We start from the raw sequence: 70,067 nt of genomic DNA on the forward strand, positions 1-70,067 counted from the left end.
GGGCCCAGAAAAGACAGTTGCCTCCAAAGCGCTTAAGGAAGCACACATACAGGAAGCTTTTCTGACATGTTGAGAATCTTTATGATGATTCTGGAGAAATGGCTCAGTGGGTAAGAGCCTTGTGCTACAAGCTGAAGTTCAAATCCTCACCATGGATATAAAACACCAGACATGGCTATATATTTATAACCCCAGCTTTGGGGAACAGACAGGTAGATTCTGAGAACTCCTTAGCACAGTCTCACAGCAAAGAGAGACTGAGTGAGAAAGACTCTTGACATCTTTGCTCTGGCCTCCAGATGCACACAGGCATGTCAGCTACACACTCCCTCCACATACACATGAATCCTCATAAAGTGTTGCTGATTTATGGGACTAGAGATGGTTCAGCATTTCAGAGCAGCTGCTGTTCTTCTAGAAGATCCAAAGTTCCAGGGGACTCTTGACACTGTCTTCCCACCTCTGTGGCCATACGCATGCACATGGTGCACTACATATAGTCAGGCACATACACTTACATAAAAGGAGATTTATTTGTGTCCGTCCCCCCCCCCCCCCCCCAGGGTTTCTCTGTGTAATCCTGGCTGTCCTGAAACTCACTCTGTAGACCAGGCTAGTCTCAAATTCAGAGATCTGTCTCTGCCTCCCCAGTGCTGGGACTAAAGCCAAGCATCACTACACTCAGCAAAGAATATAGCAAGTAAAAAAGAAAATGAAAACAATATTTAACAAGAGATAGTAATGTTAAATAAAAGATAAGATATAGACAGGTGGTGGTGGTGGCAGCACAGGCCTTTAATCCCAGTACTCAGAGGCAGAGGCAGGCAGATTTCTGAGTTCAGGGACAGACTGGTCTACAGAGTGAGTTCCAGGACAGCCAGGACTGTTACATAGAGAAACCCTGTCTTGAAAAACAAACAAATGATAACATATAATGGGCGTTGAGCAATTACTCTTTTCCCCCAGTGCTAGAGATTGTATATAGAGCTTTATGCATGCCAGGCTGGTCCTACAGCTCAGCTCTGTTCTGTAAACATGGAGGGGCCCGGCACCAGACAGTCAGTTCAGCAGGAAAAAGTGCTTGCCCCCAAGGCTAAAAGACTGGAGTTTGATTCCTGGGACTCACCTGGAGAAGGAGAAAACCAACATCTTCAAATTGTCTTCTAACCTCCACACAAGTGTCATGACATATAAGCCCCAACTCCACAAATAATTTCAAGGGAAGTTCTAGGATGCCTGTAATCCTATTTCTTGAGGGTCAGAGGCAGGGGGATTAGGAGTTCAACCTACTCAACAAAACAGGCCCTGTCTCAATAAAATGGGGAGGTGGACACCAAAAATTAAGTGAAGAATCTGTTACAAGAAAAGTGTAAAGTGTGTGTTCTGAATAGGGTGAATTTTGGTTTTTAAAGTATGCAGAGAAAAAGGACTAGAGGATATAATGACCTTGTGCATCAGATGGCAGGACTGGGCTCCATTTTCAGTTTTTAGTATTTACAAAGTGTGTATTAGCATTAGGAAAGACGCATTTATTACTTTTAAAAACATTACCAGCTTCCTAACATGAAAAATGCAGTGATGGGGGCCCATGCCTCCTCATCTGTCACTTCTTTGGGGTCTTAGCTTCCCCATCTATAAAATGAAGTCCTTAACCACAAGATGACTATCAGAAAAATTCAGATCGCTGGGCGGTGGTAGCTCATGCCTTTGATCCCAGCATTTGGGAGGCAGAGGCAGGTGGATCTCAGTGAGTTCAAGGCTAGCCTGGTCTACAAAGCGAGTTCCAGGACAGCCAGTATACACAGCAACCCTGTCTTGAAAAACAAAAAAACAAAAAAAAAAAAAAAAGAAAGAAAAATTCAAATCAATCCTATAGGGTTTGGTTTAGAAAACTGTGTTTCTCTTCTGGAAAAAGATTTTTCTACTGAAGGATCCTAAGGGGAGGGAGGAAGGGGAATTCCTCTTTGGCAAAGGAAGACCTCAAGGGTCTTATGGGAAGATCCGCAGGAGGGGAAAATGTGGTAGAGGTAGCTGAGGACTCACAAGATTGGTACCACCTGGAGACGCCGGAAGCGGGAAGGACGAAAACCGGGAGGAATGGAGTGCCCCTCCCCCAGGCCACAGTAGGGGTTCAACGATATTTCCCAAATGGGTGAATATATCACCAGCAAAAACCTCAATTTACTTACCTGTGAGATGACATATTAGGATGACAAGCTATCAGGGAGGTCAGCTACAGCTCGGCTCTCACGCGTGATGGAGCTAACTGTATTTGGCAGATCGGAGCAGGGAAATTCTCAGGGTCTAAGCCACTGCCCAAGGTCAAGGTTCCTAACGTACAGGGGTGCAAACCAGGGCTTCTCCCCGTCCACTGCCTCTGAGCGCGGGCTCCCGCCCCAAATCCCGATACTAAGACCCCAGTTCCATAGGTTAAGTCGGGGCAGCAGATCGCACCCGGGGACGCCTGACCCGAGCCAGCTCCCCTCCCCTCTCAACTCTGGCTGCTGAAGCATAATGGGGGGGGGGCGGCACAGGAAAGGACCCCAAGGCTCCGGCGGCTCCGCAGGGCTGTCCCGGCCACTGCTGTTCCAGTGCGACTTCGGGTAGGGGCGGGCTTTTTAACTAGCTGCAGAATAGCAGACGGTCCTGGTCCGTATTTACACGGCAGGGGGAAAATCCGACCCTAAGGCCGCGCCCCCGCCCCCGCTGGGTGGGAGTCTAGGTGACCCCGCCCTAGGCGTCAGCCCGCTCTTCCCTCCCCCACCCTGGGGTTCGGAATTGGAGCGGAAAAAGAGCGAGACGTGAGGAGTCTTAAAAGTGGGGTGGAGGTAAAGGAACGGAACCTTCGAGGTCATTCGAGGTACCTCTTCCTGTAGGTGAAAACGAGCCGGCTCCCTAACCTTCCTCTTTGAGTTAACCCGGGTGGGATGGGGGGGATGAGGTGTGTGTGTGGGGGGGGGGGGGGAGGATTGGTATTCTAATTCCCACCCTCGGGGCTGGAAGCCTCGGGCCAGAGAGGGGAAGTGATTTCCTCAAGGTCACTCAGCAGAACCACTCGGTGCCTTGCTCCAGATCAGGTGTTTGCCGCCCTACCCCCGCTTCCCCGCCTTCACCCCTAGAACCCGGCCCTCAGCAGCCAGGCGCACGCGCGCGCGCGGAAGGGGAGCGCGCCGAGCCGGACCCCCCCACGGGGATCTGGGGTGCTCGAGACAGCTCCCAACCCCGCGTCAGGGTTTGAAACCGGGAGCCCCGCCGCCTGGGCTGGGGATGCAGCCGCGTGCCGGGCACCTCCGGCAGCTCCACCCAACCCCGCGCGGCTCCTTTAAGAAAAGTTCTCTGGAAGAGTTCATCCAAGTTTAAAAACTCGTCGCGGAGAAGGGAATGGCGGGGTGGGGGCCGTGGCGGGAGCCGGGTGCGGGAGAGGGAGAAGGAGAGGGGGTCGGCCGAGGAAGCGGAGAGGGGAAACCGCCCGAGCTCCGAGAAGCAGGGAGGCCGGAGCGTCGCGGCCGGGGCCGAGGCCGGGGCCGGGGCGAGCCCGCAGTGGGCTGCGGGGATTGGCTGCGCGTTCCCCCGGAGACCGCGGGGCGGGGGCGGGGCGGGCCGGGCCCCAGCTGAGGCCGGTTCCGGCGCCCGCCCCCTCCCCCGGCGCCCGCCCCCCGCCGCCGCCGCCGCCGCGGGCGCACTCGCCGGCCGCAGTGAAAAGCCGGAGGCGGCGGCCGCTCGGGCTCCGCACGGGTTCCCGGTGCCTTCCCCCGCTTCGGCCGCCTGCCGCACCTTCCAAACTTCATGTGACCCCCTCCCCTCCCCTCCCCTTCCTCCTCAGCTGGACGCGGCCGCCGTCCGTCTCCTCGCGAGCCCGCACTCTCCTCGGGGGGCGCACCGCTCGCCGCCGCGCCCCTGCCCACCTCGGGGCCGGCCCGGCCGCCCCCCGCTCCCCTCACCATGAGCAGCGTGAAGCCGGACGTCGAGCACTGCACCGGCACGGGCCCCAGCGGCCCGCTGGAGGAGGAGGTAGGTGGGTGTGCGGCCGCGGGCGGGACTGGGCGCGCGTGAGGTGCACGCGGAGGAGGTGGGCGCGGGAGAAGGAAGGGCACGCGGGGCCCCGGGCGGCGCGAGGCCGTGCGGGCCGCCGCTCCCGGCGCCTTCCCGCCGCTGCCCTTCGCCCCCGGGGAGGAGCAGCTCCTGTCCCGCTGGCGGGGGCGTGCGGCCTGGACTGGCCCGGCGGGGCCGGCATTGTCTTCCCCGCCCTCCCGGGCTCGAGGAAGGGCGCGCGTCGGCCGCCATCCGGGTGGCCCCCGTCCGTGGTGGGCTTGCGGGACCTCTGGGGTCCCGCGCCCGCTGCCCTCGTTCCCCACGCCGGGTCCGGCCGGCTTGCGGCTTGCGCGCGCGCTTCGGCCGAGGAGCGGGCGCCTCATGGGTGGTCTGGACCCCGCTCCCCGGCTGGAAGGAGCCGAGAGGGCTTATTGAGGTGGGCCTGCGGGCGACATGCTCGCCCTTCCCGTCTTCCCCACCCTGACCCCTCCCCGTGACCTTGGAGGCCGGGCCAGCTGCCCTGCGCCTAGGTTCTTAGTGGGCAGGCGGGCGGGCGGGCTTGCCTCCCCGGACAGAGATGAGCCGGCCATTTAATTAATTACAGTCAGAAAAGCGAGAACTTGGGAACGCTAAGTATTCCCGGTTCTCGCCCTTTGACCTGGTAGCCAAGCCAGGACCCCAAACTGTCCTGGGTGGGATCCTTCAAAGAGAGGTGACATCATCTTGTCCAGCAGCCCTGTGCTCGAAGGAGGGATTACGAGACCGCGTCGAGGAACCACCAGCCTGTCGGTTTCATGGGCTGGTGAGGGCGACGCACATGTGGGGGATAAAAGCTTTAAAGGTACCTGCGCATGGCGGCTAGGCAGGCAGGCAGAATTAGTATGGGAAGGGGACAGGCCTCTGGGCTCCTAAGGAGCTCCTTAGACGTGTGCTGTGTCACTCTGGGGCCGAGAGACCCTTCCTGCCCCGCCCTGGCATGCTCTTGCCCAGGAAACCAAGGGTCAGTTATCCGGCTCTAGCGCCCTTCCTTTTGGTCTGGGGTAGAAACCGCAGAGGCCCTAATGTTTCTTGCTGGTTGTGCTATGCGTTGCCACCGAATGGCCTCCTGTTGGGCAGGGCCAGCAGAGGCCTGCATCCAGCCTCAGTGCACCAGGGACCTGACATCTTGATGATCTAGGTTCGGATCCTGCTTTGGGCACAAGGAGACAGAATTACATGGAACGAATCACTTCACTCAAGCGATGGGGACGGAGGGTCTGGCATCTCTCTGGCTAGAGTAGCAAGAGTGGTGGCTGGTTTTGGTTTCTGTTAGCTTTGTCCTCTTAATGTCTGCAGGGCCCTTGGGGTCCTTCACCCCATCCTCAACTACCTGAATTTTAGAATCTCCCATGAGAGTTGGGGCAGTGATGATGAGTGTGTGTTGTTTGCTGGTGTGTCTGTGATCCCAGCTTGTTTTCTCAACCCTTGTGCTGAAATTGGGGTGTGGGCCAGTGGTTCCTCAAGTTGTGCAAGGATCGACCCCAATCCTGCATCTCTTAAAAAGGTTGGCCTTCAGCAGGGACTTCACACTGAAAGGCTGACCAGATCCTCAGACCCACGGTTCTGGGTAGGAATTAGCCGTTGGCCACACTGAAGAGTTGGAAAAAGTGTGTGGGCTTTGTCTACTTTTTCGTTTGTTTTGTTTTGGTTTTTTGAGACAGGGTTTCTCTGTGTAGACCCTGATGTCCTGGAACTCAATCTGTAGACCAGGCTGGCCTCAAACTCACAGAGATCCTCCTGCCTCTGCGTCCTGAGTGCTGGGATTAAAGGCTTGGACCACCACCACCTTGTGACTTGGCTGCTTTCCAAAATTCCCTTTCTGGGAGAGAGGATATTAAAAAAGTAGAGTCACCCCCCTTCCTATGGGCCTTGAGGTATGCTATAGCCTTGATAGTTCAGACTCCTGAGTGGTACCAGCAGAGGGACATGGGCTTGGATTTAGTGTTGAGCAGAGTTCTGGTGGTCAGGAGGTCCTCGTTTGGGTAGCACATACACTAAAATTGGAATATTACAGGGTCGGTTAGCGTGGCTCTGCTAAAGAAGAAATGAAAACTCATGAAGCATTTCATATTTTAAAATAAAATAGAACTAGTGAAATGGCCCACTGGGTAAAGGTGTTGGCTACCACGCCGGATTACCTGGTCCTTGGAATCTACATGGTGGAGAGAGAATGGATTCCAGGAAGTTGTCCTCTAGTCTCTACATATGCACCCTGGCAGTCATTCTCCACCACCACATAACAGCCATTAAAATGTAATTGAAAAACTTAAATAAAAGAAAACTGGGGGCTTGGTGATCTCTTGGTGTCCAGTGTTGGTTCCAGTCTCCCTTTAGCAGCATTCTGGCCAGTAGCCCAGGAGCTCTCAGCTCTGTCTCCTTTTGGTTGCTTGGGGGAAACTAGTCTGCTTTAGTTTAGATGGTCCCAGGCAGTCAGTTTTACAATCCCTAAGAACCATCATCCAGATCATGCTGTTAGCATTGGTGATTTACTGCTGTGGCTGAAACTGGCTCTTCCTAATCATCTATTGATTAGCTATAACAAGCCTAGAGAAGTAAAAACTACTGTCCTTTTAACATCTCATTTCCTAAGGGTACCAAGTTGCAGGAGAATGATGCATTTCCTCAGTGCTAGGAGGAATCCCTTACTTTGAACTGCCTCTTACAGTCAGTCAGGTTTTCCTGCTTGCTTCTTGCTCTACCCACGGGACTTCATCCATATTGTGAGCATCAGGTTCCTTCTCTGGGATACAGATGAAAGGTTGCGGGAGGGGGTGGGGTGTGTGTGTGAGGAGGGCTTGCCTGGCAGTGGTGGTATGTCTAATCTAGTGGCACCATAGTGACACCATGAAGTTAGAGGTTAGCTCTCCCTGTGTAGTGAGTGGAAAGGACATTCCAAAAAGTATGGCATAGGTCAAAGGATGATTCCCAAGACAGACAGGAGAATCCTAGGTTCAAGGCTAACTTGGCTACATAGTGAGGTCGTATTTCAAAAGCAAAGCTGGGGAGCAGGGTTGCATGGATTATGAGACCTCATGGTTTATTTGGGTAACTACCAGTAGTTTGCTGTGTGGAGGAATAGCAAATGCCACATCATGAAAAGCCTGAGAGCATGTGAAGGAGGGAGGAAGCTGCCATTTTCTTGCACTTGAGCAGATGTGTTAAAAGCTTTGATACCCTTTGGAGGCTAAAGAGGACAGTGGGGAATTAGAGGGAGAAGCTGAAGTTCCTGTTTGGTCTAAGGCTATATCCTCCTTCAGGTGGGCCTTGATGGAGTACCAGATAATGTCACACAGACCTTGAAAATCCTGCTTAGATTCTAGTGATTCTACTGGATAATCCTAGTGGTTGTCCTGGATGGATAGGTATTGGTGTCTCTGGAGAGCAATGTGTGTGGTGTTTATATATTGAGAGGATCTTGCTACATTGTCCAGGATGGCTTAGCATGTTAGGCTGACCTGAAACAATGTAGCTCAGTCCTTATGACCTCAAATTCTTGAACCTCCTGCCTCAGCCTTCTAAAAACGGGGATTACAGATATGTGCTGCTACACTCAATGTTACTGAAAATTACTTTATTACAGTATGATTGACACCGACAAAGCTACATTTATCCAACATGTAATTTGATGAGTTTGGAGACTTGGCTATAGTTACTTTTTGTATTTGTTTTAAGGATTGATAACAAGGCATCACCCAAGGCTAAGCAAGGGGTTTGTTACTGAACTGCATCCCAGTCCCTACAGTAATTTTGTTTTTAATAGCCCTGGCTGGCCTGGAACTTGGCCTGCCTCTGCCTCCCAGGTGCTGGGATTAATCTATAGTACTTTTTAATTAGGAAGCCTCCTTAGGTCATTGAAGTATAATATTTGGATTCCTGAGTTGATAGAAGTTTCTAAGACTTTAAAGATGTCCATTCATAAAACAGGGTCTCATTATTTAACCCTGGATGCCTGAAACTAACAGAGACCCTCCTCCTCCTTACCCAATGCTGGGATTAAAGGCATGTGGCATCACTCCCAGCTTGTAAAGAAGTTTTATGTTAACTTAGTTGTAAACTGTAGAATGTCTGGAGTTAATGGTGGCCAAGGTAGCTACAATTGAACCTATGGTTGCTACCCTCCTTTCCCATAGTAGCTGGGGTGTCAGAGGATGTCAGGAAACAGGTCCCTGGCACCTCTGAGAAGTTAGAGCTTAATCTTCCTCTCTGAGGTGTGTAAGTAGGAGGGTATTAGGCCTGCAGGGATGGACAGGTGAAGGTTAGTCTAAATCAGCAGTTCTCAGATGGTGGGTCTTGACCCCCTTTGGGGTTGCATGTCAGATATTTACATTGTGATTCATAACAGTAGCAAAATTAGTTATGAAGTAGCCACAGAAATATTTTGTGGTTGGGGGTCCCCACAGCATGAGGGACTGGACTGTATTAAAGGGTCGCAGCATCAGGAAGGTTGAGAACCGTTGGCCTAAAGGAATTCTGGAGTTAAGTGTGTGGCTTGGCGTCTTCCCTCCTTTCCCCTCCAAATTTATGTTTTAGTGATGTATGTAGTGTATGTCTGTCTGTGTGAGTCGTTGTATGTGAGTGCAGTGCCCGTGTAGGCCAGCAGGGGGCATCAGATCCTCTGGACTGGAATTACAGGTGGGTTCAGGGACTTGAACTTGGGTATCATGCATGCTCAGTAAGCGCTCTTAACAGTTGTGCCATCACTCCAGCCCCCATCTCCTCTTTTCTCTGACATCAGAAACATTTGAAAGATATTTATTCATGATGGTTCATGCATGTAATTCCAGCTATTAAGAAGTAGAGACAGGAAGACTGTCTCAAGTTCAAGGCCAGCCACATAAGGATTTCTAAGCCAGTGAGGGCTACAGAGCAAGAGCCTGCATCAATACACACACCAAAGCCAAACAAAGCTAAATGTGGTGTTGAATGCTTCAAATCTCAGCAGCGTTTGGGAAGTAGCAAGAGGGATGGGAGTTCAAGGTCATTAGCTATATTGTAAGTTGGTGTCCTGGTCAGTGTTCCCTTGCTGTGAAGAGGCACTGTGACCAAGGCAACTCATATAAAAGAAAAAAGTGAAAGCATTTAACCAGGGGCTTGCTTACAGTTTAGGAGGTTTAGTCCATTATCATCATAATGGGAAGCATGGAGCAAGGGAGGGAGGGAGGGATTGAGTTTGGCACTGGGCTTTTGAAACCTCAAAGCCCACCCCCAGTGACACATTTCCTCCAATGAGGCCACACCTCCTAACCCTTTCAAACAGTGCCACTCCTTGGTGACTAAGCATTCAAATATATGAGTCTATGGGGGACTATTTTTTTTTATAAATATATTTATCTATTAAAATTTTTTTCATTTTACATACCAACCCCAGTTCCCCCTCCCTCCCCTTCTCCTGCCTCCTCACCTCCCTCCCACTCTACCCCATCCACTCCTCAGAGTGGGTAAGGCCTCCCATGGTAGTCAGCAAAGTCTGGCATACCAAGTTGAAGGAGAGCCTAGCCCCTCCCCATTGTATCAAAGCTGAGCAAAGTATCCCACCACAGGGAATAGGCTCCAAAAAGTCAGTTCATGTACCTGGCATAAGTCCTGGTTCTGCTGCCAGGGACCCCACTAACAGATCTAGCCACACAACTGTCACCCACATTCAGTGGGCCTAGTTCAGTCCCATGCAGGTTCCCAAGCTGTCAGTCCAGAGTCAGTGAGCTCCAACTAGCACTGGTCAGCTGTCTCTGTGGGTTTCCCCATCATGATCTTGATCCCCTCTTCCTCCTCCTCCTTCAAATGTTGTTTATTGAAGGAGAGAGGTGGTCTTAAGTACAGGCTTACAGCACAATGGGAGAACCCAGGAGGGCAGAAGTTCGCTTCTGATGTTTTTTTTGTCTTTTTGTTTTTTTGTTTTGTTTTGTTTTTGTTTTTTTGATGGGGACCATTCTTTGTCAGACCACCACAGTTGGATTACCTTGGGCTACTGAGACTCTTTCTTCCCACAAAAGACCAGGCATGGTGGCCCGCACCTTTTAATCCCTGTACTTGGGAGGCAGAGGCAGGCAGATAGCCTCTTCTATACAGCAAGTTCCAGGCAAACCAGGGCTACACAGAGGAAAAAAAAAGCAAAACAAAACAAAGAATCCCTCCCAAACAACAAGACACCACCCCCACAACAACACATTTAAAAGACCACAGGACATCTTGGTGCTTGTTGGCAAGCTTTCCTTTTCTTTTTCTGGTTTTTCGAGACAGGGTTTCTCTGTAGCTTTGGAGCCTGTCCTGGACTAGCTCTGTAGACCAGGCTGGCCTCCAACTCACAGAGATCCACCTGCCTCTGCCTCCCGAGTGCCGGGATTACAGGTGTGTGCCACCACCGCCCGGCTGCAAGCTTTTCAATCTGAGGGAAGGAAATCTTTCTATACTTCCAGGCACTTAACCTAGGCATGACCCAGGCAAGTGGACCCAGGAGGATTCTGTGAGGAGGTCAGTCTCCTCTCCTGTCTAGGGGCTGTTGTGAATGTGTCTTGTCTTCTCAGCTCAGAGAGGTAGGTAGTTAAGAGTAAGCCCGTCTGCAGTGTGTGTGCCCCGGGCATTGTGCTGAGTATCTCTCCATCTTAATTCCTACGTTCACAATAGCACTGCCAAGTCCTTACCTTATCACTTTTATAAAAGAGGAACGAGAAGAGAGGCTTGCTTTCACAGGGCTGTCAAGTGAGTCTAGAATTAGTGCTTAACTACATATTGTACCTCTTCTGTTTTACATTAGGGCTGGGGTGGGGTGGGGAGGAGCAGAAAAGGTGTCTGTAATCAGTTGCTGTTTTTCCTGGTGCTGGTGGTCAAACCCAGAGCTTTGTACTTGCCAATCAGATATCCTATGTCTGAGCATCTACCCTTGCAGCCCCCCCCAAAAGAAAAAAATTTGTTTTGTTTCGAGGCAGGGTCTTTGCTTTAGTAATGCCAGAACTTGTTAAGTAGACCAGGCTGGCCTCACACTCACAGAGATCTGCTTGCCTTTGCCTCTTTAGATCATCATCATGCAACCACACATTTTGAGGGTTGTGCTCTGGGTCATGTTTGTGTCCCAAAAGTAGAGGGACCCAGTGAATGAGTCCAGGCTGTTTGTTCTTGGTTTGGTGGCAACCTAAGACCGGTCAGCAGTGGAAGGTGAGGGATCTGCTCCAGCCAAAAGATTGATTTTATCATACATGTTTAGAATTGCCATAGTCTGGGTGTAATGAAAATGACTCAGTTATATTTTAAAGTCTTTACAGGAGTCATAACCCTCAGTCATTCGTAGATGGGGCTCATTGCTTTCAGACCCCCTTGTCACTCACTGACTGCTGTGTGCATCTTAATTAAAGAAATGATGGTCTGGCTCTCAGGTGACTACTGCCATAAAGCCTTTGACAAAATCCAACACCTCTTCATGACAAAGGTCTTAGAGAGATCAGGAATACAAGGAACATTCCTAAACATAATAAAGGCAATTTACAGCAAGCCGACAGCCACCATCAAATTAAATGGAGAGAAACTCAAAGCGGTTCCACTAAAATCAGGAACAAGACAAGGCTGTCCCCTCTTCCCATATTTATTCAGTATAGTACTCCAAGTCCTAGCTAGAGCAATACGACAACAAAGGAGATCAAGGGGATGGAAATTGGAAAGGAAGAAGTCAAACTTTCACTATTTGCAGATGATATGATAGTGACCCCAAAAATTCTACCAGGGAACTCCTGCAGCTGATAAACTCTTTCAGTAAAGTGGCAGGATACCCCATTTAGTGTTTGAAAACGCGGGCGTCCTCCACTTCCTGGTTGGTGTTGCTAAGATCCGTAAGTAGGGCCACAGTATGGATGGAAGATGCTGCCTTTTCTTTGTTATCCCATGGGTCCTGGACCAATAGAGAGGGAGAAGGGAGTCCCTGATTGAAAGCTATCCAGAACTGAGTTGAGTTGCTGTGTGGTGGCGTGGCGTTCTCTGCCCTGCCATTGCTTGCTTTTTCTGTTCTGCTGTTGGTCATAAGCAGTGGCCACATTGAGCTCTCCATGATCTGACTGTGACCACCCCTTGCCATATGGATGCTTAGTCACCAGGAAGTGGAGCTCTTTGATAGGATTAGAAGGATTAGGGGGTGGCTTTATTGGAGGAAGTGTGTCACTAGGGGTGGGCTCTGAGGTTTTCCAAAGCCCGCATCCGGCCCAGTGTTTCTTTCTTTCTCTCTACTGACCTGTGAATCAGGATGTAGCTCTCAGCAACTACCCCAGTGTCATGTGTGCTGCCATGTTCCTGCCATGATGATCATGGACTAAACCTCTGAAACTGTCATCCAGCCCCAATTCAGTGTTTTCTTTTGTAAGAGCGTCTTGGTCATGATGTCTCTTCACAGCCAGAGAACAGTGAAGAGACATGTAGGCAAGTGATAGATGATGAAAGCTGGTCACGCAGCAGCAGGAGGGGCTGCAGGTGGACTTGAGACTTCTTGGTGCCCAGGGAGCCTTGCCTCTGGGTGTGGCCTCTGGTTTTGCCTGGAGCCACATGGAAATCGGGACCCATGGCATCTGTCTCCAGCATCCTGCTATAGCACCAGCTCTGCACAGCATAGCACTTCATGTCAGCTCTAGCTTTCTGAATGAGACATAGGTCAGTGCACATGACAGGCTTTGGCTGATTGTGTTCATAAAACATGAAGCCTTCTCTCCTGAGGCCAAGGCTAGCATAGAGGATGAAGTCTGAAGCCTTTCACAGTACTTTATACATGACCAGCTGTGTTTCTCCCCTTAGATAACTTGCTGTCACCTTAGCTTGATTGTCCCCAGTCTCTGCCCTTCCCACTCTTCTGTGTAGTCAATATTCTAGGGTATGTTTTACAGCCTAGAGGGGAAGAGCCCCAGATTTTCCAGGCAGCTCTAGGCCACAGGCCATCTACATCCCTGAGCTGGTTTGTCTGTAAAATGGGGGCCAATACCTGTTTCACCTGCTACATCAAAAGGAGTGTCAGGTTCACAAGCCAGTGTTGGCTCATATGGATGAGTATAACCACAAAGTGTGGGTCGGAATACACCCTCACGGCCAACCTCTGTAATCGGGAGCTGGAGTTTGCCGGGCAGTCAAAATGATAGGGCAGACACTGAGGCCTAGGTCTTCCTTCCCACCAGGTCTGATTCAGTGATGGTGACTGAGAGCTGTGGGATGAACTGCCTGGAAAAGATCTGTTTGGTGAGTTAGGGAGCTCCTGAGCCACCCCAGAGCTCCGTAGGAAGCAGAGGAAGCTTGTCCTCAGAGCACTGGACTCCAGGGAGCCTGTGTCTCTCTGGGTTCACAGCCACTGCCTACCACTGTATACTGCTTGCTCTTTCCGTGTGTCCTCTTTTAGTACCTTATAAGTCCTGGGTCTGCAGGCCATGTTGCTACTACATTCCATCCACCCCGCGTCAAGTGGTCCCACTCAGGGCCTTCTTTCCCTGGGAGGGGTGAGAGTAGCCTACTGTGCCAAGCCCAAGCCTAGGACCTAAGCAGAATCCTACTCTACCCTGGAGCACACCAAAGGAAAAAAAACTTGGCCACTGAGGTCAGGGTGTGGCTGCCCTGAGGTTTCCCCCTGGCAACTTCAGTACTGGCCTGACAGTGACCCACCCCCTTGTAGGCCTGAGTCCAGTGTGGCCTGAAGGCCCACCGCCTGGCTTTTGCCTTATTCTCAGTTTTGCCTTCTCTGTCCCTTTGTACAGTACCCCCTTTGCTTTCCTGTGGGCAGATGGGAGCGCTGAGGCTCTCAGGAGAGGGATAAAGGCAGTACCTGCATCTTACCCTGGGTTTGTTTGTGTTTTGAGACAGTCTGTGTAATGCTGGAACTCACTGTGTATCCCAGGCTGGCCTGGACCTCACAGAGATCCACCTGCCTCTGCTTCCCAGTGCTGGGATTCAAGGCCTGTGCGGCCATGCCCAGATTTTACCTTGAGTCTTAATCACCTTCTCCTCTCCCTCCCATTATAAGAGTTGGCAAGTGGTTCTTTACTGCTCTTCTTACTGCGCTACATGCAGTGCATAAGCAAAGTCTGGTAATACGGGTTCAGTAGCACATATCTGCTGTCCTAGATGCTTTGAGAGGTTGAGAGGGGAGAATCATTTAGATGACTGAGTGCAGAGCCTGTCTGGGACAAATGGTGACAGACCATCTGAAAGGAAAAAAAGGGAATTTGGGGGTTTTTGGAATGTTGGTGTGAGGGAACTGTTGTTTCTACCTGAGATAGGAGGGAGACCTGCATCCACTTGTCCTAGTTGGTGAAATGGCCTGGAACTTCACCCTAGGCCTCCTGATAATTCTTAGGGCTTTCCTTGCATTTCTGAGTCTGGTTGGCAGTTGACTTCTGGTCAGGAGAAGCCCAAGTCCAGTATTCTTCTCAGTGGAGTTGCTCCTGAGGTGATCACTTCACATCCAGGTATTATGATGGCATCTTTTTAAGGTGTTGAGTGTTTCTGTGTCAGGAAAACTTGCTATATACGCAGCCTGCAACCCCTGTGGTCTGAGGGGGTCTGCACTTCTTCCAGCGATTCACCCCATCTTAACACCCAATGCTGCCCCAGAAGATGGAGGTGGCAATCTTGTCAGTTTTACCTCCTACCCATTCATCCGTTCATTTATTCATTCATTCATTTAAATAGGGTCTGAGAGAGAGAGAGAGAGAGAGAGAGAGAGAGAGAGAGAGAGAGAGAGTGAGTGTGTGTGTGTGTGTGTGTGTGTGTGTGTGTGTGTGTGTGTGTGACTAGCTACCTTAGAACTTGCTATGTAGACCATGCTTGGCCTGGAGAGATCAACCCACCTCTCCAATGCTGGGAACAAAGGTGTGTGCCTCCAAGCCCAGTCTTAGAACTCCCAAGCGGGTCTCAAATTCTTTGACTATCTTCCCACCTCAGCTCCAGAGTGTTGGTATTACATGTGTGAGCTACCATGGCTGGCTGGCTTCTTTCACCTCTGTAAACCAGCTGTGCTTAGGACTAACCACAGCATCAAACCGCCCCCCACCCGTGTTCTGCAAGGTACTGTTACTCTCTTCTTTGGTCAAAAGCTGAGAGCTACTTGTCCCTGGGTGCCTCAGGCTGCTTCTCACTGGGTCTAAGCAGACTGGCATAATACGATCGAGGTCTGGAAATGGGCATTTCCAGACTCATGAGCCAAGCTACTTTTCACATGTGCAGTGGCTGCTAGCAGCTCACTGGACCCCAGGGTCCTGGTTTTCTCATCTAAAAATATAGTATCTTCCAGCTCAAATATTCTTTATTTAGGTTACTGCTGAGGGCTGAGAGTGGGGGAAGGATGTGGGAAGGGCTTACAAGAGTCTTGTTTTTCCCACTTTGGATTTCCCTCCTCTCCCCTCCCCCTCCTAAGTAGTGTTTTCCATCCAGATGACACTGGGGGCCCTAGCTCCCGCCGTGAGTAGGCGGAACTTGATGGAGTGGAGGGTTTAGCAGCCTTTCCTTTCCAATTGGAATTCTAACTTTTAGAGATGCTAAAAGATTTCTGGGGATAACTCAGTTGGGGAGCACTTGGCTAGCGTGCACAAAGCCTTGGGTTCAATCCCTAGTACTGCGAATAGACCAAAAAAACAAAAAACATATACGGAATAATTCTGTGTTTTTTTTCTCTTACCATTTTTAAAATGATCTTTTTAGTTTTTACTTTGCTTGTGTGTTTGGGGGTGGTCAGGACGTATGAAGCAGTCAGAACAGCTCTGGGAGTCACTTGCCTTTCCCTGTGGAGGCAGAATTTGATTCCTTCTGTGGCACTTCATACATCAGGCTAGCTATCCCACAAGCTTCAGGACCATTTTCCTTACACTTTGCTATATTGGTTTTGGGATTAGTAAATACACACCACTGGGTCCTGGGGGTTGAATTTGGATCACTAGGCATGTGCCCTAGCATTTTTAACTGCTGAGCCCTCTTCCAGACCTTCCTTTTCCTTTTGGTTTCTTGAGGCAGGGTTTCTATGTAGTCCTTGGTTCTTTATGTAGACCAGTGTGGCCATAAACTCATAGAAATCCTCCTGCCCCCGCCCCCCATGCTGAGGTTGCTGATGTGGTGGCACAGCATGCTAGTCTCTTTATTTTTTGACTTTTTTGTTTGTTTTTTGAGACACAGTTTCTCTGTATAACAGCCCTGACTGTCCTGGAACTCACTCTGTACCAGACTACTCTCAAACTCACAGAGATCTGCCTGCCTCTGACTGCCGAGTGCTGGGATTAAAGTTGTGTGCCACCATGCCAGCTTATTTTTTTGACTTTTTTGAGTCACTCTCTTAGTATGTGGTCCAGGCTGACTTGGAGCCCACAACCTTCCCGATTTAGCCTCTTGTATACCACCACACCCAGCTCAAGATTGAATTAAAAAAATAAAACAAAACAACACTTTTAGCAGGTGTGATGGCACGTATCTGTCATCTGTAATTCCAGCACTCAGGAGATGGAGACAGGAAGACCAGGAGTTCAAGGTAATCCTCATCTACATAGCAAGTTTGATTGAGGCCAGCCTGGGCTATATGAAAATTATATAAAATTGTACGTACGTACATACATATATATATATAGAGAGAGGGGTTCTTCATAGTAACACTGTGTGTGTGTGTGTGTGTGTGTGTGTGTGTGTGTGTGTAAATTTTATCTCTTTTGTTGGCTTTTTTTTCCCTCGAGAGACAGAGTTTGTGTAGCTTTGGAGCTTGTCCTGGAACTCACTCAGTAGCCCAGGCTGGCCTTGAACTCACAAAGATTCCCCTGGCTCTGCTTCCGAGTGCTGGGATTAAAGGCGTGCGCCCGGCATTGTTGGCTATTTTTATTGTCAAATCAAAGTGTTCCTGTGTGTACCTTCTCCTTGAGTCCCAATCCTGGTGGACTGCTGCCTAGTGGATTGGTGGGGTTTCTGAATTGCAGGCTCCCCTGGTGTTCTTTAGCAACATTGTTAGTGTAGAAGGCTTGGTCCTCTACATAGTGATCCCTTGAGTCCCAGGTTCTGTCTTTACTAAGGCTGGGGTTTCAAGAAGGCTGTGGTTGTCCTTCAGAGTTAAAGGGTAAGAGGATTTAATGGCCGTGTGTGTCACATTGTTTTTGAAAGCAGTGTTTACTCTTTCCATCGATAATAAAATCTGGCATTTATGGAGCCCATCCTCTTAGCCGCAGTAATTGAGCAGTGAGTGTTTAATGCTTGGTATGAAGGAGGTCTTTGTGAGGTGTAAGAAAGCTGTGTAGAAAAGAAGCTGAGCATACATTTGGGAGGTCAGTAATTCAAGGTCATCTTCAACAAATAGGGAGGTGGAAGGCATTTGGACTCCATGGGACCCCCGTCTCAGGAAAAAAAAAAAATAACAACAGGATTGGGAGAACAGGAATCTTCTGTGTCAGCTCTGGCTCTTAACTGCTGAGCCATCTCTCTAGCCAGGGTGATCTCTCTAAACAACTGTCTGTAGGAAAATCTTCATTGACCTGTAGATGTGAATGGGCTTGTTAGAGCCCTCCTAACTATTCTTCAGAAAGTGAACTGTAGCCAGACATTTAGGAGTTGAGGCAAGAGAATCAGGAATTTAAGGCCAGACTGTATGATACCCTGCCTCAAGAAAGCAACAACAACAAGAAATGTTGACATCTGGCCAGAAAGGCTACATATAACAGGAAGAAGACACCTTTTTCTGGGGTATTAGACAGCGTGGTCAAGAATCTCCTTTTGTGGGCTGGAGAGATGGCTCAGAGGTTAAGATCACTGACTGCTCTTCCAGAGGCCCTGAGTTCAATTCCCAGCAACCACATGGTGACTTACAACCATCTGTAATGAGATCTGGCGCCCTCTTCTGTATACATAATGAATAAATAAATATTTTTTTTAAAAAAGAATCTCCTTTTGTAACTGTGGTGGCACACAACATCAATCTTAGTACCTGCCTTAAAAAAAAAAAAGCTGGGTGTGGTGCGTGCCTTTAATCCCAGCACTCAGGAGGTAGAGGCAGGTGGATTTCTGTGAGTTCAAGGCCAGCCTAGGCTACAGAATTGAGTTTCAGGACAGAGAAATCCTGTCTCAAAAAAAACAAAGGGGGTTGAAGAGATGACTCAGTGGTTAAGAGCACTGGCTGTTCTTTCAGAGGTCCTGAGTTCAATTCCCAGCAACCACATGGTGGCCCACAACCATCCATAATGACATCTGGTGCCCTCTTATGGCCTACAAGCATGCATGTAGGCAGAACACTGTATACATAATAAATAAATAAATCTTTTTTAAAAAAAAGCAAACAAACAAAGGGCTGGAGAGATGTTAAGAGCACTGGCAGTTCTTCCAGAGGTCCTGAGTTCAACTCCCTGCACCCACATGGTAGCTCACAGCCATCTATAATGAGATCTGGTGTCCTCCTCTGGTGTGCAAGAATATATGCAGACAGGACATTGTATACATTATAAATAAATATTCAAAAACAAAAACAAATCTTTTAAATTGTTTAGGGGGGGGGTTAGTTTCCACCCCGAGGACCTTACAATAGGGAACTGCCTCTGTCCTGTGTCATGGATATTGGCACTCACAGGAAAAAAAGAGCTTAAGAGCACTTAGGCCCTTCTCAAGAGTCCCAAGAAGTTGGCCAGCAAACTATAGCCTGTGGTGTGGACTTAGCAGGTTGGACTTCTCCCACTGCCACACTCCCAGAGTCTGTAGAGCAAATACACACACACACACACACACACACACACACACACACACACACACACACACACACGGTAAGGCTTGTGTAAGAGAAGAGCACTTTCGGGAGTCCCGTGGCTTTGGGCAGAAAAGAAGTTACGGTAAGGGCCAGGTTGCTGGTTGTCTGCCCTAGACAGGCCTGGACTCAGCAGGGACCTCCAGTAAGGCTGGTCTCTTGGCTGATGTAGAGGCTGGATGAACTTCTCTGTATGTCGTGTGTGGGCATATCACCCTGAACAGGTTCCACTAGGGGAGTTGTTTCTCATTGTGCACCATCCAAGGGTTCTCCATCCATCTCTCTATAGTCACCCTTCCACCAGCCGCAAACTTTTTAATATGCTGAGGATGTAACCATGGGTCTTGTTGAGTTTGCTCTTATTTGCTGTGAAGGTGCCACTCTATTTTTCCCCTGCTTACTATTTTTGTTTGTTTGTTTATGTATGTATGTATGTATATATGTATGTATGTATGTATGTTTTTTGAGACAAGGTTTCTCTGTGTAGCTATGGTTGTCCCTGAATTCACTCTGTAGACCAGGCTGGCCTTGAACTCACAGAGACATGTCTTCCTCTGCCTCCCCAGTGCTGGGATTAAAGGTTCGCCACCACCTCCTGAAGGTGCCATTCTAAAAGTGATGTAGTTCTTTGCCTTTCGGGGCAGAAAGGAGATAGTCCCTTGGGTTGTGTTGTTGCTTCTCCAGAAGAGATGTGTGGGAGAGAGTCCTAAGAAAACAAGTGTGGTACCTTCTGCCCTCCTAGGGATGGTGTGAACTCACCCCTAATGCCCTCTTCAAATAATTTGAAGGTGTGCGTGCGCATTCACTTGTTATAAGACTATGGAATAGGTAGGCCATGAATTCTCCAGTTGACCTTTTTTATTGTGGTATCAACTAGCTGTTAGTGCCAAATCCTGGTCTGTATCTGGCTTCTCCTGATGGCCCAATTACCCTGAAGCTGGCACCAAAACGTGCTATAGGAAGTATATAGGTCCATGCTAGCCTGGGGCCCAAGAGTGGTCGGTTAGGCTGCATGTACTGAAGTATCCATACTGCCTTCCAACAGCTCCACTGTCACACTCATTTTCCCTCATCTGTTAAATGAGGGAGTTGAATTAGTGATCTCTTTGGTGCTTTAAACCTAGAGTATTTATTGCCTGGAGAAGAGAGAAGCTATAAAGATTCTAGTGACTGCCTAAGGCTGGTCATCTACCCACATTGCCAGCTCTAGACCCACCTGGGTCTGATCCAGCTTCCCTAGACAACCTTTATAAACAGATGGCTCTCAGTAGCTGACAGGTAAGAAAGACTTTGTGGAGGTAAATGATTTCATGCCCTATGTTGACCCTTATGTATATACTAGGCATAGAGTAAGGGTAGCTTTTGGTCTTGGGTGGTTAGCTGTATTGTGTAGATTGAAACATTGACAAGGAGCAGCTTTCCTAGGCCAAATCTTAAAGGTAAGATGCAAACTCTCATCCAACTAGCTATAGCCTGCTGTCTTTGCTGTTTGTAGTGCCATTGGGTAAGTTTCTTTAGAGGAACTGAATATGGAAGAAGGGTAGAAGTCTTGAGGGACAGGAATTGAGTCCACGCTTTGGGCGGTGCACAAGTTTTGAGACTTGTCTTTTGTCTCTAAGACTTTGTGTAGTCAGGATGCCAGATCAACTTAGACTAGTGGGAGCAATACAAGGCAAGGGTGCCAAGGGCCATGGCAGGACTTCAGGGAAGGAATTGGGGGGTGAGGAAACGCAGCCTAAAGGATGGATGATCTCCTGATAACAAGTAAGAAAAGGGCAGGATGAGAGGGAACAGCACAAGCAGTTACCATGAGATGGGGACCTGGAGTGCATGGCTATTTGGGTCTGATGGTGGAAACAGGCCACTGGAGGGTTCCAGACACTCCTCTTCTCTGTGTACTACTGGCCAGTCTGTCTGTTGAGCTCATACTTCTCTTTACCGTTAGTCTGCTGGTTTCTGCTTTTTCTTTTCTCGCCACTCTTGACTTTCCTATTATCTGGAATAAGAAGCTTAGGAAGGAGACCCAGGTATGTGGGCTAATAATGTAACTGCCCAAGTAGATTGCTGGTGGTGCAGACAGCAGTCTGGGTATCTGGGTCTCACCCAGTTCTGTTCCTTGGTGAACCAAGTTATATGCTTCATAAAAGTGAGCAAAGTTGATTGTGGTAGCACAAACCTAAAATCCCAAAGACCAGTTATAGATCCTATCTAATCTTCCTGCCCCTCTCTGAACAAGGGGGACAGAGGGATGTCATTGACTGGAGTGGATGTTCAGGTTCTCTCCCTGTGACTTAGCCTCCCATACTTGATTCTGCAAAGGGCCTGTGACCTGGCAGATGGGACCAGTCAGTTTATCTAGAACTGCTTTGTGTCTAACAGGGTAATCAGGAATGTGCTGGGAGCCATACTACATAGTCTTTGAGGAGGTTTAGAGCATCAACAATGGAAACCAGAGGAAAGGGGCCTTGGGGCCCAGAGAGAAGGCTAGAAGGAGGATCTGAGTTGGAGATAAGGAAAGATCCCTGAGCTCATGTCCCACTCCCACATGAGGCAGGAAACTTTGTGCTGAGAACTTGCTGTTTAAGGGGCCTCTGGGGAGGTCTGGTCAAGAGCTGTTTGAGGGAGGGATTAAAATTAGCCTGGGCTGAGATAGGCAAGCTCTGGAGAGGTCTGAGGTGGAAGTGTCTGTGGGGCTGCTCTGGGAAGGAAAGTGGACTGTTGAGGTTCCACTCTGTGGGAAAGAGCTTGCACTCATTCTGCTGGGACAGACCCCAAGCTACTCTGAGGGTTGGCACTGAGGTCTTACCCTTTCCTGGTAACACAAAGCAGGTGTCGTCTTTGCCAGACTGTGTAGCAGAGAGACTTGTATTTTTGAGTCAGTGGTCTTCTGTGTGACCTTAGGTGAGTCACTAGTGCCTGGGGATTTACTTGTGTATTTTAAACCCTGCCAGCAAAAGGCAGAGAGGCTCCTGAGTCCAAGAACACACTTTAGCCCATCCTGGAGCCTCAGCTATGTGGTTCCCAAAGGACAGGGCAAAGGGGTACTACAGGGGTACAGAGCTCTGAGGACTGGGAAATGTAAAGAGCCTTTTCCCAGGTAAAATGCCAAGAAGGGAAAAAAAAAAAAGCATCCAAAATGGCCAGAGGCCCTGCTGTGTGTGCTTGGCAAAATTTCACAGGAAGTTTGTTCTACCCTTGGCAGAGAGTCCCTCTCTTGTAGGTAGGTGGGTGTGGTGACATGGTAACCAGCAGCTATGGGATTGGTTTTCTTTGACGATCTTGACTTGAGAAGGGGGGGGGGGGGGAGATAGGGAGATAGATGTGTGTGTGTGTGTGTGTGTGTGTGTGTGTGACTTTGCCTGGCACTCGTTCAGGTTCCTAATTCAAATCGGTGTCCTCAAAAGCTGGTTGTTCAACACCTACTGCATCATTAGAACATAAAGCACACTCCCCCCCCCAAATCTTACAAGTGTGTGCTTGCTTGTCTGTGTGTGTGCTGTGTGCATGCAGATGTCTGAAAGCCAGAAGAGGGCTCCCTTGGGCCTGGAATTGCAGATCATTTTGAGATAATTGATTTGGGTAGGAGAAACTGAACTGAGGTCTTCTGCAGGAGCGGTAAGTGGTCTTAACTACTGAGCCGTCCGTCCAGCCCTGGAGCACGTTCCTTCTTCCCTGTGGCCTACCATGGGACAACCAAGTACTTTCAGGAAATACCACATGGTAGGGAATGAAAGCTTTTCCTTAAAAAATTTTTTTTTCTTTTTTCTTTCTAAGTTTTGGATGCAGAGAGTATGTTAAAATGGATTTTAAATATAGATTATATTATATTTTATTATTCATTCATTCACTCACTCATTCATTCACTCATTCATTCATTTATTATGTATATGTCATATGTGACTACAGGCCAGAAGAGGGCGCCAGATCTCATTACAGATGGTTGTGAGCCACCATGTGGGTGCTGGGAATTGAACTCAGGACCTCTGGAAGAACAGCCAGTGTTCTTAACCTCTGAGCCATCTCTCCAGCCCTATATTTTATTTTTTGAGACAGGGTTTCTTTGTGTAACAGCCCTAGCTGTCCTGGAACTGGCTATATAGACCATGCTGGCCTCAAACTCAAAAAGATTTTCCTGCCTCTGCCTCCTAGGTGCTGGGATTAAAGGTGTGCACCACCACGCCTGGCAATTTTAATATAGATTTTAAGCACAAAGATTAACAGAGAGAGAGGGGTGGCTGGGCGTGATGGCACACGCCTTTAAAATGCCAGTGCTTGAAAAAGGCAGAGGTAGATGGATCTGAGTTTGAGGCCAACCTGGTCTATATAGCAAATTCCGTACTAGGTAAGGCTACATTGTATCTCAAAAAACTCCCCAAAACAAACAGAAAGATAGGAGGGGTGCTTGAGGGAAGTAGAGACACATCCAAGAGTGTAGGTGTGGGTGAGACAGGGTTTCTCTGTAGCTTTGGAGGCTGTCCTGGACTAGCTTTGTAGAACAGGCTGGCCTGGAACTCACAGAGATCCACCTGCCTCTGCCTCCCGAATGCTGGGATTACAGGCCTGTACCACCACCGCCCCTCCCCCCCCCTTTTTGAGACAGGGTCTTGCTTTTTGTTTTAGCTCAGGCTGACACTGAACTCAGAGCAATTCTTCTGCCTTAGCCTCCCAAGTGTTAGAATTAAAGGCATGAGTTACCGTGCTTGGCTTGTATTTTTCTTTTTCAATTTAAGATGGTATCTTTTAAGATTTTTATTTGATGCTGGGCAGTGGTGGTGCATGCCTTTAATCCTAGCACTTGGGAGGCAGAGCCAGGCCGATTTCTGTGAGTTCGAGGCCAGCCTGGGCTACAGAGTGAGCTCCAGGAAAGGCGCAAAGCTACACAGAGAAACCCTGTCTCGAAAAACAAAAAACAAACAAGATTTTTATTTTATTTTTATGGTCATTGGTGTTTTGCCTGCATGTATGTCTTTGTGAGGGTGCCAGATCACTTGGAACTGGTGTTACAGACAGTTGTGAGCAGCCAATGTGCTTAACAGATAAGCCATCTATTTCTCCAGCCCTGACAAGGGTCTACATAAGCCCAGGATGGCCTCAGACGCAATGTGTAATTGAGGATGACCTTGAATTTCTGATCCTTTTCTCTCAATTAGTGCTGGAATTGCAGACTTGTTTGCAGCACTTGCTTTATGTGGAGCTTTTTATGCAAGACTACCTACTGAGTTACATTCTCAGCTTCTCTTTTTTTTCCTTAAACTGGAAGGTAAAAAGGTGATGCTGGGCTTAGGAGTATGAGATGAGGTTCAAAACAGGAGTCAAGTTTGCAGGGAGGCTTTACTTGCCCCGATTTTTATTATATATCTCTTGTTTTAGATAACTTTGTAGATATATTTTATATACATGAGCACTTGCATTTATTTATCTATCTATCTATCATTTGTTTGTTTATTTTATTTTATTTTATTTTTTCAGGACAGGGTTTCTCTGTGTAGCTTTGGTGCATGTCCTGGATCTCACTCTGTAGACCAGGCTGGCCTTGAACTCACAGAGATCCACCTGGCTCTGCCTCCCTAGTGTGGGGATTAAAGGTGTGAGCCACTACCGCCCTGCAAGTGCTTGTATTTATGAGCTGTGTGTGTGTGTGTGTGTGTGTGTGTGATAGAGAGAGAGAGAGAGAGAGAGAGAGAGAGAGAGAGAGAGAGAGATGCCCTCAGAGGCCAGAAGAGGGCATTAGATCCTCTGGCATTGGAGCTGCAGATGGTTGTGAGCCATCGGGTGGGCACTGGGAACCCAGCCCAGGTCATGTACGAGAGCAAGGAGTGTTCTTTGCTGTTAAACCACCTCTCTAGCCTGACAAGATGTGTTTTAAAGGCTGACCTGAAACTTACTGTGTAGAGCAAGTTAGCCTTGAACTTGTGTTGGTATTCCTGGTTCTGCCTCTCCAGTGGTAATATTATAAATCTCAAAGTGGTTCTGGTTTTTAATTTTTTTACACTTACTTTGTGTTTACAAATATACCACAGATGCACATGGGGGCGGGGTCAGAGGACAACTTGTGGGTATCAGTTCTCTTCTACTGTGTGGGTTCCAGAGATCAAACTCAAGTTATTAGCCTTGGCAGCAAGTGTCTTTGTCCACTGAGCCTTTTCAAACCAGCCCTTGATTTTTATTTATTTTTTTACAGGGTTGGTGAGATAGATAGTTCAGTAGTTAGCAGCACTTGTTACTCTTTCAGAGGACTTGGGATCAGTTCCCAGTACTTGTGTCCAGCAGCCTACAACTGTAACTCAGTTCTGGGGGACTAAATGTTCTTTTCTTTCCTCCACAGGTGCATGTGTACGTGTACACACACACACACACACACACACACACACACACACCCCACAAGAATAATTATTTAAAAATAAAGAAATGACTGAATAAGAGATGTGTTTTTAATGTATCAAAACCAGAAGACTGGGCCGGTGAGATGGCTCAGTGGGTGAAGGCTTCTGCCATCAAACCTCTGGGGCCCACATGGTGGAGGGAGAGAACTAACTTCTCCCAAGTTGTCCTGACCTATACACGTATGTACATACACACACATGTACATACATACACATAAGAATAAGTTTAAAGACTGTAGGCAGGATGTGGTGGCTCACACCTTCAAGGCCACCCTGGTGTACAAAGTGACTCCGGGTCAGCCAGGGCTACACTGAGAAGCCCTGCCTTCTGTCTAGTAAACCCAGAAGACCTCTTCCCATCACAGCCCCTGAGGGATGTGCCTTCAACACCAGGTTATTTGCATGGCAGAAGCCCCGTGACATACCTGTAATCCCAGTGCCTGGGAGACAGGCGAAAGGCTTGAAAGTTCAAGATTAGTTTAGGCTTTTTAGCAAGATGCTGTCTCAGAAAAAAAAAAAAATTTTTTTTAAGCTAGGAATTGCCCGGGTATAGTGGCGCATGCCTTTAATCCCAGTACTTGGGAGGCAGAGACAGGCAGATCTCTTGTGAATTTGAGGCCAGCCTGATCTATAAAGTGAGTTCCAGGACAGCCAGGGCTATTACACAAAGAAACCCTGTATCAAAAAGCAAAAACAAAAAGCTAGAAATTGGCTGGGCATGGTGGTGCATGCCTTTAAATCCCAGCATTGGAGAGGCAGAGGCAGGCAGATCTCTATAAATTCAAGGCCAACTTGGTCTACATAGAGAATTCCAGGATAGCCAGAGCTCTGTAGAGAGAGAGCTCTTGTCTCAAAACAAGCAAATAAGCAAAAAAAAAAAAAAGGGGGGGGGGGATTGTAACTCAGTGGTGAGTGCCTGCCTAGCATGTACAGGTTCTAGTGCCACAAAAGCAAATGAATGGAGCAAAAATAGGAGTTGGATAAGGTAAACAGTTCTACCAGTCATCTTAGGTACCCTGCCTGCGGTTCAGGGAGCCAGGAGTCACAGGATAACACCCAGTATTTAGATCTGACTTCATTACCAGCTAGTAGCCACAGGGAGGGCACTCATTAAGCATCAAACCCTCTTGTGGGAACCTGGCAAGATTTTACTTTTCAAAACTCAACATATGGTATCGGACTGTAGAGACAATGGGAAAAACACTGCCTTGTGTGCTTGAGGACTAAAGTTATGATCCCCAGAATGCACATAAAAAGCCAGGTCACAGCTGGGCAGTGATAGTGCACGCCTTTGATCCCAGCACTCACATGGCAGAAGCAGGTGGATCTTTGAGTTTGAGGCCAGCCTGGTCTACGGAGTGAGTTCCAGGACAGCCAGGGCTACAGAGAAATGTTGTCTTGGAAAAAAACCCAAACCGAACAAACAAAAGCCAGGTCAGGGATTGTTGAGATAGGTATCCAAGTAGTTAAGAGCACTGGCTGCTCTTCCAGAGGACCTGGGTTCCCAGGACCTACATGGTGGCTCAAATACTTCTTTATCTCTAGTTCTAGAGTATGCAATTCCCAATTTGGTCTCCAAGGGTACTAGGCATGCATGTGGTATACACACATCCAGGCGGAACACCCATATGAACAAAATATTTTTTAAAATCCAGGTAAAAGCCAGGTGATACTCCTTTAATTCCAGCACTTAGGAGGCAGAGGCAGGTGAATCTTTGAATTTAAGACCAGCTTGATCTGCATATTGAGTTCCAGGTCAGTCAGGGCTATATAGAGAGACCTCCTCAAAAAACAAACAAATCCAGAAGGGCAAGGTGGCCAGCCTTTAACCCCGTTGCAATAATTGATTTATTTTCAACTTGTCACCTGTTGCCATATCCAGCAAACTTTTGGTTTGTTTGAGACAAGCTTGTAGCTGAGGTTGGCCTCTAGCTCACTGTAGCCAAGGATGACCTTGAACTCATGTTCCTGTTGGCCTCTACCTCCCAGGTGTTGGAAATGCATGTGAGTGCCAGCATACCCAGCTCAATTTTGTTTGGTTTGGTTTGGTTTTTTGTTTTGGAGGCAGGGTTTCTCTGTATAGCTCTGGCTTTCCTGGAACTAGCTCTGTAGACCAGACTGGACTTGCACTTGGAGATTTGCCTGCCTCTGCCTCCCAAGTGCTGCAATTAAAGGTGTGGACCAACACCACCAGGCTTCTTCAGCCCTTAGTAAATTTTTAATAGCATTCGCTAAGCGCTAGCTGGGTTTAGAGACAAGATTATAACTCACTGCCAGCTGCTGTAGAGTCTAGTGCAGAAAACAGAAGACACAAGGGATCAGCAGCCCACCCACCTGCACTCACATTCCGGAGCATAAGAGAAATACCTTGTGTGTCTGCCTCTCTTCAGACCAGAGCTTTTCCACCAAGGGTGTATGAGTATCTTCTAGCAAAATACAACTTTTTTTTTTGTCATTGCTTGATAGTATTTTTTTTTTTTTCCTCTGAGACAAGGTTTCTCTGTGTAGTTTTGGTGCCTGTTCTGGATCTCGCTCTGTAGACCAGGCTGGCCTTGAACTCATAGAGATCCACCTGGCTCTGCCTCCCAAGTGCTGGGATTAAAGGCATGTGCCACCACCGCCTGGCTACAACTTTTTTTTAAAGATTTATTGTGTGTGTGTGTACATGTCTGTGTGAGTTTGAGTCCATGAGTGGTGGCCGGAAGAGGGTGTTAGTGACTTCCTCGGTCACACTCCACTTATTTCCTGAATGTAGGCGGAAAGCTGTACAGCTACAGCAATCCTTCTGTCTCTGTCCTCAGAGGTATAGTCACAGGTGTTCTTGGGATGTCCAGCTTATTATGTGGGTGCCCAAACCCAAACTCTGGTCCTTGTGACTGTGTAGCACATTGCAAAACCATAACATTTTTTTATGTGCTTGTCTTATGGAGTGAGACTCACACTCTCTCTCTCGGGTGTGGGGCTGTGGTCTTTGGTCTGAGGAAGGAGGGTACATTTATGTACCAAGGCTCTCCTGTGTTGCCTCTGTTGCCAGGAAATTTGCCCAGAGGTGTTGGGTGGAGCCTAAAGGAGACTTTGACAGATTCAAAGCCCTGAAATTGATGTGTAAAAGAGGCCTAGGATATACTTAGTTTCTCTGTAAGCCTTACCTTGTGGATGAACAACCCCTTCTTTCCTGTCCCCCCCTGATCCTGACCACTGTGGTCTCTGTCTCCAGGTCCGGACACTGTTTGTCAGTGGCCTCCCTGTGGATATTAAACCTAGAGAACTCTACCTGCTCTTCCGGCCGTTCAAGGTGAGTCAGGACCCAGAAGCCCCCAGAGCCCAGGATCAAGGCTGAACAGCAAGAATGAATCTCTGCTGTGGATTGAACTGTAGAAAGGTGTATCAGAATCTGAGGTCACAGACCTGGCTCTCTATGATGGTTCTGCTGAATCTCATCTTGTGCCAGTTTCTCGGCCCTGCCGAACCTCTGTTTACTCATCTGTGAAGTGGAGACGGTAAAGAATCTTAACAGACTTTGCCATGTGAGGAATTCTTGAGATTCAGTGTAGTTTCTTTTTTTTCTTTTTTTTTTTTTTTCCATTTGAAGCTGAGGAAACTGGATAAGGTGACTGTGCTCGAATTACAAGTTAGTAGAGCACACAGGAGTGCCCTGGGTACTGCTGTACCATGTGATTCAGAACACAAAGGCAGCAGAAACTCAGCCTCGTTGAGGGGGTTGCCTTTGGCGGATTGTTAGCATGAGTCAGGGGACCACTGAGGAAAGATGAGGCTGATGTGGGAGACAGTGCTGGGTTAGCGCAATAATCCCTGAAATGGCCACCTCTCTCCACAGGGCTATGAAGGGTCCCTGATCAAGCTCACCTCAAGACAGGTAATTTCTCCTGGGTTTTTCCTCCCAGCCCAGGATAAGTGCTGGCGGTACTGAAACCTTTTTCCTCCTGTTTGAAGGCATCTGAAGGTGAAGACCCACCCCTTGCCGGCTTGCTTCTGTGCTGACAGAAGGATAGTCTCCACAGTTCCCTCCTCCTCTTTTCTAGCCAGCTGGGCCTTGTCAGCCTCTGGCCTTGTCTGGCTCTGGCATTCTGGAACCCTACAGCCTGCCTGGCCCCCAAGGCTGAAGACATTAGAGATAGTAGTTGAGTTCTGACCTCCTACAGGAGGCCAGAGCCCAGAGCCTTCAGGGCCCACTGGGAGTGTGAAATGCACTAGTTTTCAACCTAATTTGCATGCATTTGCAAAGGCTTCTGGGATTGTGGTGATAGAGCACTTGCCAGACTTGTGCCAGACCTAGGTTTAATCCTCAGTACTGCTTAAAAAAAAAAAAAAAAAAAAAAAAAAAAAAAAAAAAAAAGTTACAGAAAAGGTGTTGTTAATGATATTAATGACCCATGGAATAGTTGCTGTGTTGGCATCCTTTCATAGTGTGGTACCCAGAAGGGAGACTTAGATGCTTGTGAATCCTGAATCTTCCAGATTTACCTTAGGGGAGGGTCTTAGGGGCAAGAACTTTATTTCTTCTGTGTTCTCTAACCAGCAGGGCAAATACTGTTTCCAATTAAGTGATGGATTTTTATGTTTGTGGTACTGGCGGGAGGAGGAGGGGGTTGAGCAGAGATGTGAGGCCAGGAGGCATGCAAGGATGTTCTTTGTTTCTTCCTACTAGCCTGTTGGTTTTGTGATCTTTGACAGCCGGGCAGGAGCAGAAGCAGCCAAAAATGCATTGAATGTGAGTAGACAGAGAAGAATGTGCTTTTCTATGACCCACAGACCTCTGAAGCAGTGATTGTCCCTGTTCTGATCACTGCAGATCTTCCCCTACTGCACATCTCAATAAACAGATGGATGTTTATTTCCCATCCATCCCAGGGCAGAATCTTTGGCTGCCTAATTTGTGATGAGTGTTATTACTCACGAGGTCAGCAGTGTTCCCTCTGCGGTAGCCCTGTGTACAGAAGTCTTATAGGCAAGCTTGCTACCGGAGCCCTCTATTGATGGCAGTTGACAGGATGGGTCCTTGTATGAGTCTCTCTTCCTTTTCTTCCCATTTAGGGTATTCGCTTTGATCCGGAGAACCCACAGACCCTGAGGCTAGAGTTTGCCAAAGCTAACACCAAGATGGCCAAAAGCAAGCTAATAGCAACACCAAATCCCACCAGTGTCCACCCTGCCCTAGGAGCACATTTGATCGCACGGGACCCTTGTGAGTGAGCCTCTGGTCTTCCTTCTCCTGTCCTTTGACTTGGCTCAGGCCAGCAGGTTCTCCTTAAACTGTATATATTCAGTCATGTCTCCGTCTCTGGGGCCTTCTTTCATCTGTGGCCACCGCCTTGAGACTTAACAGCCTACTTCCTCCTCTGCAGCCTTTTCTAGACTCAGGAAGGCTGGGCTCCTAGGCTGTCAGGGCTACGCTATTTCCTTGAAGCCTTTTTGTGATTTCTCATTTTTAATACAGGCTATCTATGGCTCACTTGAGATCTTCCAGAAATAGGGTATTAGTCATGCCAAGCAAGTTCACAGGCCTTCTTTTCCTGGTCTTGGGGCATGGGGACTATGGTTCACTTATAGTGCTGGGTCCCCTTTTCTCTTTGAAAGGGGGTGGTGGGAGGTGAGACCAGTGTTCTAATGTTGGAGGCTCTTGTCTCCTGTTGTAGATGACCTGATGGGGGCTGCTCTGATTCCTGCACCCCCAGAGGCCTGGGCCCCTTACCCGCTCTACACCACAGAGCTGACCCCAGCCATTTCACATACTACGCTCACCTACCCAAATGCCACTGCTGCTGCCGCCGCCCTACATGCTCAGGTAAGCCATTTTGGGTGGATGAGTAGACGGCTCAAGACTGACAAGTGGGGTCTGCCTCCCTGTCCTGTCCTGGGGCTGTGGCAGCAAAGTGTTGTCTTCTGCCAGGAATGATAGCTCGTGTCCATAATCTTACGATTTAGGAAGCTGAGGCAGGAGGATTGCTGGAATTTTTAAGACAGCCTGGGCTAAAATGTGAGGCTTGGTGTCCAAAAAAAAAAACCAAACTGTTGTCTTCATGGGTCATTTGGAAGTTCAGGCCCTGATAATCTTGCTGTGTAGGCCAGGCTGTGCTTGAACTGTTGGTAATCCTCCTGCCTCAACTTTCTAAATATTGGAATTGTAGGTTTGGGGACTGGGCACTAGGGCAGCAAAAAGACAGTAGCTGTTTGTGGGGAAGTTTGAGAGAGTAGAGGCTGGGCCCAGCGCAGGGTGTCAATACTGTTGTTTCTGCTGCTGGCCATGTAGACTTTTACTCTGTCCTGACCACCAAAAACTGAGCCTTGAAGTGGCCATCCAGCATGGGAGTTTCCTATACGATCAAGAAAAGAGCACATGGAGGTAGCTACGTGGTCCTGCCTGGGCAGAAGCTACATGATCTTCACCTTTGGGCCTATAGGTGCTCAGTTAGAAAACGAAAAGGCTGACTGGGTCAGATATGCAGGAACCAGAGTCTGTGGGTTTGTCAAGTGAACCCAGGAGACACTCCTCTGCTCTGCTAGCTGGGAGTGCTACCTTGCTGCTATAGTCCCTAACTCTAGTCTCCTGCAGCCGCTTTCCCAGTTCCTTCCCATGTTCTGCTGGTTTCCAACTTACTCCAGATCCTGGCCCCATTACTCAACCTCTGTGTGACCTTTAACCTCAGATCTCTATTTCCTTGTTAAATGGAGAAAATATTACTTACTTGAAGATTGCCACCTCAACCCCACCCACCCCCATTTTGTTTTTTGTTATGTTTTTGTTTTGGTTTGTTTTTGTGGTAAGGTCTCCTGCGGGGCGTTTACCCACCGACCCCACAGCTCCCCAGAGTTTTCTTGAGTATGAGCAGCAGGAATATTAGATAGAAAGATTTATATTGTGGAGATGAACAGATAGAAAATCAAGGATAGCCTTGAGAGGGCCTGGAACCTATTCCAATGGGCCCTGACTGTCTCTGCTTCAGGGTATTTATAGAGACACCAAGCAAAAGACCTCCTCCCCCAGCACAGCCAAGTGCAGACCATCTCAGACACCTGCACTCAGGCCCGTGGTCCTAATCATCCTCTCTATGCAGATCTGCTGAGTAAAGCCACGAGGAACCTGAAAACGGGCTTCCACAGTCTCCCATATTCCAGGCTGTGTTTTGAGACAGGATTTTTCTTTGTAGCTTTGGAGCCTGTCCTAGAACTGTGTAGACCAGTCTGGCCTTGAACTCAATGAGATCCACCTGCCTCTGCCTCTGAGTGCTGGGACTAATTAAAGGCATGCACCACCACCCCCGGCCCAGGCTGATTTCTGATTGCACCGTGTAGCCAAGGGTCAGGATGGTTGGTGTTGAGCTTCTTATCTCCATCTTCACCTCCAGAGTGTTGAGGTAACAGGCAGGAGACACCCTGGTTACACAGTACTCAAAATGGAACCCAAGGCTTCATACATTCTAAGCAAATACTACCACTGAGCTGCATCTCAAGGGTCCCTTTTTATTGTTTGTCTTTGTGCTTTTTGAGACAGAGTCTCATGTGGCCTAGGATGAAATGACCTTAAACTCCTGATCTGCCTCCATCTTGGGTTGCTAGGATACATCATACTCTCCCTTACACCCAGCTTTTGATGGAGCTATCAGCATAAAGTACTACAGAAGTGCTGGTGTTTTTGATTGCTGAGGCAGGAGGATTATCATTATTGTCTGGCTATAGGTCTGTCTGTGTCTGCCTGAGATGCTGTCTTCTAGTCTTCCTGGGAGCAGGAGGGAGGCCATCCCAAAGCACAGTGGTTTATTTTGGGGGCAGACTAATGACTAAACAGTCTTTAGTTCTGACCTTGCTTTTCAGACTGGCTGGATACTCATTTCCCCAGCAGTAAAAGAGCCCATGAGGATGTCATGATAGGCATGCAAGTCTATTCCGTGGAGTGATATTTGTTTTTCCCTGTCCACTTGGTTCTGTGACAATACTCCTCCAGAAGTATCTGAATAAGGAAGTGAACACTTTGAGCCTAAGTGAGTGGTCCTGACCCAGAGGACCAATCGAAAAGTAAAAGTGATCTTGAGGAAAGGTAGCAGCTGAAAAATAGAAGGCAGGAAGGTGTGGGAACCAATACCCACCATTGCTCCCCTTTGAGACACACCCCAGCTCCATAGCCCTGTGGCTGCACAGACCAGACTTGCAGGAGGGCCCTGAAAGGAATTGATTCTTCACCTGAGATAGGCCTTGCGGCCTCTGCCTGTAATCTGAGCATTAGGGAGGTGCGGGGAGGAGGAGGGAGGAGGGTCAGGAGTTCAGGGCCAGCCTTGGCTATATAGCAGATTTGGAAGCCAGCCTGTGCTACACTGAAACTGTCTCAACAACAACAAAACTTTCCTTGTAAGCAAGAAGGCATGAAAGCACGTGTGGCCACAGACTCTCTTGCCTGTTTTCTGTGTAATAGGATTCTTGACAATATAAGTGAAATTTGTGAGTGGAAACTCAGAGCAACACATGACTCGTGGCAAATACCTCAAAACATTTAAGCTCCTACAGATCTGCATTTAGGGAGAAAACCAGACAGGGTGGGTTTCTTTTAACATTGGCTTATCATACTTTCTCTTTCCTTTTTTTTTTTTTTTTTTTTTTTTTTGGTTTGTTTGCTTGTTTTTTGAGACAGGGTTTCTCTGTGTAGTTTTGGTGCTTGTCCTGGAATCTCTCTCTGTAGATCAGGCTGGCCTCTTTCCTTTTTTTTTTTTTTTCTTTAAACAAAAGCCTTGGGCGGTTGGTGGCGCACACCTATAACACCAGCCCTCAAGAGGCAGAAGCAGGCAGCAGGCAGATCTCTGAGTTTGAGGCTGCCTGGTCTGCAGAGGGAGATCCAGGACAGGCTCCAAAGCTACACAGAGACCCAATCTCAAAAACCACCACCAACAACAACAACAAAAAGCCTTAAAGTCAAACTCACAGTAGTCCTCCTGCCTCTGTTTTTGTGCTGGACACACAGACATGTGCTATCATGCCTAGTGATGGCTGTCTCTTTTTTAAAAAATAAATTTTGGGCCTGGTAAGATGACTCAGGAGAGTAAAGGTGCTTGCCTCCAAGCCTGGTGACCTGAGCTTGGTCCCTGAAACCCACAGGAAGGTGAAAGGAGAGCACTGATTCCATGCTCACACGAATACATGATGGTAAAGTAATCAATTATAGATTTGGGAGTGGGTGTATAAATAAATCAGTGGATGTGAGTCTTTTCATAAACTTTTCTGTTCAGTTAATCTTGTCTCTTGGATTTTTGAGACAAAGTTCCATGGACCCAAGCCCAGCTTCAGACTCCTCATTCTCTTAACCTCTACCACCTGAGTTCCAGCGTCGCAAGCATAGCCACCGTGCCCACTGGAACTTAATCTTTGGGCAGTTAGTTTCCCACATCAGTTACTAGATTTGTGCCCAGGTTCCTGGCTGGCATATTGTTGTATAATGTGCCAGCTTTAGACAGGTGTCAGGGAAGCTGAGAGTTGCGCCCTGCTGGCAGGACCTAGTGAGGTGACGATGCTTGCTGCACATTTGTGGGCACTTGGTCTGATGGTTTTCATAATGGTCAATTCCTAGACCAATATGAAGTCCCGGGCAGACTTGACAGCCTTGTCAGGCAAGGTTTGCTGTTGCTGTTTTCTTTTCTTTTTTTTTAATTTACTATTAATTATTATTATGATGATGTTTGTGTGTAGACATGGGTACCAGGTATGTATGGAGGTCAGAGGGCAACTTTGTGGAGTCAGTTTTCTCCTCCTACTTTTCTGTGGGTTCCAGGGACCAAATTCAGGTCAATGGGCCTATGTGCTTTTAGCCACTGAGCTATCTCACTGGTCCTGGGTGAAGTATTACTGTAGTTGATTTTCTGGCCAGTGAGGCTCCCATATTTATCGACTATTCATATTTTTTCTCATGTAGAATCATTCCTTTTTGGTAGATCTTTTTATTCGGTCCTAAGATCTGAGAGGGGACTGAGGCTGTGTCCTCTTCTTCCTGTCTTCATGCTCTCGTCTTGGTTTAAAGCAGCCCTTAGGTAGGACAGGGGTGGCCTCTCAGGAAGCTATGAACAGCTGAAGGCCCTGAAAGGATGATGCTGTGGGGTCCCTCACATGCTAGGCCTGGGCCTGGAGGATGTCATGAGCTGAGCAGGAAGAAGAAAGAGACTGGGCTGCTTTTAGAGGAAGCCAGGCCACAGGCATATGCCAGGCATCTGTGAAGTGTTCTACAGCAACCCTACTGAGTGCATCCATTCAAGTGCATTCCCTGTGCATCAGTGGCCTGGCTGTCCTGGGCCCATAAATGCCCCCAAGACATTACATTCTAAGAAATCTTGACTCCGGGGCTGAAGAACTGCTGCTGTAGTTGGAGCGCCTGTGGAGTAAGTATGGGGAGACTTTCAAGCAGCCATCTGAGGCCTCAGCTCTTTTATATGCAAGAGGGTGAGTGGCAGGCTCTTAAGGCTTCCCTATTTTTCCCATGGGCTCCAGCCAGTCAGGCTCTGATTGTGGGGCTACTCCAGCCGGGTGAAGGGTGGTAGGCAGAGCCCATGAGCAGAGTCTAAGCCAGCTGGAGCCCCTAGCTTGTCTGGTGGCGGTATTGCTGCTGCTTCTTATATTCTTGCTTGTGAATAACTTCTAGTGTCCAGCTGGGCCTCCAACTAAGAGGGTAGTCCCAGCCCAGCAAAGGGCCAGAGGAATTCCTCCCTTGTAGCTGTCAGCCAGGAGAAGGAAGAGCCTGTCCTGCTCTGTGCCAGGTGTGCAAGTATAAGGATAACTAGCCCCTAACCTGTCACCTCTTGGGAGGGTGTGATGGCCCGAACGGTGCACTCTGCAAGCAACACGTAGAGTTGGGAGGGTCCCAGGAGCAGTTCTAGGGCAGTTTCCTCAGCCCAGAGGGCCTGGCATTGGGCGTACCTTTTCAGCTTACCCAAGAGGCGGGACTCAAATGCAGCCAAATGGGCCAACTATGTCTGCCTGCTGCAGCTTCATGGGTGTTGTCTGAATGCCCAGCTTCTAACCCATTTTCTCCAGTAGCTTTTAAGTACCACCCCACTCTTTCCTAAGGGGACTGTAGGCTCTCCTGGGTGCTCAGACCCCACTTTTCCCCAGGCAGCTTTGGCTCAGGCTGGAGCTGACATGCTCTTCCTTGCCATGTGTGACTGGGGCAGGTGCCCTCCCTGAAGCCTTTGTCTGGCAGCAAGCAGCTCAGCTGCCCTTGCCAGATGTCTAGCTCACAGAGAGGGATCCATGCCATTTTATTGACCAGTCTCTGGGAATTCAGCCTTGGGATTACTGGCCTGTGTGTGGGGCCTTCTGTGATTGCCAGTAGAGGTAGCTGCAGGCCCAGGCCAGGATAACCGGAAGCTGTCACTTCCTGCCTGAAACCTCAGTAGGGATTTCAAGTCTCTGAACTTAAGAGTATGGGAAGAGTGGAAATGCAGTCAAAAATGGCTGCACTGAAGAAAGGCCAGGGCCTGTGTGTGGAGACCCACCCCTTGAAAGCCACACTGGTTTTGTTTTGTTTTTTGTTTGTTGTTTTGTAGTGTGTTTTACCTCCTGTCCTGCTTGCTCTTTATAGCCATGTTTGTTTTATAGATCAAGAAACAAATCCAAGGTGGGTGGAGGTGGTGGTGCACGCCTTTAATCCTAGCCCTTGGGAGGCAGAGACAGGTGGATTTCTGAGTTCGAGGCCAGCCTTGACTACAGAGCTAGTTCCAGGACAGCCAGGGCTACACAGAGAAACCCTGTCTCCTGGGCGGGCCAAGAAAAAGAAAAAGAAAGAGATCCAAAGAAACAGCACAAAAATGTGTCAAGCTCTTTCTCCTGTTGAGAATTTCTCAGGCTAGGCAACACTGTTGGCATAATGCTTACCTGGCATGCATGAAGCGTGGGTTCAATCCTCAGCACTGCATAAAACAGACCCACTCCTGTAAAATCCCAGCACTCAGGAGGTAGAGGCAAGATCAGAAATGCAAGGCCATTCTTAGGTCTATAGTAAGTCCAGGGATTCATGAGATCCTGTCTCAAAAACAAAACCCAACTAAAACCTAGGGCCTTTCAAGATGGCTCAGCAGATAGACACTTGCCTGTTAAGCCTAATATACCGAATTCAGTCCCTGGAGGTTGTGTGGAAGGAGGGGACCGACTCCCACAAACTGTGCTATATGACCTCCTCAAGCATGCCGAAGCATGCATGTATATGTGCTGACATGTCCTCCTCATGGAACCCTGACCCTCAAAAGGAAGCAGGCAGGTTGTGGTTTCTGATTTTTCAGGAGAAAGAAACTGATGTTTAGTAGAGGTGAGTAACTGGCCCAGCCTCTGCCAAGTGATCAGTGGACAGCCGCAGGGACTCTGTTCAGATTCTCCTGGCTCCCACAGAGGACTGAGGCCAGCAGCTGGTAAGTGTACCCTGACAGTGACTTCTCTCGCAGGTGCGCTGGTACCCCTCCTCAGATACCACTCAGCAAGGATGGAAGTACCGCCAGTTCTGTTAGCTCCTCAGTAAGTGTTGACTTCTGAGGTCAGCATCCTCAATGCTGGCTGCTCACATGGCCGTGGGTCCTTTCTGCCTGGTCCTGAGAACTTGCCAGGACTGTTGGCTCCTGAGCATTCACGGGGGCACCGGCGGCTGCTTCCTTTCTGTCTTCTTCCTGTTACCCTGCATCCCCCTTTCCGGCCCCCATAGCCAGCTCCTGTCCTTCTCCGCTCATGGCCACCTCTCTCCTCCCTTCAGGTCTTGTCACCCTGGAGTTGGTCCTGGGTTGTGTGGGGCCAAAACAGGGCTCTGCCCTCACTGCCACCCGAGGCCTGTGCGGAACTGCTGCTTCCCTCTAGACACTGTGAATCTGAAGCCTGACTCAGTGGATGGCTCGTGTTTCCTTCTTCCTCAGTTCTCCAAGGCCCTCCAAGAGGATCCGGAGGCCTTCTTACTGGGACACCCAGGCCCAGCTTGCCCGCCTCCATGGGAACCCAGCACAGCCTGACCTCCTGCTCAAACTTACTTCCGTAGTTCCCTATCAAGGGAAAGGGACATTTAATTTTGCATGTTTATGAATTGTGACGCTTAAACTTGTGCGTATGAGTGTACGGTTTGTTCCCACACTGTCGCCATAGCAACAGGTCTTGGCACTGGAGGCTTGTCAAGCCTAGTCTGTCTCTCCACTCCTGACTCCTACACCCACCCTACTTCAGGGAGGCCTGAGCCTCGCGGCCACTTCTGACTTGAAGGCCCCTGCTCCTAACAGACACATACACACACACACACACACACACCCCACACTTGCAGATCCATCCTCATCCAGCAGCAGATCCACAGCCTCTGACTTTCACTTAATCAGAGTCCTGTGTCTCCTTGTCCAGAGGGCTGACAGCCTAAGAAGCCTCCCTTGTGCTCGCCTCCCCCAGAATACCCCACCCTGCCACTGCTCCTCATTCTTCATGAACTCTGAAACCAACCAAAACGTGAAAAGTATTTTTGTACCCTATGTAACAAAATATTTATGGATCAAAAAGGGTTTTTCATGTGTTTACCATTAATTATTGAAGAGACCTTGTTCAGCCTGTCAGATAGGTTTAATGTTTAGTTTGAAGCGTGAAGAAGAAAGGGGGGTTTCCGTTCCTTAGCGATCGGCCTTTGTGTCGGGCATTGGTTTAAGAAGAATGAGCTGAAGGATAAATTGTGCAATTCTGTTTTATTTTACAAGCATGTCCGTGCTCTACCTTTAACCTCAGCTTGGATGTTCGGCTGCTTCGGACTGTGGGTGATGTCTAGAGGTGGCTGTTGTAATTGCTGACCCTGTGAGAATGTGAAACTGGATCGTAAATGAAACGCAAAATAAAAACCTGAAGTGACTGCTCTGATTTTTGCTTGTACATTCCATGGGGTCCGGGCTATCAGGCTGGGGGATGACCAGGGGGAACCTAGGAAACAGTCTGGCCAGGTGGCTGTCTTGCTGGGGATACTTCGGAGTTGCTATAGTCATTGCTGCCTTCATTAGCTGAGGAAACAGTCCCAGAGTGAGGAATGACCTGCACCGGGGTCATATAGGTACCCACTGTCTGTCACCCATGTGTGATGTATTCATTTCTGGTCAGGGAATTCTGGGGGCAAAGAGCCTTAGTCCCTGTACCTTAGTGTGACTTTATCTACCTGCCTTCACCCTCCTGCCCTGTGGTTCTCAAGCCCTCTAGAAAGGAAAAACTGAAGTTGGTATGCTTAGCTGCCCTCTCTAGAATCTGATCTTGGTGCACATCTGTGAGGCTGGCCTGGGGAGACAGAGAGGAGCCGTAAACCTTGCCCATGGCAGGTTAAACTAACCTGTACTTTTGGCTGATACCTGGGAAGAGAGAAGGTCCCCGAGGTGGGCTGTGCTGAGAGTCTGGGCTGGCGTGGACAGGGTGGTCAGGAGGCCTGTGCCTACCCTGACTCTAGTGTGATATGGTGTTTCAGTTTAATATGAGAAGTGGCTTGAGATCTTTTCCAGCTCCTACTGGAGGGCTGCAGCTCTGAGTTTGCTTTTTGTCCGTCCTGGTCCTGGAGGGTGGGCCAGTAGACAGAGCCTGCCTCCTGCTGGTTCCCACTGAGCACAGTGGCTGTGGCTGCTGGCCCTGGTCACCTCGGATGACTCTAGCACCTCACCCCTTCTCTTGTGTGACTTGGGTCTAGGGTGTTAACTGTTGACATATGTGTCAGGGCTGACATGTATCTAGGTGCTGAGTGGGTTGGAGGGGCACAGGCAAACAGCCTTTAGGGTAACTTGGGGTGCAGGTGGCAGGTTACCTGAACCCCAGAGGGAAATTCAGGAGGGGATGTACCTGCACTTGTACCAGAAAGGGAAGGAATTGGGTCTTTGTAGTACCTACCCCTCACTGGTATGTGGTCTTGCTAAGCAACCAAGGGCCTTCCTAACCTGCAGCTCCTTCTATCTAGCATGGAGAAGAAGCTGTTGTGTGCCTGACAGCCCCTTCCCAGAGCCAAGTCATGGCCTGACCTACTTCAGCTGTGTCCGGATCCACTGGGTCTTCCCAAGGTGCTGAATTATTTAGTTGGGGCGCCTGGGTCTTTCTGAGAGGGGCAGAAGAAGCTACTCCATAATTTAAAAGTGTACCCTGTGCCTGTGGCTTCCATGGAGGAGGGGGAGGGAGGAGGGGGACTCCTTCATGCTTTACTGAGCAGGGCCCAGACCTTGATCTGACAAGAGGGAGGGAGATCCTGCAGCCTTTCCAGCTGGTTCTTCGCTGGGGCGGGGCCTCTGCAGAAAGGCTGCAATGGAATGTCACATCTAGACTGAGTTTGAGTTGACAGGCAGAGCCACCCCATAGTTGAGTTGGTACCTGGCGAGGGCATGGTAAAGCTGGGCTCAGAAGCAGCCTTGCCCAGAATGCTTGTGGTATGCTCTTCAGAAAAAGCCGGCAGGTGTGTCTTGGTCTCTGATGGCAGGAGTGTTGATTAGGTACTGTCAACTTGCCCCATGCCAGGATCATCTGGGAAGAGGGAATTGAAAGAACGCTCCATCAGATTGGTCTGTAGACAAGTCTATAGGGCATTTTCTAGATTCATGACTGATGTGGGAGGGCCCAGCCCATACTGGGCAGTGCCACACCTGGGCAGTAGTCCTGGGCTGTTCAAGAAAGCAGGCTGAGCAACCTCTGGTGAGCAGCCTAGAGAGCAGCATCCTTCGTGGCTTCTACATCATGCCTCCAGGTTCCTGCCTTGGTTTCTCAGTGGATTGTGGCCTGGGGTATGTAAGTCAAGTAAACCTTTTTTTTTTTTCCCAAGTTGCTTTTGGTCACGATCTTTATCACAGCAATAGAAACTTGAGACAGCAGGGGCGTGGTTTCTTCCCTTCTTAAAGGACCAGAGAGGCAAGGAATACTAAGTTCTGAAGATACCTGAGACATGCCGTCCCTGTGCCCCATGAGAACTTGGAGTGGTTCGCCTGCGTCTTTTTGAGTTTCTGAGTTTGGTCAGCAATTTTTAGTGATGGAATTCTTATCCAAGGACCTTTATGGGAGAGTTGGTTTGTAGGCCCCGGGCTGTGTAGGAATCAGTACCGGGTCAGAAACCAGCCAAGGGCTGGAGAGATGGCTCAGAGGTTAAGAGCACTGACTGCTCTTCCAGAGGTCCTGAGTTCAATTCCCAGCACCCACATGGTGGCTCACAACCATCTGTAATGAGATCTGGCACCCTCTTCTGTATGCATAATAAATAAATATATCTTTAAATAAAAAAAAAAATCCAGCCAATGTGGGGCCAGAGGTATGTGTAGTTGGCAGAGCAGGCAGATAGTTTCCTGAAGTCTGACTGAAGACTTGGTCTTTAGGAGTTCTGTCAGCTTGTAGATAATCCTTGAGAAACAGACCTTAAGCACCTCAGTATAGCTATAGAAACCCATGGTAATCCTGCTGTCTCAGCCTCCCAAGTACCAAGTTTCAAGCATGTGACAACATATCTGGCATTTATTTTATTTTTACCAAAAAATAAAGTGTAGATACACCTTACATACTCTGTTCTTGTCAGGGGTTATAGTCATTGAAGTGTATGTGTGTGTATGTTTTGATACAAAGTCTTATTCTGCAGCCCAGACTGGCCTGGAACTCACCATGTATTCTAGGATAGCCTTCAACTTGCATTAGCCTGCCTCAACCTCTACAGTGCTGAGATTATAGACATCAGCCACCCTGCTTGTCACTGAAAGTTGTATTTTGAGCGGGGCAGTGGTGGTACATGCCTTTAATTCCAGCACTCAGGAGGCAGAGGCAGGAGGATCTCTGAGTTTGAGGCCAGCCTGGTCTACAGAGAAACCCTGGAAAAAAACGGAAAAGAAAAAAAAAGCAAGTTGTATTTTGTTTTTGTTTTTTTCATCTAATATTCTACTTGGGAGAAAGGGGATGGTAAAAATGGGCAGAGGCCCAGAAATTATAGAGTATGGCCTCAGATGTTTTCACACTACACTAACTACCCATTTTCTGTCCCTCTTGCCAGCTCCCAAATCATAACACAGAGACTTATTATTAATTATAAAAGATTGGCCAACAGCTTAGGCTTGATTCTAACTAGCTCGTATAACAACTCATTTCTATTAATTTTCTTTTTGTCTCATGGCTTTATTACCTTTACTCTGTACTAACCATGCCGCTTTCCTCCTGCTTCTGTCTCTGGCTGGCGACTCTCAGGGTCTCCGCCCATCTTCCCAGCTTCCTGTCTGCCTGGAAAATCCTGCCTAGCTATTGGCTATTCAGCTTTTTATTAAACCAATCCGAGTGACAAATCTTCACAGTGTTCAAGAGGAGAGGCTGCAGAAGGTCGGCAGCATAAGGCCTTGGATGTGACACTGCGCCACTACTGAGGCGCACCCTGGCCTTCTCACAAGCCACTGAGGAACAGAACTGAAGTCTGGCCCCTTAGACCACTTGGCCATCCCAACACTCTTCATTTTGTTTTGAGATTGAGTCTTAACTCACTGTGTAGCTTTGGCTGTCCTGGAAACTTGCTCTGTAGATCAGACTCTACCTTCTCAGTGTCACCAGCGACCTGACACCCTTTCAGGATTCTAACAGCTGGAGGAACAGGATCACACATTCCTGTCCTGATGTGGGGTGCACAGTGGGTGCATGTGCTGTCTCTCGTGATCACTGTAAATGTCCCTTGAAGCAAGAAAGGTATTTTCATCTACTTTCTGTAGCTAGGGAAACTGAAGGTAAAAGCTCTCATGGGAACTATCTAGCCGGTAAAGGTGTTTGCCACCAAGCCTGGCATCCAGAATTTAATCCTTTGGGATCTACGTAGTGGAAAAGGAGAAGCAATTCCAAGTTGTCCTCTGACCTCCACACATGCACGGTGGCCACACTTCCACACCCACTAATAAATGTTTTCTTTGAAATCCCACAGAGGGAGATAGCTAGATGTGCAAAGCACTTGTTTTGCAGGCACAAGGACCAGAGTTCAGATCCCTAGAACCCACGTAAAAACTGGATGGCTGTGGGCGGTCCACTGTAATCCTAACATTGAAGAGGCAGAAAAGGGGGTCCCTGGATAAGAGGGCTCTCTATAGGATCAGCAAGCTCCACATTCAGCAGGAAACCTCGCCTCAATAAATTGGAAAGGAACCAGCAGGCAAGAGCACTTGGTAGTGCAGACAAGCTAGATTCTGTTTTCAGCATTCACATCAGGTGGCTCACAACTGCTTGTAACTCCACATACTTCTGACTTCCCGGGCACCTGCATGCAGAGTATACTTACATATACTTAGGCACACATGGTTTTTTTTTTTTTTTTTTGTAAAGGAGTTCTGTGTGTATTTGCATTTTTAGAGCATGTTCATGTGTACCATGTATGTGCCTGCAGAAACCAGAAGAGGGTGTCAGAACCCTGGAACTGGAGGTGTGAGCCAGCATGTGGATGCCATGGGTCAAACCAGGTCCTCTGCATGTGCACCAAGTGCTCTTAATCATGGAACCATCCCTCCTGCCCAGGTGCGCGCGCGCGCGCGCGCGCACACACACACACACACACACACACACACACACACACACACACACACACACACACAGACCCAATGGACCCTGCACTTGGTACAAGGTGGAGAATGAGGCTTGGTTTCTGCTCCTTGAGTGGAGTGTATAGTCAGGGCACTGGATGGCTGAGCTACTCAAGTGAGGAATATCCAGGAATGGGAAGAGTTAGGCAAATGGTCCAAAAGTCTTCTCCCTCTGGTTGCCATTTTCCCACCTGTCTTCCCGACCATGCCAGAGTCTGACTGTGCTAAGGTAATTCGTAGCTTCCCAGGACAGGGTCACTTGAATTAGAGGCTTCTTTGATGCCTCTGTTTCTGTCCAAACTCAGATTCACATTCCTAGAATCTGCAGCTTGTCTCCTGGAAATCAGCTCTGCTCAGGGAGGAAAGAGTGGGAGCTGCGATGTCCATGTTCAAGGAGAGCAAGGTGCAAAAGCCAGAGCGAAGATCTTCACTGAGATTTCCCCCGGTCTGCACCGTCTGATATGCTGCATACTGAGGGCCACGTCAGGCATTGAACCAAGCCCACTCTGGCTTTTGGCCCCTTCCTTGTGCCTTCGGGTCAGGATTTTGGCTTGTGTTCATAGAAGATGCCAGTGCCTTGTCCTTAACAGGAAACTTAAGGATGGCCCTACCCTAGCTGTTCTTTCTTGTGTCTGTAAGCATGGTAGACACTGTGGCCCCAGGAAGTCACTTGCTCTTCTTAATTTGGTTGTTTTGTTGGGTTTTTTGTTTGTTTGTTTGCTTGCTTGTTTGAGACGATTTCATGTAAACCCAGGATGATCTTTTATTTACTATGTGGCCCCTGAGGCTCCTGCCTTCAGGAGCTATCCTTACTGCCATGCCTGTCTCTTTTCAAGCCTCCACCCTGTACCCACTTGTGTTTGGTGTGTCTCATCTCTGGCCCTTGGTCTTCGCCTGGTGGAAGGTGAGGTTTCTCTTCAGTGTGCTGGTAATAGCTGAGGTGTTATCTAAGAGACTGGTGCCCTCTTATGGCCAAAGAGCTCAAAGGCTGTTTCCTTTGCATTCTCTAGGACAGACTTGACCTGGACCTGGGCTATCTGGGCTTCTGTTCCAAAGCTCTGAGTTAGGCAAACACCTTTTAATCCCAGCCATCAGGAGGCAGAGGCAGGTGGATCTCTGTGAGATCAAGGCCAGCCTAGTCTACAGAGTGAATTCCAGGACAGCCAGGTCTACAATAAAAATTGCTGGGTTGGGGATTTAGCTCAGTGGTAGAGCGCTTGGCGCAAGGCCCTGGGTTCAATCCTCAGCTTTAAAAAAAAAAAGAAGAATTGGCATGGTCATGGTGTCTCTTCACAGTAGCAATAACGCCCTAACTATAACATGTGGCTTAATATTTTTCCTATAGAAAGGCACTCAGAATTTAATGTGAAAATTCCTAATTTTGGTTGTTGGTAACCAAGCAAACAGCCCAACAAAACAAAAAGAACCTGAAAGCCATTGTGTGGGTTGAACCTGTGTGCTTGTCACTTTGTACCTGCAGTTGAAAGAACATTTAGTTTTCACTCTGTGCAGTGAAGTCTTTGGACAAAAATCTGCCTTCATGTGCTAAGCCATCCCTGACCTGTGCTTAGCAGCCCCCTGTCCCACAGTAACTTTCTAAAGCTGGCAAAGAGCCACACACAAAGACCATGTTATCTAAGCCTCCTACAGTTAGGCACATCAGTACTGACCTCTGAGGAAGAACCGGATGTGGGATTCTAAGGATGTTTTGGGGTGTTGTCAAGAGGCCTCCAGAGGACAGAGGTGGGATGTTGAATATGATTGGTTATTTACAGGTGAGTACATTTTGTTTGTTTTGTTTTCTGTTTTTTAGGGGCTGGGGTTGGGTATTTGAGACAGGACCACACAAGGCCCAGGTTGGCCCTGAACTCACTCACTATGTAACCGAGGATGACCCTGAACTCTTCCTGATCCTTCTTCCTTCATATCTCAGTGCTAGAATCAGAGGCATATACCACCATGCCCTTTAAAAAATTGTATTATTGGGCTGGGCATGGTAGTGCACACCTTTAACCCAGCACTTGGAAGGCAGAGGCAGTCAAATCTCTAAGTTTGAGGCCAGCCTGGTCTACATAGTGAGTTTCAGGACAGCAAGAGTTCTGTAGAGACACTGTCTTGGCAGGGGTGTGTGTGTGTGTGTGTGTGTGTGTGTGTGTGTGTGTGTGTGTGTGTGTGTATTGTGTCACCACCTTATTTATCTATCATCTATTCATTTACTTACTCACTTATTTGCTTACAGGTTCTCACATTGTAGTCCATGCCGGTCAGAAACTCAAGGCAATCTTTGTTTAGCCTCCCAAGTGTTGGGATTACAGGTGTGAGCCAATGCATGTGGTTTGGATGGGTATGTGATTAAAAAAAATTAGGGTACACATGAAGCAAATGGCTGAAAGACTATGACCATGAAGCTGGCAATTGAGGAGATGTGGTAAAGGACAGAGAGCATTCTGCACAGAAGGAAGAAACATTATATATGAAGGATAAAACAGGGCATGATGGGAAAACTGTCAGTAGACCAAAGGCAGGAATTTAAGATAAACTGTGGAGTACGCTGAGGTCACATCACTGGGACTAGGCTCTGGCATTTTTTCCCTTAGATTTATTTTATTATATGTATGAGTATTTTGCCTGTATGCTTGTTATACATCATGTGCATGCCTAGTGCCCTAGGAGGTCAGAAAAGGGAATTGATCCCATGGAACTAGAGTTAGAGACAGTTGTGCACTTTTGTGTGGGTGCGAGGAATTGAACCCTGGTCTTTCACAAAAGCAACAAGTGCTCTTAACCATGGAGACAACTTCCTGACCCTTAGCTTATTATTTAAATATGCAAGTTATACAAGATTATAATCTCATAAAAAAGTAAAGCTTTGTGATAGACTTGGGCTCATCACCACATTCTCAAAGTTGACCTTGGATCTCCGGGGTATAAACTCCTCAGATGGATTCCCATGTGTTCTGTACGCTGCTGTAGTCCTCTGCTGGAGACAAAGGCTTAGCTAAGGAGTTGTAGCTTGGAGTTAGGGGTCACTATTAGACTTTTACCATTACTCCCCAGGGCCTTGTAGCTGGGATTTACCCACTGAGAACACGAGAACTGTGATCTGGGGGTAGGGGAATTGATTTTGGCACAAGGTCTGTGTTATTGCATCGGCAGGTGGACACTTGTACCCTGGAAGGTGAGAAGGCTCCATGTCATAGCAATGTCTGTTTATAGATACACTATCTCCAAACAGGCCACTCTCGGTTTCTTGTGTGTGTGTGTGTGTGTGTGTGTGTGTGTGTTTAATTGCAGTTATTTTGAGTAAGATGGTTCATTGTGTAAAGTTTCTTGCCGTCAAGACTGAAGACCTGAGTTTGGAGTCCCAAGTGGGGAGAGGGGAGAACTGACCTCAGAGGTCAAAGGTCCTCTGACTTCCACCCACATGTGCACACATATGTGTGTGAGATTGGGTCTGTCTTTCCACCAGGTAAGTCCTGGGAATTGAACTCAGGTTGTCAGGCTTGGCAACAGGGCAGTTTTATCTGATGACTTATCTTGCTGGTCATGTTTGTTTTATTTGTTGTTTTGAAGCAGGGTCGCCTCTGGCCCAGGTGGGCCTCGAAGTCGTTCTGTGGCTGAGGATAACTTTGAACTCCTGATCCTCTTGCCTCCACATCTCAGGTACCACTACACCTGGTTTTATGTCCTCACTTTTGACTAAGACAATGTATCGTAATCATGGTAGTGTAATGAGCAACAGTAGCTCATACTCTGTTTCAGTGCTGGGGGTGATGGAGAACGGTGTGGACTGTGGCAAAGGGGACAAATGGGGAGCACAAGCATGTCTGAAAAGAGTAGGTATTCATTCATTATGTTTAGAGATTTATTTTTCAAAGATTTATTTATTTATTATGTATACAGTGCTCTGTCTGCATGTGTCCCTGCAGGCCAGAAGAGGGCGCCAGATCTCGTTACAGGTGGTTGTGAGCCTCCGTGTGGTTGCTGGGAATTGAACTCAGGACCTCTGGAAGAGCAGTCAGTCAGTGCTCTTAACCACTGAGCCATCTCTCCAGCCCAAGATTTATTTTAATCGTGTGTGTGTGTGTGTGTGTGTGTGTGTGTGTGTGTGTGTGTGTGTGTGTGTGTTTTCTCTGTGTGGTTTTGTGCAAGTGAGTGCAGGTGTCCATGGAGGCCAGAGGTGTTGGATCTGCCTGGAGCTGGAGTTGCAGGCAGTTGTGAGTTGCTTGACTGGGTGCTGCAAATCAAACTCTGGTCCTCTGCAAGAGCAGTGAATGCCGTCTCTCCAGCCTCAAGAGTTTACTACTCATCCAGATCAACTACTGTCTCAGGAGTTGTGTCCGTATACCCCCGCCTCATGTAGCTCAGGTTAATATGTGGCCAAGGATGACCCTGAACTTATGATCTTCCTGCCTTCTCTCCCCAGTGCTGAGACCACACGTATTTGCCATTACTCGTGGTTTATCTGGTGGTTGTGACTTTTCTTTGAGCAAAGCAATCACTTTATTGGGGAGTTCAGCTGTGCCCTCCTTCAAAATGATTAGCCCAGCTAATCATTTATTTTTGGGCTTCGGAGACAGGATTATTGTGTGTAGCCCTGGCTGTCCTAGAAGTCTATAAACCAAGGGGGCCTTGAACTCAGAGATCCGTCTGTCTGCCTCCAATGCTGGGATTAAAGACACGTACCACCACATCTAGCTTTGTTGGCTGTTTATATCCAGCTATAGGGTCCCAAACCCTCACCTGAGTATCCAGCTGCTCCCAGCTGTATGCAACTCTACCTTAATTGTGACCTCAGCTGTGGGTCGAAACCCCTTCGGGGTCCCATACCAGGCATTTACATTATGGTTCATGGCAGTAATAAAATCACAGTTATGAAGTAGCAACGAAATAATTACATGGTTGGGGGTCTCCACAACATAAGGAACTGCATTAAAGAGTCGCAGTGTTAGGTGGGTTGAGAACCACTGCTCCAGAGGGTATAGGCTGGGGAAGACTGGGGAAAAGGGCTCTGTGGCTACTCACCTATGAAGCCCTCATGCCGTTTTGGTAAAGACTTTAGGACAGGAGAAGGTACCCATGCCCCGTAAGTAAACCCTCACCTCTGCTTCCCAGAGTCAACTTCGGTGCAGTTGTGTCTCTGTCTGTCATTGGGACCTGAGGAAGGGAAGTGTTGCTTATGTCCAGCCCTGGGAAGGACTCTTAGCGACATTGGTGCTGAGGATCAGATGTAAGGCTTCACGAATGTTAGGCAAGTGCTGCATCATAGTCCTGGCTAGCCTGCAGCCGAGCTACATCCTCAGTGTGCTTTTCTGAAACGGTGTTCTTTTGTTTTTTTCTCATCCTGAGACAGGGTTTCTCTGTGTGTAGCCCTGGCTGTCCTGGAACTAAGGCTAAAGACCAGGCTGGACTCAAATTCAGAGATCTGCCTGCCTCTGCCTCCCGAGTGCGGGGACTGAAGGTGTGTGCCCCCACTACTGGGCTTGAAACAGTGTCTTATCATGGGGCCCAAGTTCAGACTCAGAATCCTCCTGCTTCAGCCTCCTGAGTGCTGGGATCACAAGTACCAGGCCTGGGGAAAGAGGGGACATTGTTAACCTTATTGTCATTGTTACTTAATTTTGATTGAGACACGGTCTCAATCACAGAGATCTGCTTGCCTCTGCCTCCCGAGTACTAGGATTACATGTCCATTTTAGCTGTATTTATTTTTCATTAGTTTGTAGGTTACTGTGTGAAATCTCTGTTTTGGCTCAAAAAGTTATTAAACATTGGGTTAGTCAAACAAGCTGGGGCTGGAGCTACCTTTGGCCTGTGTTGTACTATTTTATGGTGTAATTTTAGAGCCTTTTGCTTGAAGGGTGAGGATTAGGCTTCTGTCCATCTGTGGGCTTATGTGCAGCTGTGCTATCTCATTGGTTATGAAAAGTCCTAGCTTCCTCATCGATGCTGTGGAAATAAATGGCTGGCTGATTGGCTCCTGGCCCCTATCAGTTTCCATCTGGTTTTCAACACCCACCTGGTTATAAGAGCTCTGCTGGGAAGCTTGGAAGTTCTAGAAGCATCCCTGTTAGTCCAGGGAAGTCAGGTGATCTATATTCGCCAGGAGCCACGAGATTCCCCTGAGAATCCGTCCTGTGGCTCCCAGTGTCTTTCAGGCTTTGGGGCAGGTTGCTATGCGTCTCTCAGGACAGAGCCCTGTGGGAACATACTCTGGTAACTAGTTCTCAAAGGGCAGTGTCCTGTGGTTAGAGTGGAAAATGTGCCTGATGCACACTCAGGGACACACACACACTCACTGTACTTAGCACTACCAAGACCTTTTCCCACGAAGTCCCACAGTCCCAAGCAGCCGGAAGGGCAGCCAGTCATGGGAATGAACTGAGGCCCCTTCCCTGTGGAAGCCCCACCCCCCTCTGCTCCATCTACTCTTGGCCATACAAACCTTGCTCCCCCCACCCCCTTACTTTCAGAGGAGGAAATTGCTGAACAATGTGGCAGATCAGAGAATGGGCACCATGCCTGGAGCCCAGGGCCAGGACAGGTCTTCAGCAGGCCATGGACTCTGACCTCTGGCTGCCCTGCTGCTCCTGGGCGGCCTCATGTTCCGGCCTTTTCATTGCTAGGAGACCTCCCTTGGGGAACACATCCTCCTCCTCTTCAGTTTCTCTTCCCCAGGGTGGGGGAGCCACCAGTATCTTCTTGTCATTCCTTTCTCACTATGTGAAGGTTGAATTCCCTTCTGGACCAAGGCTCTCAACCAGGCTCATAGAAATGCTCTCAGGCTCTCAGAGGGACAGATGGTAGTAATCACGTCATTTCCAGCTTCCTTGGGCTGGGAGGGTGGTGGGAACCACTAATTGTGTTCTTCCTGTTGGTCTAAAATAGTGTTCTGTCCTTGACCAAGAACCCAGCTCTCAAGGCTGACTCCTGGATCATTCCCAGTTTCAGTATTCAGTTCCCTAACCGCTCAAGTTCAAGTCTGGTGTGGTAGCACACACCTTTCATTTGGTTGCTGAGGCAGCATGATAAATAAAGCTCAAGAGTTCCAGGCCACCAGGATTTCGTAGTGAGAACCCATCTCAAAATGAAGTAGCTTTCATGTTGGTGCACACCTGTAATCTCACACTTGAGATGTGGGGGCAGGTTCATTGAGGTCATTCTTGGCTGCACAACAAGTTCAAGGACAGTCTCAAAGATTTTTAAATATGGATTTTAGGGCTGGGGGTTGTGGCCCAGGTAGTAGATAGTTTGCCTACCATTCATGAAGTCCTGGGTTTAGTCCCAGTACTACAAAGACCAGGTACATGCTTGTAATCCCACACTTGGTGGTGATGGTAGGGGATCAAGAGTTCAAGGTCAGGGCTGGAGAGATGGCTCAGTGGTTAAGAGCACTGACTGCTTTCCAGAGGACCTGAGCTCAGTTCTCAGCACCCACATGGCAGCTCAAAACTGTAACGCCAGTTCCAGGGGACCCAAAACCCATGGCAAAACACTAATGCATATAAAAATAAAAATTACAAAAAAATTAAAAAAAAAAGAGTTCAAGGTCAAAGGATTTAATTACACAGTAATTCCTTTTTCTTTTTACAGTCTTGGAGCTTTCATCCCAAAGAGCCTGAACAAAGAGCTGATTATAGGTGTGGGGCTGCTGGCCTGGGCCCTCTGCCATGCAACCAGCCTTGGATAGGTAAAATGAGCAAACACCTGGTTTTGTAAACACTGTGTTTCTTACCCTTGTCTGCCTTTTTTTTTTTTTTTTTTTTTTTTTTATCAATAAGCATTCAAGGACATTGTCACTCTCGTCCTTTCTAGAGAGAAGTAGGCCTGGGTGTACGTTTATGAGGTTTTTCTAGACACGGAGTCAAGTGCTCACTTATATCATCCAGCTGAGCCTTAGGTGCCATTGTCTCTCATTTTCACACAGGGCAGAAAGGACTTCCAAAGACCTAAGTAGTTCAGAGGCACACAGGCAGATCTGGCAAGCAGATCAGTTTAGATTTGTCTTACCATGTTGCACCCTAAGGCATTTTGGTTTGGAGAGGGATGTAACCCAGGGTGTCACACATGCTAGGCCAGCATTTTACCACAGAGCTATACTACAAACCCTATTCTATTTTAGTTAATTGAAATTTAAATAGATAGGGACAGTTGTACAGGACAGTATAGGTAGAGGAAGGTGGCTCCCCATCTTGGTGATGTTTTCACTTACTGGACTAGATGCATGGAGATGGTCACTTCCTAAACTGCAAACTGGCAGATGCTTCTGACTTCTCCCAAGTAAACGAGACAACCTTGGATGTGAATTCTAACTTCATCTGATAGTTTTGAAATCAAGCAAGTAAGTTGCTGTACATAGGTCCTCAATAAATATTAACAGACACAGTAATTCTCTTCACAATAAAATAAAAATGAAAAGGGCTGGAGAGATGGCTCAGAGGTTAAGAGCACTGACTGCTCTTCCAAAGGTCCTGAGTTCAATTCCCAGCAACCACATGGTGGCTCACAGCCATCTGTAATGAGATCTGGCGCCCTCTTCTGTACATAATAAATAAATAAATAAAAGCAAAGCTGCTATAAAAATGAGTGCTTTAGGAGCGGGGGAGATGGTTTTGCTAGTAAAGTGCTTGCCTTGCAAGTACCAGGCCCTGACTGTGATTCTAAAAACTAAAATAAAAAGGGGGGGGGGGTGGGGATTTAGCTCAGTGGTAGAGCGCTTGCCTAGCAAGGGCAAGGCTCTGGGTTCGATCCTCAGCTCAAAAAAAGGAACAAAAAAAGTGCTGGCTTGCTCATACTGTCAATCCCAGGTCTGGGAAGGCGGGGTTCCTAGGGGCTTTGTGACCCAGCCAGCTTAGCTTACTTAGTGAATTCCAGGACAATAAAAGACCTTGTCTCAATAAAGCAAATAAGGTAGCTGATACCCGAAGAGTATCACCTCAGGTTGTCCTCTGGCCTCTACATGTATGCACACATACCCCTAGATGTACCTGCACACACAGGAACATGTACATACACATACACAACATCTTCCTCTACACAAACACACAAAAAAAAGCTTAGTAAATAGTTGGTATTGGTTGGAATTATTGACATAGTGTGCTCTCAGTATTTGCCAACTGATTATCAGAAAGTGCCCTTCAGACCACAGGGTAACTTGCTCAGGATAGGCTAGCAAAGGTGAGGTTCTTCTGGGACCAGAAGGGTTGGCCAAGTGGGTGGAACTAAGTTTAATAGTCAAATTCTGTTATGTGCTAATGTTAGAACTCATCTGACTTGAACTTGAAAGAGCAGGCATGGATAGCTAAGGATAAAAGGATTTTATTTTGGGGGACGGGCAGCTTTGAGACAGAGTTTCTTTGTGTGTAGCCCTGGCTGTCCTGGCTCACTCTGTAGACCAGGCTGGCCTTGAACTCAGAGGTCCACCTGCCTCTGCCTCCCACGTACTGGGATTAAAGATGTGCTCCACCACTACCTGGCAAAGTAGAGGAAGAGAAGATTTCTGTCTGAGTATCTAATGATAACCAATTATTACTTCAATTTTGTTGAAAAAAACCTTAGCTCCATCTTCCTTCTGTATTCTCCTGGTCTAAAAATTAAAATTTTGTTTGTGATAGAATTATTGGAGACTGAGAGAGCTCTGATAGGGTCACTTGTGATTTGGGGCTGTACTGAAATGGAGGTCTCAGTGACCACTGAACTTTGGTGGTACTACCCACCCTTTCTTCAAACTGTCCCACGTGTTATTTTCTCTTTGGTGTACCTCAGACTGAGTCCTTAACCTCATATTGTGATGGCCTCTGTCTATGACCAAATTGTGACATCCAAAGTAGATACATTGCTGAGCTCATTATGGAGTATTCCTGGATGCCTATTCATGCTGGAAGCGTAGTAAGTAGCTGCTTACTGAACTTTACCTGAATGGGTCATCTGTGGTGACCTCTGTGTTCTGAGAGTGGTCCCCCACCCCTTCTGTCTCTCTCTTTGAGACAGGTTCTCACTATGTTGCCCTGGCTGGCCTGGAACCCTCAGAGATCCACCTGCCCCTGCCTCCTAAGTGCTAGGATTTAAGGTTACCAGTCTCCATTGATGGCAGTCTAAGTTGGCTGTGTGCAGGTTAAAGCCCATGATTTTCCTGTGAGTGTGGCTGGAATTTGAGGGGTGTGTACATTATTGACTGACCTTTTGGCACTAATCTGTGGTTAGAGGACCAGTCAAGACAGTGCACTACGAGCTTCGCATGGTTGATAGTAGCCTGCATTGATGGTGACTGGAAGCGCCTGTCAACAAGTAAAGGAGGAGCCAGCCTATCATCAAGGCTTCAGATGACAGTGTGCTCAGTATAGCTGGTGGGGGTGGGGTCGGGGCTGACTTGAGACTCTCCAAAATGGAGAGTTTTTTTTTTTTTTTTGTTTTTTTTTTTTTGTTTTTTGTTTTTTTTCCAGCTGAGAGTGGGAGCCAGCAAGATGACTGGGGCGATAAAGGTGCTCGAAGTCATTTGACAGATTGATTTGCATTATGAATTGAAGGAAAAGATCTACGGGATTAGATTTATACCGGAAATGGTGCTAATTAATGTATACTGTATTCGATTTCAGATTTTGTTTTGTGTAAGGAAATACACTCTCCGGGTTTTACAAATAGTGCTGCCCGGCTTTGCCACACACAAAAGCAGCAAGTGCCCAATATGGTGGGGGCACACCTGTAAACCCCAGCCCTTGGTGAGCGGTTGGGAAGTGGAGGCTGGAGGGTCGAGGAGGGCTCAAGGTCATCCTCCAGTGAGGCTGAGGCTAGTCTGAGCTAGTGTGAGACTGTGTATCAAACAAACAAAGAGCAGAAACGGAAGACTGCCGCCGCCGCCGCCGCCGCCGCACCTGGGCTCCCCGGTTTCCAAACCCCCTTCCCACCCCCTCGGCCCGGCTCCCGCCCCTCTTCCCAAGACGATAGCCTGCCGCGTACGCCTGCGCCGAGGCGGGGCGGCGCTCTGCCCTTTGTTGTGGGCCCCAGTTTCCCAGGACACCCAGCGGCGCTGGGGCGGGGTTATGCAGATGAGGCACTCGGGGGCGGGGCGGTTGCTCGGCGGCGGCCGGGGAGGGTCAGTCGGAGGCAGGCGCTCGCTGAGGCAAGAGGAGGGCTCTCGGCCCGCGGCCTGACAGGGACTTAGCCCGCAGAGACCGGCCCGCGCGCGCGACCCCACACCCACCCACTCGTCCACCTACCCACTCCCCGCGCCGCCTCCTCCCACCCTGAGCAGAGCCACCGAGGATGATAAACACCCAGGACAGGTAACGGCCCGGCGCAGGCTCCCCGCCCCCACCCTCGCCGCAGCTCCAGCGGCCTCCTTCTCCCCCTTCCAGCCCCGGTCTCCGGCCCCACGGGGCTCCACCCGCCCCCACGGGGCTCCACCCGCCCCCACGGGCCGCCTTCGCCACCCCTGCCACCTAGCCCCAGCCCTGAAATTGGGCCTCCTTCCGTCCTTCACCCCCTTCCTCCGGCCCGGCCCATCCCCCTCATCCGGGCTTCCTTCTCGCCCAAAGCGCCCCCCCCCCAAACGTGGACCCAGCCAGTCGCCCCCCGTTTCTTGAGCCCCGCGGAACGGTGTCTGTCTCCCCATCCTGGGCTTTCTCCCGCATCGTCCCCGAATTGGTTCTACCTCCCCTAAATCCTCCACAAGTCACTCAGTCGCTTTCAGTCCGCCCTCCAGTGCAGACGGCACCCCAGCAGCCAGACTCCTCTCTCAGCCCTGCCCGGCCAAGGTGGGCTCCGTCCCGCAGTTCAGTTCGACCCCTTCCCCCATTCCCACCCTCCTTGGGGTGTCCCGTCACCCCTTGGTCCGGCCCACTTTCCCTCCCCATCCTTCTCCAGTTAGGCCCCATCTTCCTGTCTGGGAACCTCATTCCTTTTATTTCTCCAACACTTCGGACTCCATTCCTGCCCTCCATCCTGGTGTCCTAATGGTGTCCCCAACACTCTTCTTCAACATACTCCTACCCTTTAAACACCATAAAGTCTTACTTGGGACTCTCTTAACCCCCATCTCTCAAAACCACACAACTTAGCCTGTCCCCTTTCCTGGGAAGACCTTTAAACTTCGCTCCAGGGCCTTCAGAACAGGACTGTGGTGAGCCTTTACCTACTTAAAGGCCTAGACCCAGATTCCCCCGTGGTTTGAAGAGAGGGAATGAAATGAAATGGAGTGGATTTCTTAATTTTTATCATCTACCCTCTCAACCAAAGTAGGTAAAACACATCCCTCTATTCCCTTTCTCTTTTTTTCCACCTCCCCCAGATATCCCATATTTCTTCCCCAGATTCTCTTCCCCAAAATATTCCATAATTTTGCAACTTCTCATGATTTTTAACTACACTCGCTTATCTATTAAAGTGGCTTCCAATAGCAGTTCAGATATGATTCCTCACACCCCTCCTCCTCCCATAGGGCTTGTCGCTGACCTCTTCTAAACTTTTTGGAAACTCATTTTGATCTTTTGTCCCCATATTGGACTTTTATGGCCTCTGACCTTCAGCAAGCAGATCCACAATGCTCCAAAACCAGACATGGCTTCCTCACAAGTACCATCTTCATTGTTGCTGTTCTTCACATAGGCTCCTTTTACCCTGAATGATCGTGTAACTTTCTCTTTCCTGCTTGTCCAGTGCTATCTTTTTCCCAACCATTTCCCTCACATTTCAGTATATCTTAAATCACTCAATCAGTGACAGCTATCTGTTCTTCCCCTTCACAGATTACTCCATTTAGCCTAGGGTAGAGCCTGGTGAGCAAGTTAATTCTCATGTAGAGCCTGGGTTGAAAAATACGGTCGCTTTCGCCCTAAGAAAGCTTGGCCTTTCTCATTACATTCCTGCAGTGCCAGGCTTTCCTCTACTTACAAGGGCTTCCTCTTTAGGGATTCCTTAGTCTTCCTCTGTTAAGAAGGAATCTGGCCGGTCAGTGGCGCACGCCTTTAGTCTCAGCACTCGGGAGGCAGAGGCAGGCGGGTCTCGGAGTTCAGGGCTACACAGAAAAACCCTGTCTTGGAAGAAAAAAAAAAAAAAAAAGGCAGGAAACTGAGCTAGCAATGGTGGTGTACGCCTTTGGTCCCAGCCTTGGGGCAGAGGCAGGTGGATCTCTGAGTTCAAGGCCAGTCTGGTCTACATAGTGAGTTCCTGGACAGCCAGAGCTACACAGAGAAACCTTGTCTTTCAAAAAAAAATAAGAAAGGAAATTCTCTTTTACTTCCTACCCTTATTGCTCCATTTAGTCATGTTCTTTTCCCAGTTCTCAACATCTTATCTAGTCTCCTATCCCCATTTCTTCTCTCCATATAGGAAACCTACTCCCTATTTCCTGGTTTGTTATGGTTGATAATCACCAACCTACCAAACGCTCTTTGCCTGTATTCCCTTTCTGCTTTCTCCTTTTCCTTTAGAGACTTTCCATCTAGGTCCCTCACTACATTCCATTCTTTGATTCCATTTTCATTAACCCAGTCCTTCACAGCTCAGGAGGTGGGTGTATACTTGGATGATGCAAGATGCAAAAGGTGCTGTTGTGGTCTGGAAAGCTGTGTGTGCGGAGGAAGGAGGGCAAGGTTTGAGGATATGTGAAATGTGGTTTTTATCTGGGGGTTGGAAGTAGGGCATTTCAGCAGTCATTCTCAGGAGTCCTTTGGACTGATTGGGTCTAAGTGCCAAGGCCTTTGCAGCTTGAGCTAGACATTGGAGTATTTGAAACCAACACTTAAGGGCCTTCACTAATTGAGTCTTAGCTGTCTGAGTTCCAATTTTGCTTCACTTAGCCAATGTGCTTACATGTAAAAAGGAGAGGGTTGAGTTAGCTTAAGGTTTCTTCCAGCTGCCCAAGTGGCAAAACAGGCTCGCTTGTCTCCAGGGCCCTCACTTTAGTGTGTGGGTAATTTGAGGGGCTTGGCTATGTGAGGCAGGTGGAGGGAGGAGTCGGCTGGCCTGCCAGGGCCTGGGCAACTGGTCCTTGGATCAGGCTCATCTCCTTTGGCCTGGGGGTGGGGTATACAGGGTGTCTGGTTTCTTTGCTTTATGGCAATCTTGTTTCCATAGTGTCCTTCCCAGCCTTCTCTGATGGCCCTTAACTTTCTGAAAGGAATCCTGTTGGAGTCCTAACTACGGGTTCTGATAACAGCCGGATGTTCTTCCCAGGCAGTGTTAGTGTTTTGAATGTGCAGTGTAGGGAGCTGGCTGAGAATTTAGTTCCCATTGGGTGGGGGATGGGCTTCCCAACTTCCCTGGCCCCAGTGAAAAATTCAGGAGAGGGAGGCCTACTTTCCTGGAAGAAATTGTTGCAGAAGAGTTGGCAGTGTTTTGAAAACAAGGCGCTTCCTTTCTAGCAGTCAGATTAGTATCTCCAAAATGTCAGAATTCCTGATGGTGGGGGAGGGAAGAAGAGCAAGTACAAGACCCCTTTATTATGTGTTTTCAACAATAGGTTTAAATTGAAGAGGAAATCAAATTTTGTGACCTTTTCTGCCTGGAGTAGTAGGGACTGTGGACACAGTATCTGTGCAGGGTCTGTTTGGGACCATATGTCAGTCCAGTATGTGGAGTATAGTCAATCTGTGTGGTGGGCTTTAGGGAGAAACATTAGGTTCCACAGGTGGTTTTGTAGGGTAGGGTGGGCCCACGAGCACTTCAGGGCTACTAATAGTACCTTCACTGCATGGTTTCCTTCACTGCATGGTTTCCTCTGTAATGGAATGTCTCTCTTCCCAGATAGTCGCCCCCCCACCCTTCTCAGCAGTTTTGCTTGAGTGTGGGGCAGTAGAGAGACTGACAGCTAGTTTAGGCAGAAATACCCCTACTTTGGGTGTACACTTTAGATAGAAAGCAATGGGGACTAATAATAGCAATTCCCCATTCTGCCAAGAAATCCAGATTTAGCCCTAGAGCTGTGCATATGTATGTGAAGGAGACGGAGTAGGACAGAGCATGTTACAAATGAGTGTTTCTGGAAGAAGCCGTTCATTCTGTTGTAAACTGGTATACAGTGGTAATTCATGTTGACACCATGACTTGGAAGGCTCATTAAAAGTGATAGGGTTGGGCATGGTGGCACATGCCTTTAATCCCAGCACTCTGGAGGTATCGGCAGACAGATCTCTGTAAGTTTCAAGGCAAGGTGGTCTACATTGTGAGTTTGAGACCAGCCAGGGGTACATGATCAATAAAACTTTGCAAACTACAACAATGAAGGAAAAAAAAAAAAGACAGGAAGTTATAGAGTAGACTGTAATGGCTCAGTTGATGAGCAAGAATTTTGTTATTTGAGCAAGACAGTTTCCTGCTAGCAGCAGCAGCAAATGCCTTGTATAAGAAAAGCTTTACGAAAATTCCTAGGCATTTGATACTATATAAACAATGATGTAATCCTGCCCTCCCTCAGAGGGGAGGTTGGACTGTGTGAAGAGCTAACAGTATAAACTACACCGAAGAATTTAAAATGGAAAAATGTCTTGAAGTACAGTACAATATAGTACAGTTGCTTAGCTATCTAGCAACCACAGGTGGCAATACAGTGGTGTCTGCCATCAGATGTACCAGTTAGTTAGCTGTGCGATTAGCAAACATCAGGAGCACAGATTTTCTGGCTGCCATCTGATGTATGTTTCTTGTGGAAAATCAACCAAAACCCAATTTTGCTTTCAGCCTATGATTCAGAGTAGTGATGTCATTTTCTTATACTCATGCTGATTAAGTAGACTCCCTTTGGAGCATATAACAGCCCTGGTGAAGTGACTTAGTGACTTATGCCTGGCACTAATCAAAGCCTCTCAGATACTAAGAGAATTGACAGTTGGAAATCAGACTTTGTGGTCACCTTAGATTGAAGGTGGCTGATGCTTTCTTTCTTCTTAGGTCCTTTTTGCTAAGTTGCTTGTAGCTCTGGATTAGTCTTGCTTTACATAAGGATTACTCATCAGAGATATTCCAAGTCTTAGGGTACAAGCAGCCTGGGTGAGGGAACTGAGGGTACCCTGGGTGTTGTATGAAGCAGGTTCAGAAGAAGTGAAGAAAATGAATGTAGACTACAGGGTGTGTGATTTTTTTATATTACCAAGGCCAGGTGATCATCTCTAACAGACCGTGGGGATGAAAGGGAGCAGACTTGAATGGGTTGAGGAGACCTCTGCATCAGAGTGAAAAACTATACTATCAGAGAATTTGAATTCCAAGTATTTGTTAGATTAGGTTGTGCTTTGTGCAGACTAAAAATAAAAGGGAGGAGGGAATGACCAAGTGAGCTGGAAGTTTTTCTGTTTTTTTTTTTAAAGATAGGGTCTCACCATTCTAAATCACTGTGTAGTTTGTGCTAGTATTGACTTCATAGCAGTCTCCTGCTTCAGCCTCCAGAGACATGGGGCTACAAACGAGTCACTTGTTGAGTTTTTCCTTTTCCTTGTACTGGGGCTCACTTAGACCCACAAAATGGCTTTGTACATTTCAGGCAAATGCTACCACTGAGCTACATCTCCAGCCCCAGAAGTCCTTTGTCATTATATTTAAAGATAGATCTGGTGTGATGGTGCACACCTGTAATCTCAGCACTTGGGAGGTAGAGGCAGAAGGATCAGAAGTTCAAGGTCGTCCTCATGTACAAAGAGTTTGAGGCCAGCAAAAGCTAAATGAGACCTTCTTTCAAGGTCAAGATTTTAAAAATCTGATAAAAATTTGACTTAGCATCAACATTTCCCAGGTATACATTTGCTACATATACTGCATGGTGGTAGTAATGTGAAATTATGGCTTGCTAAGGACATTTCATTGATGTATTGATTGCTGGAGAATCAAACCTGGAGCCGTGCTTACTAGGCAGGCACTCAGTCAGCTCACAGATGTTGTGAATTATGGACAGTAAGTGAACTGTATATGGTACTAGATGATCTGAGGGGTGGTTCCAGGGGCAGGTTCTTTAACAGCTGGGGAAACAGGCACAGTACCAGCTCTAAGCTCCCATGTCTTGGGAGTTGCCTTGGTTGTGGATCCCAGACACCTTCATTTCCAGTATGGTTTATTTTCTCTTCTAAAAAGCAGGACTACTGGGCCAACTGGATGTTGGGTACAGTATAATACATTTGACTTCATCTTTTCGCCTCTGGCCTTAAACTTCTTTAAAAAATGCTAAGTTCATTCATCTGTTGTGTGTGCATGTGTCTAGTGTGTATGGAGTTCAAAGCCTGTTCATTTTCCCATGTGGGATCAGGGGGTTGAACTCAGGTCATCAGGCTTAGTGGCCTGTTGAGCCATCTCTCTCATCTCATGCTAGAATGAACTGAAATCCTGGGTCTTTGTTGTTTTTTGTGGACGGGATTGGGCCATTTCTGCCCCCTAGTGGAGTAACTAAAATCTGTGGAAAGATTAACAAAAGCTAAAAAAAACCAAAAAAACAAATAGACTATGAAAGCCTTTGTATCTTGTGTCAAAGACTTGTCTTTAAGGAACCACATTTTCTGGATGGTAGTGGCACATGCCTTGTGGGTGGCAGAGGCAGGTGGATCGCTGTGAGTTCAAGGACGGCCAGGGCTACAGATTTTGGTATCTTGTTTGAACATTAAAGTCAGTATCAGAAGAGGTGGTTGTTGCTAGATAATTTCATATTCCATAGTTGCTGTCCATCCTTCATCCTTTCCCTTCAGAAATGACAATCAGGTATTTTAAGTGTATAGTAATCTGCCATTCACTTTGAGTAATCAATGCATTATAAAGGACAGTGAAGGTAATTTTTATGAACTCATGTCTACTCAGTTATTTGTTAGGGAACTAGACCTGGATCCCTGTGTACACACTTGCCTTCTGCAGGCTTTTTACAGGGGAATAGCAGAGTTTGTATGTGATGATCTTGTGTGTGTGGAGGGAAGTGTGATCAGTTACCAAGGCATGGACTTTACTGTATTTACTTGGAGATGTAAAGAAACCAGAAGTATCACAGGTTTACAGATTAGTATAGGAAAAGATGGGGGCTCCAGGAGTTATTTCTAGGAAAACAAAGAAGATTGTGTCCTGCCCCCCATACTGTGATCCTTTCTGGGGTGGCCCCTGGTTTCTGCCATTTCTGAGTGTGAATTAGGTAAGAATCAGGATACTGGTTGGAATGTGGGGCTTAAGTTCAGTTAGGTCAGTCAAGTAGAAGTCTGGCAGCAGAATTCTAGAATTACAAGGGCCTTGGTGATCTAGTTGTTTTGTGAACCCAAGCAGTTCAGATACCTTCTTACCTGTCACAGAGGGTAATTGATTTGCCCAGTCCTCTGCCAGTCACTGTAAGCTAGCCAGTCAGTCAGCTAGCTTCTCCAGCAGCCCAGTCTTCTGGTACCCCCACAGAAGAACCTCAACAAAGGATTGAGAAGGGAAGCCTCAGATGGGGTTTGTGTCTTTCCATGGGAAACTCCTGACTTGCTTTTCTGCTCCTTACCACGTTAGAAGGGGAAGTCACAATAACTTGTATAAAGTAGAAAATAACTCGCATCCTTGTCCAGTAGCTGTTGGTAAGGCTAAGAGTTGAGAAGTATTCCCTGAGGATTTCCAGGAGGCAGGAGGTAGGTATATATAACCATCTGCAGATGTGGATACCACCCCAGGAACTGCATTTCTCATTTACATATGCTTTTAGACCCCCAGTTGGAATCCCTTAGAGCTGAGCCATGGTGGGCTTGGACTTCTTGTATTGGAAAGCCAATACAGGCCAGTTAGTGGTTAAGTGACTAGATGGTATATTTAGTTTTGTTGCTTTTCATTTGAAAGAACTCCAACCAATATGCCACACACCATTTCAGGGAGGAAAACCCCAATTTCCAGCATATGTTGATTTCTGTAGTGTAGATATGCCACACTTGGCTTGTTCAAGTTGCCAGCATGACATTGCTAAAAAAACAGTAGCCAGGCAGTGGTGGCTGGCACACATCTTAAATCCCAACACTTGAGAGGCAGAGGCAGATGGATCTTGGTGAGTTCAAGGCCAGCCTTCCCTACAAATTGAGTTCCAGGACAGCCAGGACTACACAGAGAAACCCTGTCTCAAAAAACAGAAACAAAAAACACAGTTCTGTAGAGAGCTACAACAGTTGTGTGTGTTGGCTGTAGCATTCCTGTTCACTCCAGTCCCCATGGTAATGTGTTATGTTGTGGTTATGGGTTATGGGACAAGCCTGTTGCTGAGTCGTGATGAAGTTTTCCTTTCCTTGCCATTAAATCCGAACCAACGAGGGAAGTGGAGCAGATCTGAAACCCTTTTGTGTCTGCTTGAAGATTAAAGTGGCTGCTAGATAGGGCATCCATGTGATGGCAACAGGTCCTGGAGAGTTTTTTTTTTTTTTTTTTAACCAGAGCTAAGGACAGAACTCAGGGCTTTACACTTGCTAGGCAAGTGCTCTACTGCTGAGCTAAATCCCCAACCCCTGGAGAGCTTTTAAATACCTGTAAGCCATTTGAGTCTTGGCTCCTTATTCAGGGCTCAGCACAGATACCCCTTGTCTTACACTTGTGTGTTTTGTCAATACTTTCCATGCTCTCATGCTTAGGTAAAGAAGGGACCTGAGAAAGTGGAAGGCCCAGAATTTAGTGGCAGATCAGAGACAGACCATGATACTCTGGAGCCAAATCCAAGATTTAGTTTCATTCATAAACCTAGAACAATCTGGGGCTTTTTTTTTTTTAAATTACAGTTCCTTTTTGGAAAAGAGGATGTAAAGTGAGTGACCATGGTAGTTTCTCAGCCCCTAGTGCCCAGTCCATGTTGCCACTCCTTTTGAAGCTTAGTGATTGTACCACATAGATGGCTAAGGCACAGCTGGTTAAAGGAGAGACTGGCTGGAGATTTCTGTCAGAATTCACAGATGTTTGATGGGTCAGACACTCCCTTGGCTTTCTGGGACTCTTTATGCCTCTTGACCCCAAAAAATATGCACTCTGGAAGCTCAAGTGGGAAAACTTGAGCAGTGATGTAGCCTTAGAATACTTGTTTAGGCAGGAGGGCAGGGCTGAAGGGGTGTGGGCTAATGTCTTGGCGTTCACTTTTTGACCTTCTGTCTCTTGCAGTAGTATTTTGCCTTTGAGTAACTGTCCCCAGCTCCAGTGCTGCAGGCACATTGTTCCAGGGCCTCTGTGGTGCTCCTGATGCCCCTCACCCACTGTCGAAGATCCCCGGTGGGCGAGGGGGCGGCAGGGATCCTTCTCTCTCAGCTCTAATATATAAGGTAAGGATTTTGGTATGGAAGCTTGGGTGGAGCCTTCTAGATCCCATTGAGCTCACTCAAGTCCTGCAATTTTTCCTTAGTTTTCTCTTAGGCAGAGATGATAGGGTGACTGTGGGTAAACGGGAACTGATAGCTTTTCTCAATTGAAGCTGCTTTATGCCTTTTCTGAAATCCCAGAGGAAACATTTAGTACTATTTGTTGTCTTTTAATCTGCTGTTGATTGAGGCCCAGGACCTGGTCCAGCTTCTTCCTTAGGCTGGGAATGGAAAGTTAATAATAGGGCATCTGAGTTCGATGTTCAAGGACTTGACTTTAACTTCTGAATGCTGGGATTATAGGTGTGTACTGTAACGTGCAGCTATCGTTCACGCAAAAGAAAAAAAAATTTTATTTATTTATTTTTGGTTTTTCGAGACAGGGTTTCTCTGTGTAGTTTTGGTGCCTGTCCTGGATCTCACTCTGTAGACCAGGCTGGCCTCGAACTCAGAGATCCATCCCCTGGCTCTGCCTCCTGAGTGCTGGGATTAAAGGCTTCACCACCACTGTCTGGCTATTAAAAAAAAAAAAAAAAAAAAAAAAAAATTTTTTTTTTAAAAGCATGGTAGCATATGCCTTTAATTCCAACACTTAAGAAGGAGCAAAGGCAGGTGGATCTCTAGGAGTTCCAGGCCAGCCAGGACTATATAGTGAGACCCTCTCTCAAAAACAAACAACAAGAAACAAAACAGTCTTGTTGTGTATTCCAGGCTGGCCTTTAACTCATAATCCTCCTGCCTCAGTCTCCAGTGCAACAGTCCTGGAATTTCATTTGTTTTTGACATTTTCTCTTAGAGAGGGAAGGAAAAGCCCTGATGGACCTAGGTTTTAATCCCAGCTGGGCCTGTTACTAAATTGCTCTTGCCTTGTTACCTCATATTTAAGGTAGAGATATTAATACATGACTAGTACTTTGCACAGTGCTTAGCGCTTGGTTCTTAGTAAAGATTTCCTTTCCCAACCAAGTGCTTCTTAGAAATGGCTGCAATTGGCTCACAAGGAGGTATTTCTGTATTTCTGACATGCCCCATGATCCACTACCCTGAGAATGGTTCAAGGGATGCCAGCACCGTCTTGTTTAGGGAACACAGGATGTAGCATGTAGTAGTGATCCTGTCCTTTGCCCTAACCTTCCTTCTCAGGACGAGAAGCTCACTGTAACCCAGGACCTCCCTGTGAACGATGGGAAACCTCACATCGTCCATTTCCAGTATGAGGTCACCGAGGTGAAAGTCTCTTCCTGGGACGCAGTCCTGTCCAGCCAGAGCCTGTTTATAGAAATCCCAGATGGATTATTAGCTGATGGGAGCAAAGAAGGGTAAGGAGACAATAAAGAAAATGGTTATTGGGAATAACAGCTTTATAGGGGAAGACTGTAACTTCTTTAGCTCTAGACTCTCCAAGTAGATAATGCTTCCTTATAGGTCATTTTTAGCCAGTAAATCAGGCCTGCTCTAGATACAATTAAAGGAAACCATTAATATATTAAACAGTTGCCCACCAGTTAATAGGCAGCTGCCAGTTCCCCTTGAGCCACCGTACAAAGGTGCAGTTCCAAAAGCCAGGGAATACAGGTAGAGAGGCAGGATTTCATTGGACTGGGCACTGCTTTCTAAGTAGCCCATCTGAAAAAATCAGTCTTAGAACAATTCTCTTAACTAACCTCAATTTTTCTTTTGAGATAGGCTCTCACTATGTAGCCCTGGCTGTCCTGGAACTATGTAGACCAGGCTGGTCTCAAACTCAGAGATCCACCTGCCTTTGCCTCTCAAGTGCTGGGATTACAGGAGTGAACCACCACACTGGGCCTAGCTAGTATAATACCCACAGTGAACTGGGTTCTTGAAGGCCCCACACTGTCCTGTGACCTGCACTGGTTAAGACAGTATTACTTTCAGGTACAGGTGGTGAACTCTATTATAGGGAGAGAGACCCACCCCCATCCCATCTGTGACTTATTTTTCTCTTAGTATAGGGCTCTAGGTTGGGGTCCTTTTCCTGGAGATTCTGTATCAACCTTGCTGGCTCTTAGGCTGCAGAGGCCCTTTTGGGGGTGGGGGTGGGGAAGTCTGTGGAGGTGGCCGTGACCTGAGCAGAGCTCTTTGTTTCTGCAGATTATTAGCACTGCTAGAGTTTGCTGAGGAGAAGATGAAAGTGAACTACGTCTTCATCTGCTTCAGGAAGGGCCGGGAAGACAGAGGTGAGCACTCAAAACCATTTGAGGCCTACAGCCCAGTTAGTGGGGGGTGCAGGGTGGGGTGGGGGGTGGCACGCCCTGGGGTGGAAGCAGAGAGCTGTGCACTGTGCACACTTACCTTACAAACTGGGAGAGTTGTGGCTAAGGGGGAGTACCTGAGGCCCTAGTACTTTGTTCCATCTTTGGGATTTTCCCTGGATTTGAGCCTCATCAGAGTCCTTTCTATGATTCCTTTCTGCAGCTCCACTCCTGAAGACATTCAGCTTCTTGGGCTTTGAGATTGTGCGTCCAGGTCATCCCTGTGTCCCCTCTCGGCCAGATGTGATGTTCATGGTTTACCCCCTGGACCAGAACTTGTCTGATGAGGACTAATGGTCATAGAGGATGCTTTGCCCAGGAGCCACAGTGGGCAGGAGGGGAAGTTGGGAAGCCCAGGGACAGAGGAGTACTTCTGGCTGTCCCGGGAAGGACACTGAGGGCTCAGGTTGAGGGTCGCCCATTGTGTTCTCGGAGTTGACTCGTTGAAATTGTTTTCCATAAAGAACAGTATAAGCATATTATTCACATGTAATCACCAATAGTAAATGAAGATGTTTATGAACTGGCATTAGAAGCTTTTTAAACTGCTCTATGGTGTGCTCCATCTAGCCTAGGGGAAGAAATTGCCTGGAGGGGGAGAGACTGCCTGGACCAGGGGCAGGTGGGCAGCACTGTTAGGCTTGGGTTTCCTTGCAGTTGGGCTTTCTTTTTTTGGTTTTTAAGACTTAGGTATTTTCTTTCTTTGCTTCCTGTCACCCAGGAGCTCCTGAGTATAGGCTTTTTAGTTCCTGGGCAGTGTCCTTGGGTTGTTTTTGACACTCCACCTTGGGCTTCTTGGCATTTTGTGTCTGGCCTGGTGTAAGCAGGTCTGACCTTGCTTTCTTTACAGCTTAGTGTTATTCTGGCATTTGGTTAAGCTGGCTTAATCTGTTTAATGTTACCAGTGCATTTTAAATAGGGGCATTGAAATCACCCCCCACCACCAGGGCTTTTTTGGGGGTGCCTGGGCCTTAAGAAACTAGCCAAACTACATCTCAAGTTACCACCGGAGTTCTTGGCTTCTGTGGCCCAGGCCCCAAGATCTCTTTTCTAGCAAGAGCTGAGAGGAAGCCTAGCAAACTCAGGGCTTGGGATTTGTGGGGGAATCTGTTGTTAGGGACTGGATGCCTCTGGCTGGCCAAGCATAGTACTGACTGCCTCCCCAGCAGGTTCCAAGCAGTGCCTGCTCTACAGGGCCCAGGGTAGGCTGGGCTGTAGAAGTGGCCTGCCCTTTACTGCTTCACCAAACAGCGTGTTCTAAAGGGAAAAGAGGGGAGAGAGATCTACATTGGGTGTGGGGGTGTCAGGGAGGCAAGTGTGTTGTGTTACTGTGTCAATAAACTGATTTAAAGTTGTGGTTGGTCTGTTCTTTATTCCTGTACCAGGACCAACTACTATCACTACTAGAACTTAACATAATACAAATGTGATCTGCACTTACCAGGGAAAGACCTGCTCATCTCTGGGGCCATGTTACACTGAAATGTGGGGTTGCTAGGGAGACACTAAGTGCCCTTGGAGAGAGGTGTATACATAACACTTTCCTGTGTGGTAGTAGCTAACTCAGAATTCCAGTTGTTAATAGAAGGCTGGGGCTTAAAACTAGGTTTTAGATTTTCATATCCCTGAAATCTTTTTTTTTTTTCCTTTTTCCCTTTCCCCTTCCCTTTTTTGATTCAAGGTCGCTATAGTTCTGGCCTTAACTTGTATCCATCTTCCTGCCTCGGCCTCTGCAGTGGCTCTAAGGTCTTTCAAAGAAATAGCACATTCTTTTCCTTCTTCGTTTCCTCCTCTTGAAGCCCAGTGTTCCTAAGGCATGTCTTCTAGTCCCTTTTTACCACTAGCATGAAGAATCATTTCTCTGGTCCTGGAGAGGGGGCTAAGTATAAGTACTCCCATCACCTCACTTCTCAGGTTTCTCCCCATGCATGTTAAATCCCTTCCCCTCAGTTGTTCTACCTATGGATTTGCAAGTGCCTTATAACCAACCCTTAGTTTCTCCATACGCTTGACCCATTTTCAACTTATTTTTTATGGCGCTTACCTGTGTTTTATTTAGCCAAGTCACTAAACTTGGGCTCCACTTGCACATGGTATTCCTTTCAAAGTGAGCTGAAATTAGAATTGGTCTGAAAATACCCTCCATCAAACAGATGACTCCTAGAGGCAGCCTAAAGGTAGTAAGGGAGGTCAAGATTCAAATGCAAAATCTGAGCAATCCATTTACAAATAAACAGGGCTAACAAAGAAACAAGACTCACTCAGTCCTTTACTTTTCAGCCCAGGCTTGCAAAGCCGAGGGAAACACGGTTTCTGATGCTGTATGTGGAGGTTTCCTGTATGCAGCCAGTAAAATGGGCTGACCTGGAGACGACATACCTACCCGTCACACACCAAAACTGGGCTGTTGAAGACCACCACTGACAGCAGTGCACAATCGGAGGAAGTGGGTAGGCACCAGCACTTCGTTTGAAAAAGCAACTTAGAAGGCAGAAAACTGGGGTGGTGAAGAGGGGGATAGGAAAGGGAGATACGTGAAAGGCAAACTTTAGTCTAAATGTAAGAACAGGGACATTAAAAACTTTATTCAATAAATACAACAAATAATTTAAAAATATACTTCAGTTCCAAAGCCAATTAAGAAAAGGAAGTAGAGACAGTGGAGAAGGGGAGGAGAAAGGTCAGGAAAAGAGAAAGCCTGAACATGGTTTGGCTGGGCTGTGTTTCTGAAGGGTACCACTCTTTGAACGTCTCATCAAAAGCTTTTATCAATAAATCCTTAGCCCTTGATCTCATAGGGTACAACGGGAGTCCAGGAATGGTTCCTGGACCAGCAGACTTTGGAGGCTAGGATGGGTGGGGTCTGTGTGGGGTGGAGTGCTGGGGGGTTATTTTCCCACTTGTTCCTAAAACCTTCTTCCATTCTGATTCCCAGGCAGGTTTAAGTAGTGCAAAATCTCAGGCAGAGAGCTCCCAGCTGCATAGTTTCATAGAGGAATGCACGTCCAAAGTCAGGGCCTCTGAGAGACAGGTCTCAGAGTACCCAGGTGTCCAAAGCCACTTTGGTGAATGGGATCCAAGGGTAAAAAGAAGAGGCCAGGATAAAGGATCAGCCAGTGGCCAAGCCAAAAAACAATGCTGGGCAGGAAAAGGCTCCAAGGGAAAGTAGTCTGCACACTGGATTCAACAGCTTGCTGTCAGCCAGTGGAGGTGAAGCTGAGGATGCATATTGAGCAGGACTAGAGAGAGACGAGGAAGCTGAGGGGGAACAGAAGAGCTAGGGGAGGAGGCAGCAGCCAGCTCAGCAGCAAACTCCAGGAGAAATAACCAGCAGCCCTCACAGATTTGTGATTGTCTCTTAAAAAGATTTATTTTCTCTTCTTGCCTGAATGTACAAAGGCAAAAAGAGTACAGTTTGTATATATATATATATTATTATATATATATATATAAAAAAACAAGGAACTTGGTAATGTACACTTCACAGAAGGGAAGAATCAGGAAGACTGAAATTAAATCCAACAGAGCAACGCCAATGGAACAAAAGCTGTGAACAGCAACACTGCCCCTCCAGCCCGGGCCTCCAGCTTGCCCCAACCTGCTCCCAGTGGGAGGGCTGAGCACCAAGGCAAGCGGGTGGGTTGGGGCAGGAGGGGCTGGGGACAAGGCCTGGGAGGGCCATGGCAGGGAATCACTGGAAAGTTTCCTAGGATGCCCTAGTAATAAATGACAAAGGCCCAGAATTATGGGCCAGCTAGCTGCCCAGCTGAATCTTGAGGGGCATCAGAGTACACAATGATAGGGTATATGGGGTAGTAAGTGACGAGGAGGCCTCA

At 47.9% G+C, this 70,067-nt stretch overlaps 3 protein-coding genes across 6 annotated transcripts in view; 2 read left to right on the forward strand and 1 right to left on the reverse strand.

The window, feature by feature from the left end:
* The first annotated feature begins 2,778 nt into the window (after nucleotides 1–2,778).
* Rbpms2 (RNA binding protein, mRNA processing factor 2) lies at nucleotides 2,779–39,010 on the forward strand. 4 transcript variants are annotated; one of them, XM_036194343.1, is made up of 9 exons: nucleotides 2,779–2,828; nucleotides 3,824–4,011; nucleotides 28,382–28,459; nucleotides 29,003–29,041; nucleotides 29,834–29,896; nucleotides 30,220–30,370; nucleotides 30,822–30,970; nucleotides 37,596–37,665; nucleotides 37,898–39,010. In XM_036194343.1, the coding sequence occupies exons 2-8, from the start codon at nucleotides 3,943–3,945 to the stop codon at nucleotides 37,656–37,658; spliced, it is 612 nt and encodes a 203-aa protein (XP_036050236.1). In that variant the 5' UTR covers nucleotides 2,779–2,828; nucleotides 3,824–3,942; the 3' UTR covers nucleotides 37,659–37,665; nucleotides 37,898–39,010. The 4 variants fall into 4 exon arrangements, with proteins under 4 accessions (XP_036050236.1, XP_036050232.1, XP_036050233.1 ...); XM_036194339.1 differs by having other exon boundaries at nucleotides 2,809–2,860; XM_036194340.1 differs by having other exon boundaries at nucleotides 2,824–2,872.
* A 15,758-nt stretch (nucleotides 39,011–54,768) lies between these two features.
* Nucleotides 54,769–67,586, forward strand: Oaz2 (ornithine decarboxylase antizyme 2). Its single transcript, XM_036193090.1, is given in 6 exon segments — nucleotides 54,769–54,985; nucleotides 63,762–63,837; nucleotides 63,839–63,919; nucleotides 65,099–65,274; nucleotides 66,071–66,156; nucleotides 66,395–67,586. Coding segments are annotated over 6 exon segments (570 nt in total). The 5' UTR covers nucleotides 54,769–54,965; the 3' UTR covers nucleotides 66,526–67,586.
* Nucleotides 67,587–68,778: 1,192 nt separating this feature from the next.
* Nucleotides 68,779–70,067, reverse strand: part of Znf609 (zinc finger protein 609) — a 151,629-nt gene continuing 150,340 nt past the window's right edge. Inside the window, exon 10 of the mRNA XM_036192239.1 lies at nucleotides 68,779–70,067. This exon is cut by the window's right edge and continues 2,818 nt beyond it. The gene's annotated coding sequence lies outside the window, so the exon portion shown is untranslated.

The sequence above is a fragment of the Onychomys torridus genome, chromosome 7, assembly GCF_903995425.1.
Source record: "Onychomys torridus chromosome 7, mOncTor1.1, whole genome shotgun sequence".
Lineage (NCBI taxonomy): Eukaryota > Metazoa > Chordata > Mammalia > Rodentia > Cricetidae > Onychomys > Onychomys torridus.

Excerpts from the sequence above, each read along its gene's own strand:
- Rbpms2 (XM_036194343.1), top strand. The coding sequence starts at position 3,943 with ATGAGCAGCGTGAAGCCGGACGTCGAGCACTGCACCGGCACGGGCCCC. Across the intron at positions 30,371-30,821 it reads TTTGATCGCACGGGACCCTT|ATGACCTGATGGGGGCTGCT; the intron begins GTGAGTGAGCCT and ends CTCCTGTTGTAG. Across the intron at positions 30,971-37,595 it reads CCGCCGCCCTACATGCTCAG|GTGCGCTGGTACCCCTCCTC; the intron begins GTAAGCCATTTT and ends CTTCTCTCGCAG.